The sequence below is a fragment of the Benincasa hispida genome, chromosome 12 (genome assembly GCF_027475165.1).
Source record: "Benincasa hispida cultivar pf3 chromosome 12, pf3_genome.v1.1, whole genome shotgun sequence".
Taxonomy (NCBI): Eukaryota; Viridiplantae; Streptophyta; class Magnoliopsida; order Cucurbitales; family Cucurbitaceae; genus Benincasa; species Benincasa hispida.
In genome coordinates, this window is record NC_143489.1 from 939269 (window position 1) to 1011357 (window position 72089).

Sequence of the window (72089 nt, forward strand, 5' to 3'; positions counted from 1 at the left end):
CAATTCCACGTTCTATCAAATAGTTCTTGAATATAAGATTCAAAAACTCTCCACCTCGATTAGATCGAAATGTTTTAATTGTTTTATTTAATGCATTTTCAACTTCAGCCTTAAACTCTTTGAACTTTTCAAAAGTTTCAGAGTTCTGTGCATTAAATAAACATACCTATATATTGAATAATCATTAGTAAAAGTGATTAGATATTCAAACCCTCCTCTTGTTCTAATATTCATCGGACCAAAGAGGTCTGAATGTACAAGCTTTAAAGGTTCTTTGGCCCTATGACCTTTTCCAGTAAAAGATCTTTTAGTCATTTTTCCTTCAAGGAATGTCTCACACAGAGGTAAAGAATTTTCTTCTAACTGGCTTAGAAGTCCATTCTTAACAGATCTCTCAATCTTATTGAGATTGATGTGTCCTAATCTTAGGTGTCAAAAACAGACATTTTCCTTCGGAGAAATTTTAAGTCTTCTATTTAGAGTTATTGCAGTTTTAAACATTCCAATGTTTAAGAGGGCTTTAGTTACTAACGGTCTTAACACATATAAACTATTTTCCAGCTAAGAAGAACAACACCATTATTCTTGGAAATAAACGTTTTATTTATAGAGAAATTAACAGTATAGTTTTGTTCAATCAAACACTTTACAGGAATTAAGTTCCTTTTTAAATCAGGAATAACAAATACTTTGTCAAGTAAAATATATTTATTCTGTAAAGTAAGTTGGAGTCTTCCCACTGTCACAGCTGAGACGACGTGTCCAGTTCCAACACGCATCGTCATCTCTCCAGCCACCAGTTGCCTCCAAGAACTAATTCCCTAAAATGAAGAACAAACATGGTTATTGGCACCTGAATCAGTTATCCAGGTTGGATCATCATTCTCCACTAAACAAGTCTCCAATACAGGGAAATCATATTTTCCTTGCTTGGCCTTCTTCTTTTCTACCAAGTATTTGGAACAATTTCTCTTCCAGTGTCCCTTGTGGTTGCAAGGGAAACAGATTCCCTTTGCAGCCTTGGCCTTCTTACCCTTCTAGTTCTCCTTTCCACCTTTCTTCTTCTTCCACTTTTTGGTGTCAGAAGAAGAAGGTACAAACTTAGTCCTAGAGTTCGAACCTCTATAGAACTTCTTGGAGGATGAAACAATATTTGCCTCGCCTTTTTGTTCCTTGGATTTCATCAAGGATTAAAATTTCTAAAGCTCATTGAGCAAGGTAGTCAGGTTGTAGTCAATCTTGTTCAAAACACAATTACAATAGAGCTGTAGGAAACTTTCAGGCAAGGATTCCAAGATGAAGCTAACCTGACTGGCCTCATCAATGATAGACGCATTCATCTTTACCACATTGAAGTGGACTATCATGTTGAGAACGTGTTCTCTAACAGATGCCCCTTCTTGCATACGGATATTAAAGTTGTGTTTTAGAGTGTCATGCCTGAGTTATGCGGATGGTCATCCCAACATCCCCTATAGGGACTCCATGATCTCACGGGCAGTAAGTATAGGCTTATGCTTCTTGGCCAAGACTTCAAAAATGTTTTCCAAGATATAGACTCGAGCCTTTTCATTTTCCCTTATTCAGCGCTCATATGCCACTCAAATGTTTCGAGTGACATTTTGAGCAAGAATAGGAGGACAATCCTCCATTAGGACAAATCTCAGGTCATCGATGATAAGTATTTTGTTGATTGTGTTTTTTTCCATTGTATAGTTTTCGTCAATAAGTTTGTAGACGGCGAGTAAGTTTAAAGTCATGGAAGTCATAATGTAATTTGTTGAAACCATACAATTTATTTATAGTACTCTATGCATTAACCCATTTGCAAAAATCAATCAAATTTAGCAAAATAATCTAATACACACTAAGTGACATCTATTTTGCAATGATGATTCAATAAGACAGGACAAAAGCCACCGTAGGGTGATCAGGTGCCCCTTCATTGAAATGAGACTATCTCAACCAATAGACAGACTCCTTGTTACTGTAACTATCAATCAGCATTGTTTGGTTCAAAAATTGTTAAATTTGCTTAATATTTTCTTGTAAGTGTAACCTCTCATTCTAGATTCTAGAGGTCCGCTAATGAGCCAACGTAGGAAAAAACCGAATGGGGCAAAAACTAAAGTAACCCTATCCATTTCTGAAGTTTGAAGTAAAGAATCGTGCAAATTGATAACTGGCGGAAATGCCAGTTATTATAAACCTTTTATTTAGAATCATGAGGGCTAATAAGTAGAAAATGTGGTGAAATACTTAGCAATCGTGAAAAATTGAGTTTTGCGTCGATTAGTACCTAAATTCTTACTGGCCCTAATATTATGCATTACTCCATACCAAAGTGTCTATTTTTGTAGCTATCGTAGGAATCAATCGCATGCGTTTGAAATAAGAAATTGCAGACAAACATATGCGCTGAAGCCAGGTGATCGCAAAGACAAACGCATGCGCTGAAAGTTGGATCGCATGCATCCATCGCATGGAAGTTGCGGTGATCGAATGCATCCATCGCATGGAAGTTGTAGTGATCGCATACATCCATCGTATGGAAGTAGCGGTGATCATTTGGAAATTACGGTGACGAAATGACAACCATAATAGAAGGACGATCGCAAGATGGGTAGAACGCATTGATGCTTCAGCTGAATCAAGCTCGGACACATACCTTGGAAGTATCAACAAGATAAGACGATGTGACATTGCCCATACTGCGACAAAAGCAACAGTGAGCCATAACGCATTTATGATAGTTGTCGGCGTTTAAACTTTATAAATAGCCTTTTGGACCTTCATTTCAAGACATCCGAACTTTTGTCTCAAGGCAGAGGTTTGCGATCCCAGATGAGAGCTTCAACAAGATTTTCAGTGAGAATTTTTCACTTCCACAAACCAGACCTAGTGACGACCAATGCAAATCTTGATTCCTTCATTGCCATCTTCTTCATCATCTTTATCTTGTAGCCTAGAGATAGGACGCATGTAGCAACCCACAGAGAGGTGTGTGTTGTGCGAGTATAGTGAGTTAATCCTCTTTGCTTGGTGAAAGGCTATAGCAACGCTTATCTATAGGTTGTTGCATTACTTGTCTATAAGTTAAATAGCTGCGTCTAACTACCTGAGAAGGTAAGAGATGGAACGCACTAAAGAAAAATATGCATTGTTCCTAGAGATAGGCATAATCTTATGCTCGATGCAACCATGCACTATAGAGATATAGTCTTGCGGTTGACCACCGAGAGGTGTGCGATGCGTTAATGCAATGAGCTGGGATTACTCGGGCGATTTAAGATAGTAAACATTACTATGCATTAATGGTTGTTGTGTGTTTACCTATTCTCATCACAAGTGTTCTATTACTCAATCTGTTTAGTTAGGAGTAGGAGTAGTGTGTAAATCCATTAAACTTTCGACACTTTATTTTTATTCATCGCCTCAAACGCATTACTTTACCAGCATTATTGAGTGATAAGTCCCTATGTTCGACCTCGGATTACCCAAGAAACTTGTGTTTGCGTTATACTTGCCGCGAGCGTAAGAAAACTTGTGATAGGAACACGTGGTCATTGCATACTAGATCAATGCATTTTCATTCCGACGCATGACCTCAGACGCATGGGTGCAAACGCATAAGCCATGTCTAACGCATGATTGCATGTACAACCCCATCCATCCCTAATAATAATTAATTTTTCTACCAACAAGTTTTTGGCGCCGTTGCCGGGGACTTGGCAGCCAATGTTTTGTGAAGTTTTGTGTTTTCACAGGCACGTTTTCAATCTTAGGCGTATTGTAGATTGTGTGACCAAGCTGCAAACAATATTTTGAAGTATAGGCGATGCATTGAAAGTCAAAAATTGACCCCGAGATAGAAAGGTTATCCGTTGCATGAGCTGAAAGTAGTTAGACGCATGTCAACCATCATGCGTCCAACAATTGCTGAAAGCTCCAATGGTCGGGTGACTTCTTGACCCGAGCAGTTGAGAACCATCTCCTGCATGGGAGACTCCTTGCGGTGACAACACTTCAATTTCTCCAGGGACGTCTTTTATTCTATCTTTATGTTTCTTTCTTAGTTTAGTTTATTATTTTTATTTATTGTTATTTTGGATATGTGACTGCTTCCTTGGTTGTGGTGCTCTGCTTCTTGTAGGTGCGATAATAGCTCTCCTCAGTGCGTAGTTACAACGGAAGAATCCTCTACATCTTTCAACGCATGGCTTCAATCGCATGAATTCTAACGCATTGTCGCATGCGTTATTCTACTTAAGGTTCTGTTATTGTTATCTTTTATGCCTTATCCTTTTGAAACTCTCTTTATCTGGCTGCGATTCTTTGCGATGCATCTATAATGGTATAAATAATTCACCGCATCCTCTAACTAGTATCGCAAGGGTCTCCATACTTTTAATAGCTTCTTCAAATTATGAAAGTCTATAGTTTTATTATGTGCAAACCCTTGCTCAAACATTTATTATCACATTCCTGTTGAGTTTGTTTTTAGCTTGCAGTGAGAACGTTGACACCCTCTAAGTTTGAGGGTGGCGGAAGTCTTGGAGAATTGCGTTCATCATATTGCGGTCATTTTCTTCAAAAAAACAAAAAGCTTTTGAAAATAACAACTCCATTGTCAACGCAATGGAGAAACCCATGTTGATAAGAGTTGAGTTATGAAAGGCACTTACCCGTAGTTAGATGTCTGCATGACACCCGTGGGGGCAAGCCGAAACGAAGGTAAGTCGCCAGGATCAATGCATAAGCACAACTTCTCTATCTGGCACAAGCCAAATTAAGCAAGACATGAGTTGAGTTGAATATGGAACGCAACCGAAGTTGGATGCCCGCACGAACACGTGGGGGTAAGCCAAAACGAAGAGTGTAACCAGGTTCAACGCCACATTCAAATAAGTAATCGCATAATCTGGAATTGTTTTGAACGAACGCATTCTTAAGGGCTGAACGCAAAGTTGTGGTGAATGAATAAAATGTTTTTTAGAAAAGGCTTGCGGAATTTAACTTAGAAAAGATTTCTTTGGAGAAGCAACCAAAGTGGAGAAGAGCATTGTGTTCATAGTTAGAGGCACGAGTAAATTATATTATGAGAAGATGGTCATCGTAAAAAGACGTCGGAAGGTGAGAAGAATTTCTTGAGTATAACGCATGCTTGAGGACAAACATGATTCTAAGTTTGGGGGGTGATAACTGGTGAAAATGCCAGTTATTATAAGCCTTTTATTTAGAATCATGAGGGCAAATAAGTAGAAAATGTGGTGATAATACTTAACATTGAGTTTTGCATCGATTAGCACTTAAATCCTCACTCGCCCAAATATTATGCATTACTCCATTCCAATGTGTCTATTTTTGTAGCTATCACAGGAATCAAATGCATGCGTTTAAAATAAGCAATCGCAAACAAACGCATGCGCTGAAGCCAGGCGATCGCAAAGAAAAATGCATGCGCTGAAAGTTGGATCACATGCATCCATCGCATGGAAGTTGCGGTGATCATTTGGAAATTGTGGGGACGGAGCAACAACCATAATAGAAGGACGATCGTAAGATGGGTAGAACGCGTTGATGCTTCAGCTGAATTATGCTCGGACACATACCTTGGGAGTATCAACAAGATAAGACGATGTGACATTGCCCATACTGCGACAAAGTAGCAGTGAGCCATAACGCAATCATGATAGTTGTCGGCGTTTAAAATCTATAAATAGCCTTTTGGACTTTCATTTCAAGACATCTGAACTTCTGCCTCGAGGCAGAGGTTTGCGATCACAGATGAAAGCTTGAACAAGATTTTCAGTGAGAATTCTTCACCTTCACAAACCAGACCAAGTGACGATCGGAGCTTTCACCGGAGATAGAGCTCGAGAGAGACATCTCCACCATTCATCCATGGCACCACCGGCAACCTTGATGCAGAGTCCTTCATTTCTCTTCTAATCTCTGTATTGTATTACATTTTAGTTTAAGATATTAAGACATTTTGTGATCAATGAAAATCTTGATTCCTTCATTGTCGTCTTCTTCATCATCTTTATCTCTATCATTGTTTATCTTCAGTGTTTATTTATCAAAGGCGATTGCATACTTAATCGTCTAGCCTAGAGATAAGACACATGTAGTAATCCATGGAGAGGTGTGCGTTGTGTGAGTATAGTGAGTTAATCCTCTTTGCTTGGTGAAAGGCTAGAGCAACGCTTGTCTATGGGTTGTTGCGTTGCTTGTCTATAAGTTAAATAGCCGCGTCTAACTGCCTGAGAAAGTAAGAGATGGAATGCACTACAGCAAAGTATATATTGTTCCTAGAGATAGGCACAATCTTATGCTTGATGCAACCATGCACTATAGAGATATAGTCATGCGGCTGACCACCGAGAGGTGTGCGATGCGTTAGTGCAATGAGCTAGGATTACTCGGGCGATTTAAGATAGTAAACATTACTATGCGTTAATAGTTATTGTGTATCTACCTATTCTCATCGCAAGTCTTCTATTGCTCAACCTGTTTAGTTAGAAGTAGGAGTAGTGGGTAAATCCATTAAACTTTCTTTGCTTTATTTTTATTCATTGCCTCAAACACATAACTTTACCAGCATTATTGAGTGACAAGTCCCTATGTTCGACCTCGAATTACCCGAGAAACTTGTGTTTGCATTATACTTGGCGCGAGCGTAAGAAAACTTGTGATAGGAACGCATGGTCATTGCATACTAGATTAACGCATTTTCATTCCGACGCATGACCTTAGACACATGGACACAAATGCATAAGCCATGTCTAATGCATAATTGCATGTATAACCCCATCCGTCCCTAATAATAATTAATTTTTCTACCAACAAGTTTTTGGCCCCGTTGCTAGGGACTTGGCAGCTAATGTTTTACGAAGTTTTGTGTTTTTGCAGACACCCTTTCAATCTTAGGCGTATTGTAGATTGTGCGACCAAGCTGCAAATAGTATTTGAAGTATAAGCGATGCGTTGAAAGTCAAATATTGACCCCGAGATAGAAAGGTTATCCGTCGCATGAGCTGAAAGCAGTTAGATGCATGTCAACCATCATGCGTCCAACAATTGCTAAAAGCTCCAATGGTCGGAGGACTCCTTGACCCTAGTAGTTGAGAACCATCTCTTGCATGGGAGACTCCTTGCGGTGACAACACTCCAATTTCTTCAGAGATGTCTTCTACTCTATCTTTACGTTGTTTTCTTAGTTTAGTTTATTATTTTTATTTGTTTTTATTTTGGATATGCGGCTGCTTCCTTGGCTGTGGTGCGTTTGCTCTTTATAAGTGCGATAATAACTCTCCTCGGTGCGTAGTTACAACAGAAGAATCCTCCACATCCTTCAATGCATGCCTTCAATTGCATGAATTCCAACGCATTTTCGCATGCATTATTCTACTTAAGGTTCTGTTCTTGTTATCTTTTATGCCTTATCCTTTTGAAATTCTCTTTGTCTGACTGTGGTTCTTTGCGATGAATCTATAATGGTACAAATAATTTACCACATCCTCTAACTAGTATCACAAGGATCTCCACACTTTTAATAGCTTCTTCAAATTGTGAAAGTCTATAGCTTTATTGTGTGCAAACCCTTGCTCAAACATTTGTTATCACATTCCTGTTGAGTTTTTTTTTAACTTGCAGTGAGAATGCTGCCACCCTCTAAGTTTGGGGGTGGCAGCGGTCTCGGAGAATTGCATTCATCACATTGCGGTCATTTTCTTCAAAAAAACCAAAAAGCTTTTGAAAATAACAACTCTATTGTCAACACAATGGGGAAACCCATGTTGATAAGAGTTGAGTTGTGAAAGGCACTTACTCGTAGTTGGATGTCTGCATAACACCCATGAGGGCAAGCCAATATAATCTTATTAAACCGATTTAATCTATTTCTAATCTCATTAGAATTGTGATCTTAGGTTTATGTGAATCATATTTTAAAACTATTTTAAAAAATGATTTTAACCTAATGTTTGCATGCAATTATGAATGATTGATTTTAATTTATAATTTCATTTAATTATAAATTTTATAAAATAAATGAAATAAATTAAAACCATACAATTTCATTCATCGACACACTTAGTAAAAATATAACAATTATAAAATTACCTCAAGTAGTGTCATGTTTCATGTAATTCAGTTTCATTACTAAACATAAATAACACTAATATATTAAAGTAATGAAATAATTAATAACATACAACCATCTATACGTACATACTATATATTATAACTCTTACAATATAAATGATGCGTGGATATGTTATTAATGCATGCATACATATATTCTAGCATTTATATTATATGATGCATGAACATGCTATATATATAAAATCATGCAACTATATATCAGAACATTTATAATATAAATGATGCATGGATTATGCATAACCTATGGTGCGATTTTTACTATATGGCATACATTATGACATAGAATAATAAATAAGAATCATACATCAAATGCATAAATTAAAATAATAATTACTAGACCGAGATTGAACACCTAAACAATTAATTAAATTAATATAACACTTATATTAATTTAATTAATAGGAAAATATCTAACTATTACAAAATAATAGTCAACCAGTTCGAAAAAAATGAACCAGGCCATGAACCGTTCGAACCGGACCGCGCAGCATCTGAGTCGGGCCTGAATTGCTCAACCCAACCGAATCGGGTGAACTAAGGGCCAAAAAAGCAAAGAATCGTGCGTAAATCGAAAAAAAAATTCGTCTCGCAGTATTGCAACGGTGTGACCTAGTGTTGTAATGCTATGGAAATTTATGTTTGCTTTCCCTTCGCAGCATTGCAAGGCTTGGGCACAGCGTTGCAATGCTATTGTACAGTAGACATTGTACAGTTGCGATCTCCTTCAAATTTTCCCCATTTTGGCCTGTATTCTCCAAAATTTCACTGGAACAATCACGAACGACTCAAAGACTTTAAATTACAGACTCTATCGCACAATTTATGCCGAAAACATGGCCCTTACAAACTAATTAGTAAAAATAAAGCGATAAATCTAAAGGTCCTATCCTAAAAACATCCAATAATCATAAACATTCACTAAAACATTCATCATATAAATAGAATTTTTATAGAATGTAAAATCCCACCAATTCTGTAAAATTAATTTTGAAAAAATAAAATTTGGGACCAAAAACCACATTTCGATAGCAAATGAAGAAACCTGTGAAAGCCCTGAGCTGAAACTTAGAGATCGCCTCAATTTTGTTTTCTCAGAATACCAATTTACAGTAAAGAGAATATGCATAAATTAAATTTACAGCATGCTAATAAAAATTAAAGAAAAAGGAAAATTAGGGTTTGAGAAACCCTTACTTTTGAAGAACGAATTTCCTTTCCTCTAAAATTAATCATGTACTGCCACGAACTCAAAACCCAAATGGTCACCACCACAAAAGGAACCTTCTGTATTCTCTATTGGGATGAGAATCACTAAGAGTTTGTAGGCTCTTAGATATTTGGAAGAGAGGGAGAGATTGAGAAGAGAATAATTTGCTGGGAATTTTCTTTCTTAGAGAGCACATCTTTTTGTTTTTTATTCATTGAGCTCTATTTTTCTTCCTGAAAATGGTGAAGAAGTAGATCTCATAACCACCACACTCACAGACATAGTGAGTTGAAAGAGACTCGGGGAGAGAAGTTATTTCCCTCTCTAAATTTTTAAAAATTAAAATTAATAAATAATAAATGAATTAATTTTAATAAATAAAGAAATCTTATATTAAATTCAATCCTATATTAACTCTATGGTATATCATATATAACATATAACCTATGATTTAATATTGTATCATATACAATATTACCTATAGTTTTAATTCTCTCATCAATGGTATTTAATATAAATCTTATATTAAATTCAACTATACGAATCCAATTCACATAATTAATATTTGAATCATATTCAAAATTTATTTTCTCTTAAATAAACTTTATATTATAATATATCAAATACATTATATTAATTATATCATATATAATTAAATTAAATTAATTATACCACATATAATTAATTCTCTCAATTAATTTGAATAATTCAAATTAATCCTAAATTGATTCACATTAAATCCCTATTGAGCTACAGATGGGACCTCATGGACATGTAGCTTGAAGTTTTAATGGTACTTGAATAATTAATTAAACTTTTTTAATTAAATTATTCAATATCAATTAATTGTTGAGCACTCCATTAAAGATCGATAGTTGCACTCTTCGCACTATAGATATATTTCTATGTCCATTGGATATAACCATTCAACAATGAGATGACCCTTCACAAATTGCTCTAAGTTCACCTAGACCAAAATTACCATTTTGCCCCTGTAGTTACATCTACTCCTTGAATACCACTAATCTCTCTAATGAACAATAAGCCATAGTCCAACTATGACCACCCCCCCCCCCCCTTCGGCCAGGAGAGGGTGTGGCACCACATTGTTCAAGCCTTAGAATCGGCCCTTAAGGGAGCAATTTATCTACTTACCCAACATTGGGGAAGGAGTGAATTCCATCTTGTGTAGTTGTGTTCCTAGCTCCTCAATCGAACGAATCCTCAAAATGGTAGGCTTATTGAGTTGGTGATCTGGCCACTCTCACCCAAACAAATAAAAGAACTGCCCATACTTGCTAAATTAGTTCGAAGAAACGAAATTTGGATCGAGAATTGTAAGTAGTTTCACACTCCTTTCAAATTTAATTTTGACTGTGATTTGATAAGAGTTTGAACTTCGAGAATGGTTTGGGGTACCAGTGCCCAAAAAGAAAAAGCACCTATTATATGTTCTTAATGTTTGAAAGCATGTTTATTTGATTTGAGGATTGATTCTATAGTTGTGTATTTTTAATTGTTTCGACTAAACCAAAGTATGTGGTTGGTTGGACTTTTTTTGCATTGAAAGTATGTTTTAGTTTTTTGTCACATATGAAAAATAGTTAAAGGTTTGATTAGTTTTGTTTGATGGAAATTAGTGAAAGGTGTGAAAATGTGTGCTAGCATGCTGTGGGTTTTATTTGGCTATAACTATTATTTAAAATGTAAATGTTAATATTTTTTTTATTATGTACAACATATTAGTTTTATTGCATAATATTGTTTAACAAAAATGGGGAAGATACATCGAACAGAACAAACGATGATAAAAGAAATTTAAAGAAAATTGGCAAGTAGAGAAGGTATATTTTGTTCTTTGCAACTAATTATGAGTGTTCAAGTTAGTCTTTACGACTTTGTTAAGGTAAGAACATCAACTCCCTTTAACATTATTGTATTTTGATTAAGATTTTTTTAATTAAAGTTTGGCTTATCAAACCTCATTCTTGTTGTCTAGAAAATTTTGCAATTATTTTAGGAGCACAATAAGTAATTGGAGTTTGATCTACCATGACATGCTTTTTAAAAGGTAATATTCATCTTCTTAAAACTCTAGTTTATTCTAAAGTGTTAGAGTTAATGCTATGACTATCCTCCAATTATGGTAGTCATAACTTAGTTCTTATTTATGGTTTCTATTCAATTATTATGAGTTCAAACTAGCATGACGTGTTCTCTTTAAAAGGTAATATTATAAAACATTATTCTTAAAATTCTAGTTTTTTCTAAAATGTTTAGATTAGAATATGTGTTGGGGTGCTCTAACCATCCTGCAGTTGTGGTAGGCATAACTTAATCATTGTTTATGGTTTCCATTTCTTGGTATCTAATTTGTTACAAGTTATATGCTTTTATCAGAGAATAAAATTGGTGTTTAATGTCATTATCAGTTTCTATTTTCAAGTTCAAACTAAGATCTCTTTAGAATTATTATATTGATCTTGAGTGCTTGTTAATTCTTAAAGAAGATAAAAGTCTGATGAAGTTTTGTTGAAAACATTCAGGATTGAAGTAGGAAGACGCTTGAGTTCAAGTTGAGTGTGGTGAAACTGACGATGGGACTTCATGAAGTATAAAAAGTCAATTATTTAGGGTCAACAAGTAATTTTAAGTTTTTAGAGTCTTGTACTTATTATAGTTACCAATTACGTTTATCTTTGTAAGTTGAATATAGCTTGTGGAGGGACGAACAATTATGATACTTTTGTTGAAGCACTATAAGAAAACCCACCTTTCTTGAAGTTTTCCATTTTAAATACTTGATGTTTTTATGAAAGAAATGTTAAGAAATAGGTGATTTTAAAGAAAAAACGTCAAGAATTGTTTTAAGAAAGCGGAGGTTGTGCATTTTTCTGGAAAATACAGTACTTCACATTTTAAAAATATCAAGTTCCATTAATGGCTTCTTGAGGTTTTAAAAATGTCAGGAATACTAGAATATACAAGGCAGTATTGCAATGTTGAAAAGTAGCGTTGCAATGCTACGGATTTTGACAAAAAAAAATGAAAAACATGCACTCCTCATGCAAATAGCGTACAACGCTATGGGTTTTGATGGAAAAATAGTGTGCCTTGCAAACAGCGTTGCAACGCTCTCAGTAGAGATTGAATACACTTTAAAAGAAATTTTTCAGTCGAGCCACTCGTTTTTTCTTTCTTCTCCTCGTGAATACACTTCAAATCTTCTTGGTTTTTCACTTCCCTTTGATGCATCTTTGTTATTCCATCAATCTTGAAGAGATTCTTCATTATCTCTTCATTAAGATAAGTAGATTTATTTTAGATTAGGCTTAATTCTTGATTTTCTTGGTTTGAGGCGTGAACTTTCAAAATTAGGGCTTGATTTTTTTGGTGTGAGGCTTGAACTTTCAAAAGTTAGGCCTTAATCTCTCATGTATATTCTTAAATCTCATAATAAATTATTGTTTCATATTGTTCTTGAATGAGATTGAATTTTTATACATTGAATTTTAGAGAACTTGCCAAAGTTGGGATTGCCACTTTAATTTAATGCTTTGCCAAAGTTAGGGCTTTAATTTTAGAGAACTTGCAAGAACTTGTCAATTTTCGTTAATTTAATGCTTACGAAAGTTAGATATGTCAGTGTATCTACTAACTTAGGGCTTTATGAACTAAGTAATGCAAATGTGTAATTCTTGGTTATTGGGATTAATCTTGGTTACAATTATCATTTTTAGTATAGGGTTGCGAGCCTCTAGTCTAGGGTTTTCCTTTACTGCAAACTTGGGTTCAATTTTTAGTTTACACCTTGGGTTCAATTTTTTTAGGTTCGATTACACCTTGGGTTCAATTCTTTTAGATGTGTTTGTCTTTGTTCTCTAGTTTTGTCTCAAGGTTCTTTGGTTTATCTTACTTTCTTGAGGTTGGAATGTTGTAGAGCTAGAAATGACAAGTTGTATGTATTGGGAACTTGTTTGTTTTCCACAACTTGTTTTTTTGAAGTTGATTATTGTTTGTTATCTTTTCTTACTAGATTTATAATCATGGATAAATCATGGATGCACAAGAGTAGGTTATCAAAAGATTATGAATTGGGTGTGGAAAACTTCATAAAATTTGGATTTTCTAATACAAATAGCTTGTTAGCCCTACTTCTTCTTCGATGGGCCTGCTCCTACAAAAGAAAAACTATTTTAACCCAAATGATGAAAAAATAAAGAGGTCGTTTTACCTTGATCCAATTCAAGAGGCCCAGATCTTTGCCCCAAATTTTTTGGTTGGTAGAGAACTTGGTTGAGAAGTGCCCACGATTTTCTAGCTAATGGCTAACATGTAATACCCTAACTCCTAATCTAAAGGGAATGAGGTTAAATAAGGAAATAGGATAGAACAAATAAAATTCGAGAAAATTTAGATAAAAATGATTCAAGTGTTATCTATATGTTAGTGGGTGCAAAGGGACATACGGACGTGAGGGTATCTGAGACCAAAATCAGTGAGAGCACTGAAGAACGAGAGCATTAAGAGAAGAATCAACGAGATTGGAGAAAGTGAGAAGATGGGAGAGAGCGAGAATAGAAGGAGCGAGAAAGTGGAAGAGAGCGAGATTGAAGAGAGCGAGAAAGTGGGAGAGAGCGAAATCAACGAGAGCATTGAGAGCGAGACGGTCTGCTAAGGCTTTGCGATGGAGCCGTGCGAACTTGTGGTGCATTGGAGGTTGGGCTGGCTTGCGGACCTAAAGGGATACGTTCATTGGTAATGTTAAACTCCTGGGATAAACATTTTTTAAAAAATTAAGCAGATGAAGTGGCAAAGGGAGATTTCATGCAAAAGACCTTTTATTAACTTAAGTAGAAGGTGTACGATTAAGATTACATTCAAATTAGATAATTTTGGGCTAGCAAACCCAGAATTAGAAAACTCAAGCTCTGCTGGCCAGTGTTAATGTTGGCAACCTAAAGAAAAGCTATTTGTATGGTAAGTTGTCATGCGGGGAGAACCTAGAGATGGCTATAAATAGAAAGCCTCAGCGTGAAGCTTTAACTTGTGCAAAATTAAATATTTCAATGTTAAACATCTTGATTAGATAGTTAGTAATTGATGGTCAGGCTAGCGTTGGTATTGAAGTCAAGGAGATCGAAAGTTGCAGCAGCACTAGTTTTTGTTGAGTATAGGAGATAATTACAAGTAAATTGCATTAGGAGGATTTGCCACCGTTGAGTGGTTACTATGTGTTGTTTTGATTTATGTATGTATACGTATATATGAGTCTTGTATGTAGAGGGTAATGTCAAATGTGCGTGAGTAGGGATGCATGATTTCTGTTGTGATTGCCGTGATATTGCATGTTATATTGTGATGGAAACTAGAATTATACTCGGGATATGGTTAGTATGCTTGAAAAGGGTACTTGGCAAGGAAATATGGTCAGCTTCGGTCGGCGGAAAACGATAGTTGGTGACGACCGGTGGGAAAATATGGTCAAGTTACCTAAGCATAACTAGCGGGAAAGAAATGGTCGATGTGTACATTGGTGGGAAAATGGGGTATAGGAAAAGTTTCCATAAAATTATTGTTGTGTTGTTGTTTTGACAATAGTTGACCATTAACAAGAAATAATTCAGCGGCTTGGCTGAGGAAATGAATTTGAAATGGTATTAATGTGTTGTTGATTGCATGCTGTTTTCCCCAAAAGTTTATTTTTGATAAGCCAAGGTTTCGTTTATAAAAAATATACCACTCACTGGGCTTATTAGCTCATGTTTTCCAAATGTTTTCTTATATCCCCCCCCCCCCTCCTCCTCCCAGGTAGCAAAGTAGAGCGTTCGAAGAGGAGTCCACCACCCACCACCACCATCTCAGGATTTGGTAAACTCTCAGGGCACGGCTCAGACCATGTAACAAAGAGTAGATAAAATTTAATTATATGTATAAATAGATAGGGGGAATACTATAAACTTATTAAAGTTTGAAATAAATCACGCTTCCTTCCCGGTCTTGGGGATTAAGGTTTGCACCCATTAGAAACAAAGTCTTTTTTTCATTTTCCATCAGACAAATTTTCAGTGGGATCATCCATATGTTAGCCATCAGCTGGAAAAATGTGGGCACTTCGCAACCAATTTCTCTACCAACCAAGAAATTTGGGGCAAAGATCAGGGCCTCCTGAATTGGATCAAGGTAAAAGGGCCTCTTTATTTTTCATCAGTTGGGCTAAAATAGTTTTTCTTTTGCAGAAGCAGGCCCATCAAAGAAGAAGTAGGCCTAACAAAGTGGTATCAGAGTAACTAGACATTCAAGATCTCAATTCTTGGAGAATCAAGACACAAGTTTTCATCCAAAATGTCAGTAACAAGGTTCGAGGTGGAGAAATTCAATGGCAAAGGAGACTTCGGACTATGAAAGGCCAAGATCAAGGCGATACTCGGCCAGCAGAAAGCCCACAGAGCCATCCTTGATCCATCAAAACTCCCTGCCACGGTGGCAACGTAAGAAATGAGGATTGGGAGCTGGCAGCCTACGATATGTTAGTTCTTAATCTAAGTGACAGTGTTCTTAGACAAGAATTAGATCAAGAAACTACATATAGAATTTGGACTAAGCTAGACAAGTTGTATGCTACTAAAGACCTTCCTAGCAAAATATATCTTAGGGAGAATTTCTTCACATTTAAAATGGATTCATCTAAAAACATTATCTGACAACTTAGATGAGTTCAAAAAGATAGTTATTGAACTTAAAACTCCAGGAGAAGTTCTAGGTGATGAAAACGAAGCCTATGTGCTCCCAAACTCTTTGCCTGAACAGTATAGAGAAATTAATAATGCACTAAAGTATGGAAGAGATAGCATAAGCACAGACATCATAATATCAGCCCTTAGAACTAGAGAGGTTGAGCTACAGGTTGATAAAAAGGATAAACCTAGTGGTGAAGGTCTGCTTGTAAAAGGAAACTTGAAACAAAACCCCTATAAAGACAAGAAACCTCATAACCGATAAGAAAATAAAATAAAATATAAGTATTGTAAGAAGAAAGGACATCTAATAAAAGACAATTTTATTTTAAAGAGAAAAGACCAAGAGAAAGAGAAGGATTCAAAAGGGAAACAGCCTGAGGCATCTGTTGTAGAGGGTTCATTCATTTACTCAGATGCCTTAGCCTTAACTCTTGACAGATCTAATCATATAAACTCTCTAGGTAAACATGATTGGGTTTTAGACTCCGGATGCACCTACCATATGACATCAATGAAACCCTGGTTTAACACCTTTAAGGAAATAGAAGAATAAATGGTTTATATAGGTAACAACCAAGCCTGTAAAATTGAGGGCATTGTCTCTATTTCCATGAAACTCAAAGATGGAACTATCAAACTTCTTAGGAATGTGAGATATGTTCCTCTACTTAAAAGAAATCTAATCTCCTTAGGCATGTTAGATGCTATAAGGTGTGGATACAGGGGTAAAAAACGAACTCTTGAGGTGCTAAAGGACTCTAAAGTAATCTTAGTTGGGGAAAAGGTAAATGACTTGTTTGTGGTCAAAGGGGTAGAGATGATTGATGATGGGAAATTAGATGTCAATTTACTTGACAACTAAAATCCCTTGGATGCAATATGCGATGCATGTTCTTAAGGTATGCATTGATAGTCATGCGTCGATGGTCATACGTTGGAATGACAATGAGTTAAGAAATGTATGCGATCACTATGCACCCTGTCACAAGTTTTCTTGTGCTCACACCAAGTGTAATGCGAACGCAAGTTTCTCGGGTGATCCGAGGTCGAACACAAGGACTTGTAGCTGGATGAATGCGGTAATGTGCATGCGACAGTTAAATAAAAGAATGGATGGGAAGGTTTCTAAGCTAACACTACTCCTACTCCTAGCTAACAGACAACGCAATGAGAATATGAATGAGAGGTAGAGACATGACAACTCTTAACATAAAACAAACTAATGGTAAAATAGATAAAATGTGGAGATGATTTCATTGCAACCCTTAAGAGTTCGCAAGGGCAACCTTAGGCAACACAAGCCATGTTGTTATGCTACACACACTAAAGCCTAAATCTAAAATGTATGGGGTGTATATGCGATATTGTCGAGAAGCCTATGCCAGCCTAAACCCCTATAACCCGCTCATGAGCTCTCGCCATATGAACGTGATGGCCACATACCACATTATCCTACTTTCTGGATGCATGCAATATCCTATCCGTAGGGTGCATATGCTGTGTGATAGCAAACGGAGTTTATCCCTAAGTTCCCCATTGTTGCCTATGCGTTCCAATCCGCTCTCTCGAGTCTTAGATTTGGGTTTTAGACTACTCTCCCAAGTATGCCTAAATGATGAATGAAGCACTCATAGAACAAGGTAACCGCATGAACTTTGCTGACTTAAGATTGTTCCTATCTCTATTGAACAATGCATACTTTGCATAATGCGACCAACCACTTACCCTCCCGGGCAGTTGGCTATTGCAGACTTTACTCATAGACAAGCATTGCGTTGGCCTATAAACAGACATTGCTACAGCTTCACACTAAGCAAATAAGGTTACTCACACACTCACGCAACGCACACCTCTCGATGGTTTACTACATGCTTCATATCCCTAATCCACATGACTAAGTATGTGATACTCAAGCAATCTCACTAAGTGATGCAATGAAGTTAAAGATACTAAGTGAAGAAGATGAGATGGAATCGAAGGAAACATAGAAATGTATTGAGCACAAAATGTATTAATTCCTTAGTCAAAAAAGGTATACAATACAATATAAGAAAAGAAAGAAAAATAAGTGACCGGTTGGAAGCAAAGACTTGCTTCTAGCGGATGTGCGTCAAGGCTGCCGGTGGTGCCATGGATGGGCGGTGGAGCTAACTCTCTCGAGATCTAGCTTCGGTCGAAGGCTCCGGTCGTCACTCGAAATGGATGAAGGAGGTGAAGAACTCTCAAGCGTCTTCTCACGCATTTTGTCTGGATCATAAAGATCTGCCCTAGGCGAACCTCAGGCGAAGACCTTGGATGATTTGAATTTCTACTCATCGGCTTCTTTATATAGAGCCTGGATTTCCGACAGCATTAATGGACTATTCTGATTCTGAAATTTGGCGCGTTTAGTTCTTTCTGAACCTCTACTGCTAACGGCGTGGTAGGTGAAATGTCAGCATCAACTTTTGATTTTCTCGAGGCAGATGCATTGATGCGTTCATTCCACCAACCTTGCATTGATCCTATTAGTATGCATTATCGCGTAGCCGCAATCATTCAATGACTGCATTCGCTTAATACCGCAACTCTACACGATGACTGCAATCCCTTGACGAGCCCAACTCCCATGCAATGAACGCATGCGGCTGATTACCGCAACATCCATGCATTGATCGAATGCGTTTGCCTTTGTGATGGAGACTTTCTCCGCATGCAGTCGTCTTTGCGGTCGTCCGGTTTCCGCATTTGCGTCCACTTCCTGCATTAGCTACAAAAATAGAACATTGAATGCATAATAACGCATAATAACGAGTTAGCCGAGATTCATCATGCTGAACAATGCAAGCTCATTTTCTCATGAATTCCTAGCACAATTGCCGCATATTCTGCTTAACAACCTTCATAATTCTAAGTGAAAGGCATAAGATGACATGTATTTCTGCATGCCTTCAATGATGACTGGATCTTATGTAGTCACCACAAATGAGATTATTGAGGCTGAATTATGGCACAAAAGACTATCTCACATAAGTGCCAAAGGCCTAGAAGTCCTATCTAATCAAGGTATTCTCCCTAAAAGTCTTTCAAAAGAACTAACCTTTTGTGAACATTGTGCTTTAGGGAAAGCCACAAGGCAAAGTTTCACTAAAGCACAACATACCACAAAAGTTATCCTAGATTACATACACTCTGACCTATGGGGTCCAGCTTCTACACCTAGCCTAAGTGGCTCAAGGTATTTACTTTCTTTTATTGATGATTTCTCTAGGAAAAGTTGGGTCAACTTTCTTAAAACTAAAGACCAAGTGTTTGATAGGTTTAAGGAATTGAAACTCATGATAGAGAAACAAACTTCTAAAGAAATTAAATACTAAGAACTGATAATGGGTTGGAATTTTGTAGTGAAGAGTTCAATAAATTCTATAAAGAAACAGAAATTACTAGGCATAGAACAGTTAGATATACTCCTCAACAAAATGGAGTTGCTGAAAGACTCAATAGGGCAGTCATGGAAAGAGTTAGATGTCTCCTATCTGATGCAATTCTAAGTGAAAATTACTGGGCAGAGACTACAAGCTACACAGTGTACACCTTAAATAGATGTCCACATTCTTCCCTAAATTTTTTGACTCCTGAAGAAAAATGGACCTCACATCCACCTAACCTAGATAACCTAAGGGTATTCAAATGTGTTGTTACATACATCAAAAACAGGGGAAATTAAAATCTAGGGTAGTAAAGTGTATGTTTGTAGGTTTTTCTGAGGGAGTAAAAGGATTTAAAATGTGGAACCCTATTCAAAGGAAGTTTATTATCAGTAGAGATGTCACTTTCAGAGAAAAAGAAATGTTTATGCAAAAGGAAAGGACATCTTATGAAGTTCCTAACAGCCCTAACACCACTAGGATTGAGGTGGAGTCACCTAAAGCTTCTTCCACTAACCAAAACCCTCCTATAGATTTAGAAGAAGAAGAGGATGTCTCAAATGAGACCACTAGGAATACTAAAGTTGTCCCTGACCTAAGTCAGTATTCTTTAGCTAGGGATAGGCAGAGAAGAGTGATAGTTCCTCCTACTAGATATACTAAAAATAACTATATGAACCTAGTTCTAAATGCCACAATAGCTCCTAATGACCAAGAACCAGCTACTTTTGAAGAGGCAGTGAACTGCCCTAATGCTAGGTCTTGGATTCAAGCTATGTGTGAAGAGATGGAGTCACTCACTGTCAATAAAACCTGGACCGTAGCTCCTCTTCCTAAAGGTTGTAAACCTATAGCTTCTAAATGGATATATAAACTAAAGGAAGGTTCTACCAAAGATGAAATGCCTAGATACAAGGTAAGGTTAGTGGCTAAAGGATTTACTTAGAGAGAAGGAATAGACTATATGGAAATCTTTTCACCAGTAGTAAAACAAACCTCAATTAGGCTTCTTTTATGACTAGTTGCTCAGTATAATTTAGAACTAGATCAACTAAATGTTAAAACTGCCTTCCTACATGGAAACCTAGATAAGGTAATATATATGGTTCAGCCTAAAGGGTTTGAGGAAAAAGGTAAGAAAGGCCTATATTATCTCCTAAACAAATCAATATATGGTCTAAAACAATCCCCTAGATGCTGGTACAGGAGGTTTAATGACTACATAGAGAGTATTGGCTTTCAAAGGAGTTCCTATGATATTTGTACTTATATAAACTCTATTACCTATAAGGACAAAGTCTACCTATTACTCTATGTTGATGATATGCTACTAGCTGGAAAGTCTAGGGAGGATTTAACTCATGTCAAAAATCTCCTAAAGAAAGAATTTGACATGAAAGATTTTGGTCAGTCTAGAAAGATCCTTGGGATTGAAATTCAGAGAGATAAAACAACCTCAACCCTAACCATAAGTCAACTAAGCTACTGTGAAAAGGTTATAAACAGATTCAATATGACAAATGCAAAACCTGTTAGTATTCCTATTGCTACACACTTTAAACTTTCCTCTTAGAACTCACCAAAAGAGACAGACATAGAACATTTGAGTCAAATACAATCAATTCCATACAATCAAGCTATAGGGAGTCTAATGTACTTAATGATATCAACTAGACCAGACTTATCTTACAACACTAGTTTAGTCAGTAGATACATGTCTAACCCTAGAAAAAGACATTGGAAAGCAACAAAATGGATTTTAAGATATCTTATTTGGTCTAAACAGACAAAATTAACATATCAAAGTACTAATGAATCAAATTTAGAACTATATGGATGTGTTGATTCAGATTTTGCAGGTGACCAAGACAAAAGGAGATCTCTAATAGGTTATCTATTCTTATTTGGCCCTAACTTGTTGTGTTGGAAAGCTAATTTACAGTCCATCACAAAATTGTCAACCATAGAAGCAGAGTATATGGCGTTTTCAGAAGCAATAAAAGAAGCTCTGTGGTTAAAAGAACTGATGAAGGACTTCGGTATTGATCAAACAGTAGTTAAAATCTACTGTGATAACCAAAGCGCCATTCACCTTTCCAAAAATCCTCAATATCATTCAAGGACCAAACATAAGATATCAAGTATCACTTTGTCAGAGACAGAATAGAGAAAGGAGAAATCGAGGTGCTAAAAGTTCATACCACTGAGAACGCAGCTGATATGCTTACCAAACCTATGAGTAAACTCAAGCTTGTTAGTTGTCTTGGTCATACCGGGTTTCTACTTCCTGAAAAAGGGTGAAGACATGTTAAATCAAGAAGGAGAAGAGGTTGCATATAGAGCTTAAGGTGGAGATTTGAAGAATATAAGCTCATACATCAACATCAACAAGTTGTTTCACATTTCTTTAATCTTTACAGCTAGTTATTGTAACTACTTGTGTCAGAAATAGTATTTAAACTCATCATTTACAAATTTTAGATACAACAACAAATACATAGCTTCAAAAAATTCTTGAGCAATCTGTAAAGAAAAGGGTCTGTGACTTAGCTTCATAATAAAAACTCTCTCCTTTCCGTGGACATAGGATTCCATAGCCGAACCATATACATCGCAATGTATTTTTTCTTCTTCTCTTCTCATCGTCTACAAGATCGTCCATCGTTTATCTTTTCTTTCCATATCGTCTAGTACATCAGAACGATCATCTACCTTTCCTTCAAGCAATCGTCTACACGATTGCGCGAACGTTTATCTTCCTTCAAACAATCGTCTACACAATTGCACAATCGTCTACCTTCTTTCGAGCAATCATCTACACAATTGCATGATCGTCTACATCTTTTCTTCTACCATCATCTACCCGATTGCAAGCATCCTCATCGTTGTCCTTGTTTGAAATGTGGGAATTGTGAAAAGCATAGTAGCAAGGATATTAGAGATCATTTATATGTCAATGGGATCGATGAAAGTTATAAAATTTGGTTTTGGCATGGGGAAAAACTTCCTAACTCATCATTTTGTGGAGAATCTTCTAAGTTTGACACTCATATGTATAAAGAGTCTGATGTTGGAAGTTTAAAAGAAATGGTTGAAGTTACCCATGATGAATATTCAAGAGATCTGAATGGATTTGAGAAGTTGCTTAATGATGCTAAGAAACCATTATAAGAAGGGTGCAAAAAATATACTAAGTTGTCTACATTAGTCAAATTGTATAATTTAAGAGTTAGACATTGATGAAGTGATACTAGTTTTTCAGAACTACTCAATACCTTAAAGGAAATTTTGCACACTAGCAATGAGCTCCTAAATTCAATATATGAAGCAAAGAAAACTGTAGGTCCACTAAGAATGGAATATGAGAAGATTCATGCATGCCCTAATGATTGTTGTCTGTATAGAAAAGAATATGCAGATGCAATTGAATGTCCTGAATGTTATGAATCAAGGTGGAAAAACGAGAAGGAAACAAAACATGGGAAAAAACAAATACCTTAAAAAATGATATGGTACTTTCCACCAATTCCACGACTTAAAAGGCTTTTTAGACGTGTTGATTGTGTTAAAAACTTGAATTGGAATGTTGATGAAAGAATTGTAGATGGTAAGTTATGAAATCGAGCAGACTCTTCGGCTTGGAAGTTAGTAGACTCTAAATGGCCAGACTTCGGTTCTAAACCTAGAAATCTTCATTTAGCATTGTTAGCCGATGGAGTAAATCCACATGGTGAAATGAGTCCTAAATATAGTTGTTGGCCTGTAGTGATGGTTATTCATAATCTTTCACCATGGTTGTGTATGAAAAGAATGTACATGATTCTATCAATGTTAATTTCGAGTCCAAAACAACCAGGGGACGACATTGGCACATACTTAGCACCACTAATTGAAGATTTAAAACTTTTATGGGAAAGCAGTGTTGAATGTTATGATTCTTATCGAGAAAAACTAATCAACTTATGGTCAGCTTTGTTGTGGACAATCAACGATTTTCCTGCATATGGTAATCTAAGTGGATGTTGTGTGAAAGGGTATAAGGCGTGTTCAATTTATGGAGACAATACATCTTCTAATAGATTGAAAAATGGAGAGAAAATGGCATACCTTGGACATCGAAGATTTCTAGCACAAAATCATCCATACTGGCACAAAAAAAAGTCATTTAACGATCAATAGGAATTGGTATAATTCCAAAACCTCTGTTTGGGAGGTTATATATTTAAAAATCAAAGATCTTGAATTTTCTAAAGGAAAGAAGAACAATAAAAAACAACCCACAAAAGGAAGTTCAAAGATTTGTTGGAACATATTTTCTTTTTTTCAGCTGCCATACTGGAAAGATCTTCATATCAGGCATTGTTTAGATGTGATACACATTGAAAAAAATATCTGCATGAATATCTTAGGTACGCTTCTTGATATTCCAGGGAAAAGTAAGGATGGATTGAATGCAAAATGTGATTTAGTTCATTTAAAAATTCGACTAGATCTTGCACCTGTTAGCAATGACAAAAAAAAATTCATCCCTCCCTCGTGTTATACTCTTACAAAGGATGAAAAAACGTTGTGTTTTAAAGACATTGTCAGGAATAAAGGTTCCTGAAGGTTACTCTTCGAATGTTAAAAATCTTGTGTCGATGACAGATTTAAAGTTTAATAGTTTAAAATCTCACAATTGTCATGTGCTCTTACAATAATTATTTCCTATTGCGATAAGATCATGTTCGATATGCCATAATTCGATTGTGTATATTTTTCAATTCAATATGCAACAAGGTCCTAGATGTGCAGCAATTAGAAAAGTTGGAAGAAGTTGTTGTGCTTATATTATGTTTATTGGAGAAGTATTTTCCACCTTCATTTTTCACAATTATGGTGCATCTCACAATATACAAAGTTAGGAAGTCAAATTTTGTGGGCCTATATATCTACGATGAGTGTATCCCTTTGAAAGATTCATGAAAATCCTTAAAAACTCTATGAGAAATAGATATCGTCCAGAAGGTTGTACTGCTGAAAGTTATATACTAAAAGAAGCCATTGAATTTTGTTCTGATTTTTTGTCTAGAGTAGATCCTATTAGCGTTGGCACTCATAATTCACAAGACTATTTAGACAATCAAATATTGGTAGACCATTGTCCAAAGGAGTTTCTTTGAAATGTTTTGAAAAATACAATTGATGTGCAACCATATTTAGAGTAAGTTTTTTTTCCATGATTTTGGTTTTATTTTTTCATTTAGTTTTATGAGGTAAATCTAACTATACAATGTTTCAAAGTTCACTTAAAAAAAACATATAATGGCTTTGCAATTGCAACATCGAAATAAGTCAAAAAATCAGAAATGGATTCAAGAGGAACATAATTGGACTTTTATATCTTGGCTATGAGAAGAGTTAAAATGTTCAACCTATTATTTTACATACACTTTTTAATGCCTGAGTTAGAATGGAAATTCTCATGATAGGTTGCAACTGAGCTTGAAATGGGAAATACTGAAGTTTCAGATAACTTGAGGTGGATTGCTCATGGTCCTCATCCTTTTATGATTACGTATGGCAGTTACATAATTAATGGATGTCGCTATCACACAAAATTTTGTGATAAGGATCAAAGTGTACAAATAGTGGAGTTTTAGTTCAGTTAAAAACGATGCAAGTGTCTAGTTCAAAAGATAAAAATTCAATCATTAGATATATGTCTTTTTATGGAGTGATACAAGAGATATGGGAACTAAATTATCACACGTTTAATGTTGTTGTGTTTATATATGATTGGGTTGAGAACAATAGTGGTATCAAAATCGTGAAGCTCGGTTTTGTCTTAGTTGATTTAAATAGAATAGGTCACAAGTCTGGTTCTTTTATACTAGCAACCCAAGCAAGACAAGTATTTTATGTTAAGGATCCAAGTGATGTTAGATGGTCAATTGTGCTTACCTCACCACAAAGGGACTTTGAAAATAGATATAATGACGACAAACTTAGAGATACAATATTACATTGTCATGGAATACCCAATGAAATATCGAATGTTGATGTACATAATGACTTGGATGAGAACATGTCAACATATGTACGATCGACTTGTGAAGGCACATGGATACCTACATAACATTTTATGGGTAGGTTATATATTGTGTAATATGATAATTGTTTTTTTTAGTTTATAATTTTTATCAATCATATTTGAATTTTTTTTTTTTTTTTTTTTTTTTTTTTGCTTAATATGTATATAATGCTAATTGCTTCTTAAATTTGATTGCAGTTTTTTATTTGTACACCAGATGGAGCATAACACAGTGGGTGACGAAAATTTAGAGTTTGGTGACAAAGAAATAGTAGTTGTTAGATCAAATGAAACCACCAATCAAAAAAAGAGAGAACCGGGAGTTGCTATTATGTTTGATGTAACACGTATTAGGAGTGCGGGAGAAAAGAAGTTTGTGGAATACAATGAAGATGGCCTACCCATTGGTGAAAATGGAGTTAAAGTCTTTCGTTGGGTCCTCTACGCAGTATCATGTACCTATTATATATACATCTTGGAAACGTTTGCCTACTAAATTGAAAGATAAGATATATAGTACAGTTGAGGTATATATATTTAACCTTTTATCTTGATAATATTGTAGATATATATGTCATGTTTTCATAACTTTTCAATGTTTAGGTCATCTTTGTAATTGATACAAGATCTAGGAAGAACATTATAAAAACTGCAGGCATAGCTTTTGGTCAGTTTAAGAATTGGTTAACAATAAAATACATTATGCCCTTTAAAGATGAACCTCAACTTCTGATAAATCCACCAGAAAAGTATTCATTTATTGATCAAAGTCATTAGGAAGAGTTTATAAGATCGAGATTGTGTGTAAAGTTTAAGATAAATTATTGATTTAATTTTATAAATATTTGTTATGTCATTCCCTACTAATAATCATTATGTTTGTATAAGAAAAAAGACACTTACAACAAGAATGTCGATCGAAGAATAAGTACAATCATCGAATTTCAAGGAAACGTTATGCTAACCTTGTTGAGGAGATGGTAAGAATTTAATATATGTTCTCACGATTCCTAAATTTATCACAATATCTAAAAAAAAATTTCTTTATTTGAATGTAGAAGAAAATATCTTCAAATGAAAGTGATTTTGATCGAGCTAACCTGTGGAAGAAGGCTCGAGTTAATAAGAAATGAGAATACGACAATGAAGATGTTCAAAAAGTCGTCAATCGAATAGTAAGACAAGTATTAAATTTACATGAAGTATATGACATATAGCTTAATTATATTAAATTTCATTTCTTTTTAGGATGAGTTCACAAAGAATAATACAAATCCATTATGCCACAAACATCACTCTCCCAATGATATCTTAATACAAGCTTTGGGTACTCAAGAAAGGCACGGGCATGTGCATGGGGTTGGTGGTTTTGTTACTGCAACGACTTACTTTCATACAGTAAAACGAAAGTCAAAACATAGTAAGGATGAAAAAAAGGAAATTGCAAGTGAGAATGAAGCACTTCGTCAACGTGTTAAAGAATTAGAAGCTCGTCTTCAAATGTCATTTTCTACAACATTTTCTGGACATGGAAGTTGCTCCAAGCAATTTTTAGCAGGTGAGATCGAATCTCAAGATAAACAAAAAGGAAAGATGAAGACTACATATGAAAAGAAATAGAAAGAGAAGATTAAGGTGGAGGAGATTAAGTCCCCAGAGAAACGAAGAGACAAGATAAAGATGAATGTAAATTGCAACATAGAAGATTTGAAAATCTTTAAGGTAAGTGACACTAATAAAATCAATTAAGTTCTTCAAATATCTAATTTTTCTGCTTTATATACTTTTGTTGCTATGATTTTTCTGCATTAGGAGAAATCTTCAATGGAAATGACTAAGAAAAAAGAAGTTAGTGACTCAATTACATCAGTTCTTCCGGTATCTTTGAAATCCATTCTTAGATATGCTAAGAAAGTGATGGCCAAAGAGTCTAGTATTTCTTTACCACATCCAGTTGGACTTTTTCGCATCAGTCGAAAGAGTAGTGTCCTGCGAGAGGAGATAATTATTTCCTTTCAAGTTACTACAGCGCGGGGAATGACTAGCTCTTGCTGCAAAACTAGCACCTTAAATAACCAATCTCGAGCTCTAGGGCCAGCACACCCCTCACTTCAAGCGCACCTCTATATCGACTGAATCACTCTTTAAGTCTAGTCGGTGGAACCGGTGAACCCAGGTTCAATTTCTGAAGAAACTCTGTAACAACCCGAATCAGCTCTTCCGTTGAATGACTTGTTTCATCAGAGGTCCAATTCTCAGTTTCATATTGGCCAACCCGGCAGCATTCATGAGTCGCTCGTTCAACTGTCCCTTGGAGACACGGTCGAGAAGTACCATGCATGGTTGCCCCCCGTCCTTTCTTTCTCTTGGTTCCTATTCGATTCATTTCTTTTTTCTTCAATTGAGAATAACTATGTTATTGAAATTGAGTATTCAATAACATATTCGATTTGCACTGATGATTGGTTTCATCCATCCTCGACCCTAATGAAATTGAGTATTCAGGGGCCAGTCAGTCAAGCGGTTCGGGTTCTCGGTAGGTTCCCGGAAAAAAGAAGGCGTTAAAAAACCCTCTTGGCCCAACAATACATTTCTTATGTACCCATAGGTGTTATATTGGATTTGAATCAGATTTCGGATCAATCTATATTGATTGACTGCCTCCATTATATTGTTGCTAGCAAATACCACTATTTTTTGTTTTGGATCTTCCAAATCATTCCCAGGGAGGTCCGCGGATGAAATCAAGACAATGACTTTGGTGGTTTACATGGCAGAAGTAATGTTACTACTTTTGTAGACTTCAGTTCTGACATTTCTTTCTAATTTTGGTCGTCTATATCTATGTTATAAATCTTTTGTAGGCACTTACACTCATCCTTTATTGATTCAAAGGAAAGTTCACGATACACTTTTGTAGATACATCTCTCATTTCCTCTGGATATAACTCTCAGGAAATTAAAACTCAAAACCTGTGTAGACTGATGGTCTCAGAAGCAAACCAATTAGTTCTTGCTCCTTTTAATCCTGGGTGAGTTAAAACACATTTTATTTTTATCAATTTTCATTAGCAATAAAAATACTAATTATATTTTATTAACTAGTGGTCATTGGGCACTACTTACTATAAATGCATACGATGATACCGTTGGGGTTGATGCCCTAAATCTCATAGGGTCCTGTAGTTTGTAAATATCTGTATGAACAAACATTTTGTGATATATAATATGAGATATTTTATTCACTCCAGTCTATGAAATATGAGATATTTTAGTTGCATTAACCACAAACCGATAAACTAAGATCCCTGGTTATCGTTGTAACTTAAGCATGTATATGGAGACATACATGTGGATTGTGCTTTAAGTGATAACCTAAATGGTGTGTAGTATATGAATAAAGGAGGGAAACCTTATCCTGGTGACACTATGAGTGTGGGTCACTTTGTAGGTGTTACAAAAGTTATAAAGTACTATAAATGGTCTGATCCTGATCATTCGTGTATTAGACATGCGAGCGGGGATGCTCTATATAAAGAAGTTTGTACAAGACCAGACCACGAAATGTTTAGTCTCGTTATATAACGTCGTTCATGATAGAGACTTTCATTTCACTAGGATGACCATAGGTAACATGACCTTAATCCTGAGTGAGTTGTGAACTCCTACCTATGAAGGCAATCCGATTTGCATGAGTGCGAGTGGCCAGATCGACGACTGAAACCTACCACTTTGGGGATTCATCTGATTAGGGAGCTGGAAACTCAGCTACACAAGAAGAAATTCACTCATTCCACGAAGTAGGGTAAGTAGATAAATTACTCCTTTAAGGGCTGATTTCAGGGCTTGAACAATGAAGTGTCACACCTTCTCAAGGCCCGAGAATGGCTTAGTCATAGTAGGACTATGTATTGTTCATTAGAGGAATCAGTGGTACTTAAAGAGTTAGATGTAACTAGGGGCAAAATGGTAAATTGGCCCAACTTTACTTACGAGCGACTTGTGAAGGGTCATCGTACTGTTGATTGGTTATATCTGATGGACACAGAAATATATTTGTAGTGCGAAAAGTACAGTGTCAATCTTTAGTGGAGTGCTCGGCAGTTAACGGATGGTGAATATCGTGATTAAAAAGTTTAGTCGGTTATTCACGTACCGTTTAAGCTTCAAGCTACAAGTCCATAAGGTCCCCTTGGTAGCTCAATGGATTCATGTTGAGAATCAGTTTTTAGGTTAGTTTAAAATGTTCAAATTAACAAGAGAGAATTCGATTATATATGATATAATTAAATTAGTTCAATTATATATGATATAATTGATTTAATGTATTTGATACATTATTTAATTGGAGGAATCAATATAAATATGATTTACATTAAATGTAATAAAGGAGAAAAAGAACTATGATTTATATGTTCCATATGATGCGATATTAAAACTATAGGTTATAAATATAATATGATAAGTTAGTTATTGTATTTATTTATAAATAATTAATTTTTGTTTTCTCCAATAACTACCTGGTGGGTGGTTATACACGGTTTATGGCCAACTGATAGATAAAGATGAAAAAAAATTTATTGTTCATAACACACGACACACGAATCAAGTGATTGTTTTTCAGATTTCAGAGAGTAAACGATAAACGTCGAGTTTACTATACGATAGTTGCTCGCTTGCTACACGATCGAGTACCAAGTCCATACAATAGACTTCTTCTTCTTCTGTTGCATACTCGATCGTCTACTCGATAATTCATTTACTCCATCCCTCTATCCAAATTCATATAGAGCCCACACCTCTAGGATTCTCACATCAAGTACCAAGGCAATCGAATGGTGGTGTCCAGTTCTGATCGAGAATCGAGGATCGAGTTAAACTCGGTTGTGATTGAGGTTTTCCCAATTCAAGTTATTTGTTGAGTTTGCTCGTTGCGTTCGTGCTGATCAACGCATTCGAGTTTGATTGAGGGATACGTGAAGAAAGGATTCGTCAAATGTATTATTTACTCGATCCCTTGTTTTTTATTAAGAAACATGTTGTAATTTTATTCTTAATGCATAATCTATTTGTTTGACTGTAAATGTTTATGTTCTTTCCCAATGGTTTTTGGAACGATCTACTTCCGCTCACTGGTTCTCTAGATTTAGAGTTCTTTCAGATATTGTGTACTACCTAGACTCAATAAGGACAACATCACGGGTAGATATACGATATATAACTGACACGTAAGTTAATCTTTTTTCATTTGTAGTATTTGTTTTAAAGTGTACTTTATTTTAAAATAATTTGTGATTATTTCTTGACAAATAGGGCAATCGTGATGTTTCAATCATAAAAGAATATTAAAAAAAACCAGAAGCAAACCTTATGGAGAACAGTAAAGGCAAGTATAAATTAACAACGACTACTTATTCATCATATTAAATATACATCTACTGCGTAAGGATTACTTCAATCTTATTTACTGGTTTTTTTCTCTGTAGTGTCCTTTACAAATTGGGAGCACCGAATGTGGATACTACGTCATGAGGGATGTTGTGACCAAAAGAAGCATTTTCATCTTAGATTTGGTATGCTATCGTTATTTCGACATTTCAAATAGCATAAAGAAAAATAGAATCCATTATAATATTTGGCTTTTATGTTTATAGATTCAACAAGGAAACCATACTCACAAATCGAGTTAGGTGAGGTGCGGATAGAGTTGGCTGAATTTTTAGGTTGCTACATGTGATCGTGGTTGATCATTTTGGATGTGTTTGTTCTGGCTAATCAATTTCTGGATTTACTTCATATCCATATAGGAGCAATTATAGGTAAAAAAAAGTCAACATTGTAGATTTTTCTAAAAAATCACAAGCAAATTTCTTGACTTTTTTAAATGTCAAGTTCACAAAATTTCTTGACGTTTTTTCTTGTCAAGAATGTCCATATTCTTCATTTCAAAATTTTCAAGTGTCTGTGTTTCTTGATGTTTTTCAAATGTCAAGTTCACAAAATTTCTTGACTTTTTTTTTGTCAAGAATGTGCATATTCTTGACATTTCAAACATGTCAAGTGTCTGTGTTTCTTGACTTTTTTAAATGTCAAGTGTCACTTTTCTTGGCGTTTTTAAAACGTCAAGAAAATCAACATTCTTGATACTAGCTTCCTTGACGTTTTTAAAAATGTCAAGAAAAGTCATTCTTGACGTAAGTCATTCTTAACATTTAAAAAAGGTCAAGAAATACTATTTTTGTAGTAGTGATCCGAATGGATTTGAGAAGTTGCTTAATGATGATGAAAACCATTATACGAAGGATGCAAAAAATACACTAAGTTGTCTACATTAGTCAAATTGTATAATTTAAAAGTTAGATATGGATGGAGTGATACTAGTTTTTTAGAATTACTTAAAACCTTAAAGAAAATTTTGCCCACTAATAATGAGCTCAATTTTTGTAGAATGCCTAAGTTAACTTTTTTTCATTTATAGTGTTTGTTTTAAAGTGTACTTTATTTTAGAATTTGCGGTTATTTCTTGACAAATAAGGAAATTGCAATGTTTCAATCTCAAAAGAATATTAAAAAAATCCAGAAGCAAACCTTATAAAGAACAGTAAAGTCAAGTATAAATTAACAATGATTACTTATTCATCATATTAAGTAGACATCTAGTGCATAAGGATTACTTCATTCTTATTTACTGGTTTTTCACTGTAATGTCCTCTACAAGTTGGGAACATCGAATGTGGATACTACGTCATGAGATATATGATGGATATTGTGACCAAAAGAAGTATTGCCATCTTAGTTTGTTATATTACGTTATTTTGACATTTCAAATAGCATAGGAAAAAATAGAATTTATTATAATATTTGGCCTTTATGTTTATGATTGATACAAGGAACCCGTACTCACAAATCAAGTTAGACGAGGTGCGGATAGAGTTGGCTGAATTTTTGGGTTGCGACATGTGATCATGGGTGAGTACAATTTGGTCATTTTGAATGTGTATGTTCCTGAATTTACTTCATATCCATATAGGTGTAACATGCAGCGGGGAGGGGAAGATGGTTTTGGATTGATATATGTGATAGTTGTTATGTGGGTAGATGGATAGTTTTGATAGAAGCTTTGGAAATGTATTTTTTGAAACTGTTCATATTAGGTTGACTATTAGAATTATGTTCCTTATATTGTTTTGGAAGTGTCCATATGGGTTGACTGTTAGAATTATGTTCCTTAGGTTGTACTATTGACAATGTTAATGAAATGAAGTTTTTATAAAGAGATATTGGTGGAAATTTGGTTGATATATAAGATTAAAAATGTGTGTATTGTTTATTTGATTGATGAATGTATGTCACATATATACAAATGTGGTTATTGGATCAAAATACAGGAGCAATTATAGGTAAAAATGTCAATATATAGATTTTTCTAAAAAAAATCACAAGCAAATTTCTTGATGTTTTTTCCTTGTCAAGATTATAGATATTCTTGACATGTTTAACAAGTCAAGAACTCTCATATTATTCACATTTCTAACATGTCAAGTAGGATATATCTTGATGTTTTTTCATTGTCAAGTTTAAAAAAAAAAAAAAGAAAAAAAAACGTAACGTTTTTTCCATGTCAAGAACGCTCATATTTTTTACATTTCAAACATGTCAAGTATTAGTGTTTCTTGACGTTTTTTAAATATCAAGTGTCACTTTTCTTGATGTTTTTAAAACCTCAAGAAAATCAACATTCTTGACACTGGCTTCCTTAACGTTTTTTAAAGTGTTAAGAAAAGTGATTCTTGACATTTGAAAAAGTCAAGAAATACTATTTCTGTAGTAGTGAAGTAAATTAGTTAATTGTTATGTTTGTGGAAATTTAAGTTATGTATACAAATCTCATATTACTTTTATTATATTTGTATAAACATTGTTAGTTAGTTTTCTTCAATGTCAATCAGTATCCATATAATGTCAATTTTCGACTGATATTTTAATTTATTTTTATACTAGTGATAGCAAGTTTATATATTGATTTTTTAATTATGAAATACTTTTACCGACGCTTACATGTGTTGCAAAAGATACTTGCAATGACTATTGATCCACTTTGAGCAACAGTCTTATATGGTACTAAAACTTAACTTTCAGTGACAAACTTGCAACGTCACTGTATAAGATAAATAGAGACAAATAACACATTGCTAAAAGTGAGTTTTTAGTAACACGTATGCATAAGTAAAAGTTGTCTTTAGCAGCACACAGTGAATATGTCACTAAAATCTTTTAGCTATGTGGCTATAGTGGCATTCTTAACGACGCATGTCTCAACATTGCTAATACTTTTGGTGGTGCTTTTTGACCTTTAACAACGTGTTTTATGCCCACTAGAAGTGGTCTTTTTTCTTTTTTTTTTTTTCTTTTTTTTTTTTGTAGTGATTGAAAGTTCACGAATCGTAATTTTGATATTTTTGTGAAGCTTTAAACTAAATTCTTGAACAAAAATGTGGATCGACCACTAATCTTGATAGATATGCTTGATTTACTTCCTAATATTCACAAAAATTTACATTATATTGGAAATGTGTAAATGTCAAAGATGTTGTCAATATGTACATGCAAGTCTGTCATAATAAACTCAATTCTTCCACCGTGAAGGGGAGGTTAAGTAAGCCCCAAGAGGTAAGACAGTCCGTCCCTCTCAATTTAAGAGGTTCTTTATTATTTAAACAACCCAACCAAAACCATTCACTACCATTGCATTCTTTCTTTCTTTCCCTATTATAAATTTTTTTATCCATAAATTTTGAGTCTACTTTCATTTAGTCCCTAAATTTCAAATCGTTACATTTCTTAAATCTTGAATTTCGTTTTGATTTAGTATCTATATTCTAAAATATTACAACTTTACATTTTAAATTTAGTTTTGTTTCAATTTGATAATTAGGTTTTAAAATTTACACTTTTACCCTCCATTTGGATTCAAGAAAGTTTAAGAAATGATATGAAATTCTGTGATTTGAAATCTGAGAAATGATTTTGAATTAATTACTTCATTTGGAACGAGAATGTTTTGAAATGAACATATTTAAAATTTTGAATTTGGATGATGAAAGAAAAAGAAAAGAAAATTAAGAATATACTAATATAGATTTTTTAAGTATGATGTGTTGATTGAAAATTAAAATATTGCAAAGTTAAATTAGTAATTTACTTTTAAATCCTATGAAATCCGAAAAAAATCCAACTAAAAATCCGAATTTTTTTAAAAGTAAAAACAACATTTAAAATGATGTCAGATTTTAAAATAATTTTTTTTCTTGCGGTAATAAACAACCGAATTCATTTGAAATTTGTTATAAATTGAAATCCATTATTACTTAAAATTCCTCAAAATATGAGATTTCAAACCAGCCATTAATGGAAATTTTTTCTTGATTCAATACTCACTTGCAATCAATAATGTTAATGTCTATTAATTAATTAAAAATATTTTGAAGTAAAAATTTTATTTTATTTTAATAAAACTTAATTCATTATAAAATTTTAAATTATTTTGAATTAACTAATACGATATAAATGCGCTTTTAATGAATAATCTAAATTAAAAGGGTAAATGGAATTAAAAGAAAAATTGAGATCGTAATTTCAAACTAATTAGAGCAGACTCAAAAATTACAAACCAAATGTGTTATTTTATTTATTTATTTATTTTGTTTGCATGCTAAAAAAAATTGGTGCGACATAAAGATGTAGCCATAGAAATATGAATTTGAATGTTGATGTAATATATAGAACTGGGGCCCACAATTGGCAGCCACATAATTCCAAATCTGTTTACAAAATAATTGCTGTTATGGACAACAAGTCATCGTCGGTGATGGCAACGTGTACACCATCCACCACGTTTTACTTCTCTTTTTTCTTTTTTCTTTTTTCTTTTTTAAGTACAATTTACTTCTATTTTCTTTTTTTCAAAAAACACAAACAAACAAACAAACATTCTTCCCATTCAAAAATAAAACCCTCAAAACCCATTTTTACATAATCTACATTCTTTTTTTTTTTTACCATCTCCCCCCATCCAATAATTTACTGCCACGTTTCACTGCCCATTCCCCGTCGCCAAAATTCCCGATCCTCTCCGTCATCATCTCCAGCACGCCTCCGACCCTCGGCCTCGGCGCCGGCGGCTGCCTCACGCACGCCGCCGCAATTGAAATCAACGCACCGGCTTCATCACCGTCGTAATCTCCCCGGAGTTGCGGATCGACTAATTCCGCCACTTCCGACGGTTTAATTCCTCCGCCGTCGCGAACCGCCTGAGGTAATATTGATGTCAGAATCTGACCTTTCTCTGAACAGAAAGCCTCTTTTCCGGTGATTAGCTCTAAAAGAACAACGCCGAAACTATAAATGTCGTTTTTCTTTGAAGCGATTCCGGTTCTTAAATATTGGGGATCTGTATATCCTGGAGATCCCAGCATCAATTGCTTCGCTCTGAATGGGCTCGACGGTGACGGCGACGACGACGGATTCCCAACCGCCGACGAAAATCCCATTTTTGCTGACCCGAAATCGCATAATTTGCAATTGAAACGTTCGTCCAGTAAAATGTTCGATGATTTTATATCGCCGTGAACGATTTGTAAACTGCATTTCTCGTGGAGGTATTCAATTGCTTGAGCTAACTGAAAGGCTATGACTAGCCGGCTTTTCCATGGAAGAACCGCCGCTGCCGCCGTCTTCCCCGCCGGCCGACGGTGGAGCTTCTCTTGTAAGTTACCATTTGGGACAAATTCGAATACCAATGCTCCTTCATCTGCAATTTTTAAATAAATTAATAAATTATACTTTAATTATCGGATTATTAAGTTAAATAATTAGTTGATTGAAGATGAAAGACGAAATTGAAATTATTGAATTGCTTTTATTCTTAAAGAAAGCATTATCCTTTACTGTCTTTTTTGCTTTATTCTTTTCCTCTGTTTCCTCTCTGAATTTGAAACTACTTTTTTTTTTTCTTTTGCACTAATGTAAACTTAATTATTATTAAAAACAAAATAAGTAAAAACAACTCTTTGATTTGCATTCTTAATTAAACGAATAAAGGAAAAAATAAAATAAAAAACAGAGTCACTCTGTCTCTCACCTCGTTCATCACAATAGCCAATGAAATTGACAATATTCCGATGACGGAGCTGGAGAAGAATGTCCAATTCCTGGCGAAACATCCGGTTAAGCCGCTCGCTAGCGCCCAAAATCTTAACGGCGGCCGCCATCCCCGGCGCCGTCCGAGCAAGATAAACGTTGCTGAAGCCGCCGGAACCGACAAGAGTGGAGAAATTCTTAGTGAAAGCCTCGATCTCAGTCCACCGAAACCTGGTAGCGAAAAAAGCCTCTTGAATTTGAGCATAAAGAATGGTTTTTTTATCAGCAACTTTGGATTTTCTCTTAACTCTAAAGAAACGGAGCAAACCCATTTCGAAAAATCAAATTTTAAATAAAACCCAGGAGAGAAAATGGAATTGAACAAAGATTGTGAAGTGAAGAGGGGATTTTTAAGGCTTGGGGTCGGTGGGTAGCCAAAAGAAAAATGTGATTTTTTTTTTTTTTTTATTTGAAATGGGTTATGATTGAAAAATTTGATATGGTTGGTGAAAGAAGAGGGTTTGGATTTGAGGAATGGGCTTGGCTGGGAAGCTACGAAGAAGAAGAAAAAAGGGAAATTTTTGACTAAGGAAAGGAAACAGCCAAATGCAGTACCTACAGACCACTCACTCGTGCGGAGGATTTTATATTTATTTATATTATTTATTTATGGGTTTTGTTTGTTTGTTTTGAGCCTTTGGATTTGGGTATTTTTTGGAACATCAGAGGGTGGGGAGGCATTATCTGACACTATTTAGATTTGTTTTTTTGTTTTAATAAAAAGAAAAATAAAAATATTGCAGAGAGGAAAAAGAAAAAGGATGATGAATAGATTCATGTACCTTAGGTGGGAATTTTGGATGTTCTTAATATGGAACTTAATTTCTCCTCTACTCAGCGCGGTGGTACAATAAATGAGGATAATGAGTAATGGAAGTAAATATTTAAATTATAAATATTATCTTCATATTTTAGGTTTGTGTTTTTTAGATTTTATTTGGTTTAAAGGTTACTTTCGACTCTGTTTTTTTTTTATTTTTCTTCATTTTGGTTCTTTTAGATCGAATTTTAATTATTTTAGTTTCTATATTAAAAAAAAAATGTATTTTTATTCTTCTACCTTTAATTTTAGTTTATTTTGGTCTTTAAACTTTAAAAAAGTGACTAGTATCTTAAAAATGATATGAAGAGACCAAAATAATCATTTTTTTAAGAATACAAAAAACAAAATAAATATTTTAAAAGTTGAAATATACTAGGTCACTAACACATTCATTATCAATTGAATTATATTTGTTTCAACTAATGGGTCATTAACTTATTCTAAATCTTAAAAGATCAAATGATACATTCGGTATTAAAATGGAGTTATATGTCTTACGAGATTTTAAGCTTTCAATTTTGTGTGAGTATGTTTATGGATTGCTTTTAAAAAAAAATTGGCAAGCAAGTCCAGGATTATGAATTAGACTCAAGAAATAAAACTAAAAGTTCTAAGGACATATTAGACGTTTTTCTTAAGTTTAGAGGGCTATTAGATACAAAATTGAGTTTAGAGACATGTTAGAAACTCTTAAAACTTTATAGATTAATTAGAAACGAAGGACTAAATTTATAATTCAATCTAAAATAGGAAAGAGAAAATACTTGACATGAGATGTGTATATTGGTTTGTCCTACAATCTAGATTGTAGTTAGTACTTTGCAATGGTTGGTTCAATGATATTGATGAAAGATTATACTGAAATCATCAATGGATAAATGTACCTGCTCTCCCTTATATTGGTTTTACTCCTCTCACTTTATTTATTTATTTATTTTTATTAATGACCTGAAAATACATAAAGCTATATATATATATATATATATAACCATTGAAAGGGATTTATTGAATGGACATCCTAGTTTATCAAGATTCTCTAAATCTAAGAAGCATATATTTTTTTTTTCATTTCGTTTCTCGTTTAGGTCATGAATGTTAGAGTAGTAATGTGATATTAAATTTACTATAATTCATTACTTTAAAATTTTAGGTTGATTGTACTAGAAAAAAACTTTTAAGTTAATTGAATAGGTCTCATATTGTATTGTCTTGCTTTTAGACTCGCAAAACCCAACATTATATATACCTCATTCCCTTGCTCGTATTCAATCATTTTATTTTTCTCTTTTTTCAAACAAATTATTTGGGAAAAAATTGTTTACTTCCCCCTTAAAGGCTAATACTATAAATAATAAATATGTAATTTTGTATGTAATATTTTGGAATTTTTTTGTTTCAATTTTGATTTGAATATTTTCAATTGCTTCAATTTTCTCTTGAGGGATTATTTTTGTTTTCAAAAAGTTCATTTGAGTTACACCGTAAAAAATTATCGAAAATGATGATCATCACGTAAAATATATTTTGTTCTTTAATCTAAACACATTTTCATACATAAAAATATAAATCATATTCACATTATGTCAAGTAGTCTTATCTCTAATAAAGAAAATTGACCCTAATAAATTGTTTTATACTATAACCAACAAATCGATAAGAAATACATTTTTTAAATGAAAATAACACAAAAATTAGGACTAAATTGTAATTATTGTGTATATATACGATCAACATTAAATAAATGAAAGAGAGGCGGTCAATTTGCCAATTGTTTGGTTTTAGTCAATTTTTATCACTTCTATTATCAATTTTAGGATGTTGATTTAGTTAGTTGAGCCAATTTAATCAATTTGTTAATATCTTTTGATTGATTTTATTAAATTTGTCTATTCTTTTTTGTTTTTATTTGATTATCGGTTTTGATGTTTAGTGTATTGAACTACTTTTTCTTAATTTTTCTCTTTAAATGAAAGAAAAAGTTGATTTGATGTTAACTTTTGTAAAAATCCACTTTAAATGTAATTGATTTAAAACCCCTAGAAATTATCATCTTTTTTATTGATTATGATTTTGATTTTCCTTTATAGAGTGGGTAAGGCTAGGATAAGGTCGTCTATATTATAATCTATAGTCAAATAGATTATTTTACTAAGTAAAATGACATTTGACTAATAAATCACAATTAAATTTTTTTGAAAAGGCATAACAAATTCCCATCTTGCCTGTTGATTTTGAAGGAAGAACCTAGTTAAATTTCGTAAGTATTTGGGTTTTAAGGCTCAAATTGATGATTTACTTTAGTTCATAAACTGAAAATATTTGTTTCTTAGTTTTTAAGGCTCCGCTTTATAATCATTGTGTTTTTTTTTATTTTTTTAAAATAAACTTATTGATATTACTTTCACTTTCAAATTTTTTCTTTTGTTATCTATTTTTTACCAACGGTTTAAAAAATAAATCAAAATTTTGAGAATTAAAAAAAGTGGCTTTCAAAAAGTTATTTTTGTTTCGGAATTTGGCTAAGAATTCAACATTGTATTTAAGATACAAATTATTGTAATAAAATGTGGATGAAATAAGTTTAATTTTTAAAAAGTAAAACAAAAAACCAAATAAATACCAAACAAGGCTGTTTTATTCTATCTTAACTTCTAAATTTGCAAATTATTGTCTTGTTCACCAATTTTTCAAAAATAATAATTTTGATTCTTGTTGTTAGTTACTAAACATTAAAAAAAATGGTGTTAAATATATGAATTAAGGTTGCGTTTGAGGTTGGAGTTTCAAATTTTTAAAGATATTTGTTGTATTTTAAAGGGATAAAAAAATCTCTTTATCATGGGTATTATGGGACTTCAAATTTTAAGTAGTACTAAAATAGCCAATATCAAAATGGTTACTTTTCTTTAAAATAAAATGATTAAAGTAGTTATTTAAGTTCCAGAGCTAAAATGAAATAAATCTAAAAAATGAAGTGAGGAGTGAATTAAATTTGAACCTATTAATTTAAAAGAAAATAAAGTTATTGAATTTCATTAATATTTGCACTTGAAAAATACTGTTCTTAGTAGACAATATGGCATTTGACAATTGTGTTAAGTTGCAAATTGATTGCTTAAATATAGATTTTTAAGGTGTTATGTTATAATTTTGTTCTACTCAATAAAAAAAAATGTACAAAATTTTATATCTTACAAAAGATAATGATATGTCAACAGAAAAGGATGACTTCACCCTGTAATTTAATTTCCTCTCTCTATGGTTTCATTGGAAATAGAAACTTTTGTTCAGATTTCAACTGGCATTATTTTTCCATTAATGCATCATGATTACTTAAAAAGGAATATTTTAATGGGAATAATAACAAGGAAAAAAATGATTTTATTGAATAGTCAAATTTTCAAACATCACCATGAACTATAACTCTAGAAGGATTTGGTGGGAAGAAAAATGTTGAGTTTATTGGTCTATTTTAATTAGTTAATTAATGTAGTTAAAAGGTTTAATTTTACTTAATTGATCTGTTAATTATTATCTACAAATGACCAATAGTAATTATCAATTGATCGCATTTATCATAGTGAACTTACCTTAATAGTATTAAACATGTGTTTCAATCCAAGACGTCGGAGGTTCAACCTCTATCCCCACAATTATTATATAAAAAAAGAAATTGGTTGCATTTAAGTTGTGTTTCGATAAAAATATTTTTTGAAATCACACCATGAAAGATACAAATATTTTTTCGCTTTAAAAGTTTTGTAAAATCAATGTAAGCTTAGCTCAATGGTAATTATCATTGTCTTTTTTTTTAAGTTTCGAGATTTAATCTCCCATTTTTATTGGACTAAAAAAAATTACTTTTCGAAGTCACAAATTTAGTAAAAATTTTACAAAATTTGCAAAACAAAAATGGTACATATTAAACACATATCATAAGTTTTGAGATTTATTAAATATGTGTAGATAAATTAACATATATTAAACCAGTAATTTAAGATATCTTTGATATGTTAAATTTGTAAATCAAGTCCTGTTTAACCATTTAATCTTTTAAAATTAAGATTATAAAAATATTTCTTCTACTTTTATTTAGTCTACCTTTCTTAAATGTTTTTAGAGTTCAAATTAAGTTTTAAAAATGGAAAGAAAAAAAATAAAAAATTACGTTTCATTTGATAACTATTTAATTTTCGATATTTTAATTTTTGAAAATTGTGTTTGTTTCCTCTTAATTTCTTATAATGGATTTCATATTTCCTAAGTAAAAGACTTGCATTTTTAGTTAAATTCTAAAAACAAAATACAATTTTTTTTTGAAACTTGACATGGTTTTTGAAAACACGGGTAGAAAGTAGATACCCAAACAAAGAAACTTTAGAGATGGAATGATTGTATATAGACTTAATTTTTAAAAACATAAAATCAAAAAATAAATAATGATTAACAAGTGAGACCTTAATTTTTTTAATTTAAAATTTAAAATTCAATTAAAAATTCAAATACTTATTTACATCAAAGTAAATAATTGTGAAGAAACATACTCAAGTTTAAAAAATTAAAAATTAAAAATTAAGGTCTCATTTAATGACCATTTGAGTTTTTAAGCCATGTTTAGTAATTGTTTAATTGTTTAATTTTTAGTTTTTTTTAAACTTGAGCCTCTAAACACCATTTTCATCTCTAAATTTCTTGTTTTGTTAACTACTTTTTACCTGTATTTTCAAAAATCAAGCCAAATTTTGAAAAATTGCAAAAGGGCAGTTTTAAAAAGCTTGTTTTATTTTCTGAATTTGGCTAAGAATTTTATTCTTTCACTTAAGAAAGATGTAAAATATTGTAAGCAATTTAGAGAAAATATACTTAATTTTTCAAAAACCAAATGATCATTATCAAATGGAGTCTTAGGCCCCATTTAGTAGCAATTTGGTTTTTTGTTTTTGTTTTTTTTTTTTTTAAAAAAATTAAGTCTATTTCGTCCACAATTTTTACAATGATTTACATCTTTTTTAAGTACAACAGTTGAATTCTTAGCCAAATTTTTTTTTTAAAAAAAAAACAAAAACAACTTTTTGAAAGCTACGTTTTTTAGTTTTCAAAATTTAGCTTTGTTTTTTAAATCATTGATGAAAAGTAAATAACAAGGAGAGAAACTTGGAGGTATAAGTAGTATTTACAAGCTTAATTTCAAAAAATAAAAATAAAAAACAAATCATATGCCAAACAAGACCTTAAATTTAGTTTTTGAAAATTGTACTTATTTACTTACAACTTCTTCAATCATCATCATTTTCATCTTTTCTAATCAATCATTTGAATTATAGGTGAAATTCCAAAAACAAAAATAAATTTAAAATACTTATTAGTTTTCAACAAAGAAATTATATGGAAATAAGGTTTGTAGGTAAACTTAATTTTTCAAAAACTAAAAATTGAAAGTGAAACGATTATCAAATCGGAGGTCTATTATTATCCCGTTTATTGAAGAATTAAAAATAGTGAAATATTCACGAGGAAGAAAGCTGTTAAGACGTCCCTTACGACTAGACTACTAGTGGTTGCTTAGGAACATATTAATATAGGGGGAAAAACATGGAGAATTTTGGAAATAATAATAATTATATATATAAAAAAAATAGAAACCATCTAGTGAACTTTGATTTTTTCAAAGGTGTACACTTGTGTGTTTAAAATGTGAGAGTATTAAATAAATTTAGGTTTAAAATATGACACTTTTAATTCATCATATTTTAGTTTCAATATCTTTAATGGTTTAAATCTAATTTATATATATTCAATCAATCTTAAATTCACTCTTTTAATTTAAACTTTCAGTTAGAATTTTCTTTAGAAATTATCCATGCCTTAGCTCTAATCATCAATTTTCTAAAATCGACATTTAAAAAAGTTTATACATGTCTGAAAATTGATACATTAATGATTTTCAAAGATAATCATAATGAATAATCTAAATTGATTCATTTAAGAAAATTTAGAAGTTCAATTGATACGAATTGTAAGTTTCACCTTATATTTGTCCGATAGAGTTTGAATGATGATGTAAATTGATGCATTTACAAAAGTTTAATGTTTTGATTGATACAAGATATAAATGGATACTATAACATGCATATTAGACATTTGGAAGTGTATGGAATGAAATGAAAAGAAATCTAAAGTATAAAGAGGAAAATGATATTTTAAGTTAAATTAATAATTTGGTATATAAAAAAGACAAAAACAAAAAAGAAGAAAAAGAAAAAGAAAAACAAAGAAATAGAAGTGAGAGGTCAAATTAAGAGAAGCATTTAAAAAAGAAAAAAGAAAAAAGAGAGAAAAGAAATGTGTCTTAACAAACACGCGGCATTTAAATGGATGGCGCCTGGGGCCTGCTAAAGGATTTCGTAATCAGTTGTTTAATTAATTGAATTGATTAATTAATTAGCGATTAAAACCATGCCTTAAATATCATTTATTGTCGTCGCTTTCTATTCGACACCTAAAACGCTGACATGGAACCTCGATGTTGACGTCTCCGTTTACCTTTGTTTTATGCGCTTCTTACATATCTGATCAAACAAAATTTAAAAATTAGGTTCATACCCCATACTTATTATATTTACAAAAATGATTAAAAAAAAAAAAACAATAAATCCATCTCATAAAATGTAGAAAAGTACGAGTACAGTTAGACATAGATATATATTTGATATCCTTGATATACTTGATACACTTAATACACATCATACACTAAAAAGTACCATATTTGCAAAATGAAAAAGTGTGTGACACACTTTAAATAACATTTTTTTTAAAAAAATTTGGCGTCCACTGCAATTTCTCTCGTTTTATTTTTCATTTTTAAATAAAAATGTGCTAATAGGTGAAACTTTGTAATTGATTCCATGTTTTATTTTACTTTTCCTTTTTATTGGTAGTTTTTTTAAGTGGGAGTTCAAATTCTCCAACTCTTCTGGTTGTATTAAAGAAAAAAGAGAATAAATTGTAGTTTCTTTTCCTTTTAATTGGGAAACGATTTAAAATTTTCAATTTGATTTCTATTGTCAATTAAAATTGTAAACAAAATAAAAACACAACAATTAACGTATTTCACATGAATAAATCATCATCACTTTAAAAGAAGTAAGTTCATTCTCATTCTTGATACTTTTGCTACAACATGAAGCCTATTACTGATTTAGTTGCAGATTCTTCTTATTTTACAGATCACTTGAAATATAAAGTCATCGTTGTTGTCCCATGGAAGTCAGATGTCTTTTTTCCTATCCGAATATTGGCATCAACACATACTAAAATGTCTAGACATCTTAGCAAATCTAAATAGGAAAATTCTTATAAATAAAAAATATTAAAAATATTTACAATTTATAGTAAAATATATGATATTTAAATGGAGTCTTTTTTAATATAAAAAATATTTTTTATATTTAAAAAGACTCCAATTAAATATCATATATTTTTATTAACAAATAGAACAATTCAGATGGTGATCTTATATGAATCTTGAATTTTCATCAAACAGACGACTCTTTATATTTACATTTTTTTTTGTTTATTTATCGTTTCACCTAGTTAAATAAGAATTTAGGTTTTTCTTTCTAAATGAATATTGAACAAATAACTATTGCTATAATAATAATTTATAAAAAGTTTAGAGAAAAATTGAGAGACTGAATCAATCCGTGTCTATCAACCTCTATCATTGATAATTCTAAAATTTTATTATATTTTGTAAATATCTTAATTTATTTTTTTATAGTTAAAAATAACCCTTAAAACTTATAATTAAAATTGAATATTGGGTAAGATGAAACTACTACATTTTGAATTTCTTTTCTTTTCTTTTTAGGTTGCTGCAAATATTTAGGAACTCACGTATTATTGTCTGTCGGTTTGCTTGTGTTAATTTAAAATTTCGATTTGTTTAAATAATTGTGTTTTTGTTTTTGTACTTGTTGATTAGTTGAATGAAGGCGACAGTTTCTGACTAAATGAACCAATGTTTGAGATAATGATGGCACCAATAATTTATTTTACATTTTTTTTTAGTTTGACGAAATATGGATTCTCATTTTTCCTCTTTCTTCCATTATAATATTTAGGCCTAAAACCTTTGCAAAATAATACTAATATATAAATAAATAATTTAAGGCTAAAACATGTATTTTAGTTAGTAACCTTCTTTTACCCTTCTTTTTTTTTAACATAAAATATGATCCATCATTATACGCTACCATACCAACATCTGATAGATGGAGAAATTTTCGTACAGTTGAAATCATCCAATCAGGAAAATTCACTACAATAAAAATCCTTTTCAGTGACAATTTTTTTTACAACACATTCAATTTTTATTGCTAAAAGCTAATTTTTAGCAACACCTTAAAATATATGTTACAAAATACTATTATTAACGTTGTTTGACGCATACTAAAAGTTTAATAACTTTTAGCAATGTGTTAAGAAGTCACTGAAAGTAAATTTTATTTTTATAAAGTAGGGCATTTTCACGAATTCCCTCTCACTATTTTTCCTATTTTCCCGAATTCCCTCTTCCTTTCTGCATTTTCACGACTTCCCTCTCCTTTCTTCCCCATTTTCATGATTTCCCTCCCCCTTTCCTCCCTTAATCTATTTCCACCCTCCTCGTCCCTCCTTCTTTCTATTAGGGGGAAAAAAAAACCCCAAACCCTAGCTCAACAATTTCCATCTCGTTCTCCAGTGAACACAAACCACTTGCGGTGAACCTACTACGAGTTGTGACAATGGCATCAGACATTGGCAATCAATCCTTGTGCAACCTAGTCTTTCCTTGCTTGGTTGATAAGTTTCCATCTCGTCTCTCTCAAATCTCTGATTTTCTGTCATTTTCTTGAGAAAAATCTTTTGTTTCTTAAAGTTTCTTCCTATTCCTTTTGTGGGGTTGTTTTGTTTTTGTAGATGAGCCTTTATACAATTACATATCTTACACTGAGGTAATATTTCAATACAAAAGCTTATATGGTTCCTAAAGTTTGAAACATTTTTGTTCTATTAATGAAATGGACTATTGATACCCTCTCTAGATATAAATTTTACAAGTTTGAAAAACCAGATCTAAAATTTACACCATGATAAGACTTGCTTTCAAGCTAGTTTAGCCTTTTTTGGATTAAAAAAATCGTTGTTGGAAAATTGAAATTATTTGCTAATGTTTCTACCTTAGTTGGGTAAATTTAAGATATAATGAATAGACTTTTTGCGTGATGGCTTAAATGTATGAGCCAAGCTTTTTAACATATAGCTCTATTCAATTCCCTTGCAGTTCACTTTGCATGTTTGTTCTTTTTCAGGCAATGAAACCAAGCTTGGAATGATAAGGGGTGTTGAACCAAAAACTTATAGCTATAGAAGTAATGATCGACAAGGTAACTGGTCCTATATATTTGTTTTTCAACTTGTGATGGTTGTTGCTCTGTGGAGGATTTTAAAGTTAGAAAGGTTCAATAAATTTTTTTTGTTTCCAAAGTTTGTTGTCTTGATTCTTTACTTCTGAAATTTACATGGAGTTGTCTGTTTCTTGTTACCACTCAGTTTATGATGTCTCTCTTTCTCCCATTTGATTAAAGACTAATGGTTAGTTATGCATTCTTTTGTATTCTTGGATGTAAATTTTTCTTTTGGTACATGTAGCTATGGTATGTGCAACATCCAGAGGAAGGCCAATGGTATGAGCTTTTGGTTATCTCTCTTCGATAGGAGCTTTTTTTTGTTTAATATGATACCTATTTCAATAAAGGTATGTTGAGGATTTAGTGCATAGTATCAAACTTTCTCCACTTTTATTATCATACTTTCCCATGCATATGTTTAGTAAGGTAATTGGAAGTATTACAAACAAATGATCTAGAAGGTAAATTGAGCTTTTGAAATGTCGAGCATGGTTTTGGTGTTGTTCTAGAAGATGGTTGTGTTTTTGACCTACTCATATCATATTTAGGATAGTTACTTTGACGGCTTGTTTAACATGAAATTAAGAGGTCATGATTATATAACATTAATTGATCATGAAAATTCTTATTATTTGGTAAGTTTTCCAAGTGAATTTGTTATTAAGTTTGTTTATGGTTTCCACTTAGTTGTATGTTTTTCTAAGTTTTTTGGTTTATGTTTATATATTTTCCCAAATGAAAATGGTTGTTATTAGTTCTTATTTTTTAGTTTGATATGCTTGTTTGGATTGATAAGTAGTTTTTATTGAGTTGTGTATGGTTTCTATTGAATTCGTTTTAGTTTACTTTCATCTTAAAATTCTAGTTTGTTCTTTTCTATAAAAAAATTCTAGTTTGTTCTAAAGTATTAGATTAGATTAAATGTTGGAAAATATATGACTAATTTTAAATAGTGTTTCCTTCTTTCGGGGACTAAGAACAAACTATTCTAGGTATGAAGCAAGTTACCAAAAGGGTAAAGAATCAAAGGCTCACGTTGCTTGCTTGAGTTCAAGTTAGGTGTGGTGATGTTGACGACTTCATTAGAAAAAAGCTAGGTGTGGTGAAACTGACAATGAGACTTCATAAATTATTTAAGCTTAAAAAGACAATTATTTAGGGTCAACAAGTAATTTTAAGGCTTTAAACTCTTGTACTAATTATAGTTACCAATTTTGTTTACCTTCGTAAGTTGAATATAGCTTGTGGAGGACAGATAATTATATTACTTTTGTTGAACTAAATTTTACTCCTAAAATTGGAAATAAAAGTTTGTTTAAAAGGAAAGGAACCACGAAAACTGGATCAGGCTCTGGAAGAGCAAGTCAATTAAAGGAATCTGTAGCGAGTGCAAATCAAAGACCCAGGTGTTTAGCTTGTAATAAGTATCACTGGGGAAAATGGCCAGAACAAGCTCAAATACGTACTTGCTATAAGTGCGGAGAGCCGGGACACTTTAAGCAAGACTATCTCCAAGTAATGGGTCATGCAGGTGGAAGCATGTTGCAAACAGTTAATCAAGGAGCGAGACTTCCAAATTCAGGAGAAGGATGTGGTGTTAGAAGTAAGAAGGATGAAATAGGGAAACAAACATTGGGGAAACTGTATGGTTTAATCCAGGATGAAGAAATGCATGACGCCAGAAGAAACAAGAGCAAAGCTTTAGAGGAATAGTGTGGAAGTTATCTTGTAAATGAACTTTGTAATAAAATAAAATTGTTATGTGGTTTGGTGTATATAAATGTTCAATTAAAATTTCGAGGACGAAATTTCCTTTAAGGAGGTAGTAATTGTGAAAACTCGAATTTTATCTAAGTAATTCAGGTTAAAGCTTGGTTAATTAAGAAGCTTGTAGGGGAATACAAGAGGAGGAGAATGCCTTAAGAGTTGGAAATTGAACCTTAATGACTAAACATTAAGTTTTAATGAAGTGAAAGTTTTGAGTAATAAAATTTAATTAAGTATTGGAACATACAAACACCTTGTGTTAAAGTGTAGTATGCGACCAAGGTTAATTGAAGTTAAAGTGTGGTGCTTGGCAAGGCCTATGTTGGATGCATGAAGGCCCCATGCATTTATAAGAGGCGCAACTAAGCTAGGCATCATGCGTTGGAATGTGATGCTTAGCAAAGCAAAGTGTGAGCGCCAGGTAGTCGTCTGATGGCATGAGGGCGCTGGCCCAAGCGTTGGCATGAGTGGGCTACTCATGCGGTGGAATGTGGTCGGGCGTTGGCGACAGCCTAAGGCAAAACAATGAGCAAGGCAGGCATTGGTCTAGGGGTATGCGACAAGGCGAAGTGTTGGCGGACGCGCACGAGAAGGCCAGTTGGCGCAAGGTGATGTGCGCAGGGAGTGAGCGATCAGATGCATGTGTGGAGTCGCGCAAGCATGGGCACAAGGCTCCGAGTGTTGAGGCGTTGTACGAGGTGTGAACGCATGGTTACACGGATGTGAGGCAAAGCGATGAGCACATATAGTATGAGTGGTCTAGACATGAAGGTTGACATTGGATGTATGGTATGCCATGGCCTAGGTGGAAGAGTTAAGTGCATGATTATGCGATGGCCTTGGTATAGATGAGCGCATGCGCCAAAGGAAGAGCCATGCGATGGAGCTATACGTTGATCTTTGTCCAAGGGGACATATGCGCTAAGAGGTGTGCGGCCAAGTAAGGGCTTGCGATGGCATTGAAGTAGATTAGTGCAAAGAGGGTGATGCGATGGCCAAGCCATGCGGCCATGAGGGGTGTTGTATGCATTGATGAGGAAAACTTGGAGGGTAAGGCTTAGCTGCTAACTCATTCGGACATGTGGCTAACTAAGGGATGTCTTGGATTTTATGCAAATTGAGGTAGGCGCACGAGAGGACATGTAAAATGAAGCATATGCGTTGGCTAAAGGAAAGGAAGACACTTTAAGACCAATGTGGCAAGGGGTTGGTGTTGGCAGCACGAGGTGAGGGCATATTGACATGCAACCAAGCTGGAGGTGTCAAGCTGGGAAAAACTTTGGACGCCTATAAATAGGGCAGGTTGGGACGATCAACTCTCACAATCCACTCGTGCCATTTGAGTAGAATTAGTGAGAAAGTTCTCAGAAGGGAGTGTAGTGAGAGGTCCCGGGCTACCGTCTTAATTGAAGTTTTGAAGAAAGAGGAGCTTGCATTAGAAGTCTAGTGGTCTAGCTGATTGCATAGGCCTGTCGCCCAACTCCTGTGCGCGCCCAACAACCCTATCGCCCAGCCGTGCCGCACGTCCTTACCAGCACAAGCGCTCACACACGTGCCTTTTTCAGATGCATCCCTGCGTACGTTGTGCGTATCTTATCGCCCAACACTACCCCGTGCGAGATCTGCTGCCCATCTGCATCCATCCCAGCCCCCCTGCAAGACACGCCCACCCTACAGCCCAGCGCCCATCAACTTGGCAAAATAACCTCCAAATGGCTGTTTTTGGAGAAGTTAAGTCTATTTTCAGTTATTTTAAAAGGGGTAAGCTGGTCATTCTAAATTTTAAGGTTGTTTGAGAATAATTTGGATTTATTGGAGGAATTATGGACTAATTTAGAATTTCTTTGGAAAGAGGAAAAATTCAAAAAAACAAGGCAAGAAGCTAATTAATGAATTTCCTGAGGAACTGATCAGAAGGAATTGTGAGTGGTTACTTTACTATTTCCATATGCTGATTTCTATATATATATGATTATATATATAGGTTATAATTGAAATAATGACATGATCGGGAAATGTGTTTTGTCTGGACCTGGATTGTACTTGTGTTGTTGTCATAATGCTTATGTAATTACATTGGAAACTGGATTTGTACCCAGAATATTGTTAGTATGCTTTGTGGATGCTTGGCTAAAATTATCAGTGTATTTGACTGGATTGTCAGCGTACCTAAGTATGTGTAGCAGGAATTATCGACATGTGCATATTCGGCAGGTTATAGGGTGCTGAGATTGTTTCCACAATATTCATTGTGGGTTATTCACAGGAATACCCAGAAAAAATACATGATCACGCCAGGGATATCCAACTGACAGGTTGGGGAAGGTACATTGTATTATGTGTTACTTGTTTGATTTTGTAGTTGTTTTTCCCCAAATGAGTTTCGGAAAATCAAACTTATTTTCCTTATAAGGTACCACTCACTGGGCTTTTTAGTTCACGTTTTCCATGTTTTGTTTTTTTTTCTCCTAAATAGCATAAACAAATTGTTCTGGGAAAAGCCACCCAAGGTCTGAACTGGTACTATCTCACAGGGCGGGGCTCGGATCATGTTAACTTAAAGTCATTAGGATAGTTAGGTTAAAACTGTAAAATAGTATGAAACTATATAATCATTCATAAATTATTAATTAGTTATAATGTTTGTATGATAACCTAGCTATTAAGTTGGTAAAGTTGGGTAGCTGATATCACAAAAGGGTGGTGTTAGCTGTCTTCACATCCTCTTTTGAGTCTTGGTGACAAGACTCATGAGGGGTGTGACAGACAATATATTACTACTTTTTCAAATTAAAACATAGATCGTGTTCAATTTCAGAAGTATTAGTGCATTTTGAAGCTATGTCATCATTTTATCAATTATCTTTGATGTTTTTGGATGGTAAGAACTTGACTGGAAAAAGTCAATGCGTAAATGATGAAATTGAAATCTATAAAATTTTATAGACAGGTTTCTATGACTCTAAAAAATTGTCATTAACATATTTCTTGATTCTTTTTTTAGTGTTTAAATCCACCTTGAAGGAAAATGTATAGATGGCACATGAAAAATCAGTTATTATTGGTTATTTCATACTTTTCGATTTAGTCAACAATAAGCATTTATTGGCATTTATTACCTATCATGGTTAGTTTTTTTAATGACAATTTATCATGGTCAATAAAAGATCATTACTTTTTTTTGTCAATTAAACCTTTATCTTGACATTAAACATCTATCACAAAAAAATATTAATAATGTCATGTTTACCGTAATAATACTTTAATTGTGACACTTTCTAAAGTCATTGAATTATGTACATTGACACTTATTTAATGTCATAACTACATCTCATGATATTTATAAAATGTCAATAAATACTTTTAATGATGGATAACTATTTGTTTTATACTTGTTATTATACTTGTATATCCTCCAATTTTGATATAATTTGTACACAAACATAAATATGAACTTTCATATATAACAATGAAATTTGTAACATCAATACAAGAAAACTATTTACAACAAAACTGGTTACCAAACTTCAGTTAAGTTGTTTAAAAAAAACTAAATACAACGAAGTGTTAGCACTATCTTAGCAAAAGTTCTCATAATCTTTTTTTTTCTATTTCAACTCCGATCCTAAATGAGGTATAAGTGTCTACCTTGGCTCATATAATTAAGTTGCACAAATTTAGTATTAAAATTAAAATTTACCAAGTGTTGTTAATATTTTTCTAAATTAAAATTAATTAACCTAATATCATAACTAGTTTTTTCGTCCATTGCTCTTTAATGATAATCAATTCAAGTCACATGTATATGACAAGAAAAAACAGTCACATAAGTCTAAAAATTCAAAATTCTCATTTTTTTCCTCCAAACGCTTATATATATATATACACACACACATACAATTTAAGGACACTAAAGAATTGTCACTCTTTAGCAACGGTTAATTCTAATCATAAATTGGTGATGTGGAAAAACAGTCATAATAGTCGAAAAATCTAAAATTTTCCATCTTTTCTCACCAAAATAGTGTCTATTTCATTTTTCCATATTTAATGATTGTTTTTTAGGTAATTAATTAATGACATGAAAAAACTGTCATAAATCTTGAAAAATCCAAAAAACTCAATTTTTTTCTCGCAAAAATACATGTTTTTGCCTTTAATAACTGTTTTTCTCTCTCTTCTCTAAATTTACTATTGTTAATGTCATGAATTTTTTCAATTTGTTGTAGTGAAAAATGTTTGAGAACCATTTTATTTTGTATTTTTTTTAAATTTAGTTTATAAACACTATTGTTGAATGAGAAATTTCGGCAAATCACAAGTTGCCACATCATCAATGAAAACTCGAGCCTATTGGAAAAATTATAAGTTGGATTGGGCCGAGTAACTAAAGTCGCTTGGGTCTAACCCAATTCAAACCCATGATGAAATTTTGGGCCAAATTAAAGATTAAGCTTAAGTCCAGTAATTTGGCCCAACAACAAATGGGCCCAAGTCCAACTTTAGCCCAAACCCAATTTTGGCCCAGTAAAATAATTAGGCCCAAGCTCATATATAAGGCCAATGAGAAACCTCTATAAATAGAGACATTATCTCTTCATTTGGGAGGAGGTTGAAGGAATTGAAGGCAAAATCTCTTTGAAGATCTGAAGTCTGAAGCTCCAGGGCTCTGAAGAACATAATTCCTCCAAAGCTTTGAGGATCAAAAGACACTAAAGCTCTGAAGATCAAAAGATACTAAAGCTCTAAAGATCAAAAGACATATCAAAGCTATGAAGTTCAGAAGACACTAAAGCTCTGAAGATCAGAAGACATATCAGAGTTCTGAAGACCGAAGTCCTTTGAAGATGCAAGCAATCTGACCACGCTTGAAGACTGAAGTCCTTTGGAGATACAAACATTCTGAAGACTGAAGTTCTTTGAAGATACAAGCATTCTTCCAAGACTTCTACTTCAAGAACGTTCGGTGCTTTTCTTCTTCAAGTCAAGCACATCCACCGAACCGAGAGAGAATCAGAGGATCAAGTACTAGAGATCGAACCACATTGCATCAAATCAACCTCAACATCAACACAAACTTAAGTTCAACTTCACCAAACAAGTTTCTCTGGAAGCCTCGTGCAAACACTAATCCTCCAAGAAGATCAACAAACCCGAAGGCCGATCATCTAAGAAAATCAACAAGCCCAAAGGTCGATTGTCCAAGAAGATCAACAAGCCAAAGGCCGATCTTCCAAGAAGATCAACAAGCCTAAGGGCCGATCATCCAAAAAGATCATCAAGCCTAAAAGTCGATCATCCAAGACGATCTACAACTCTAAAGGCCGATCATCCAAGAAGATCAATAAGCCCAAAGGCCGATCGTCCAAGAAGATCATCAAGCCCAAAATTCGATCATCTAAGAAGATCAACAAACCTAAAGGCCGATCATCCAAGAAGATCAACAAGCCCAAAGTTCGATCATCCAAGAAGATCAACAAGCCCAAAGGTCAATCGTCCAAGAAGATCGACAAGCCCAAAGGCCGATCGTCCAAGAAGATCAACAAGCCCAAAGGCCGATCATCCAAGAAGATAAACTAGCTTAAAGATTATAATTTATTTTGAAGGCATCAAAATACTATATATTAGAGATTGTATTCACTTTCTACAAAATCAATACAAATACAAAGTTCAAGTTCCATGAAATAAATTTCTCTTGAAATCTCGTGCGAACAACTACTATTTATATATTTGTTTAGTTTATTATATTTTCTGTTGGTGAAAATTTAAGTTTTAAAGGAAAAAAATGCTTGTTGAGAATTCCACAGTGCTTAGTTTGGGAAGTAGCATTTGTTGGGGTTGATGCCCTAAATCTCGTAGGGTTCTGTAGTTTGTAAATATTTGTATGAACAAACATTCTGTGTTTTATAATATATGACATTTTATTCACATTGTCTATGAAATATTTGATATTTTAGTTGCATTAACCACAAACCAATAAACTAATATCCATGATTATCGTTGTAACTTAAACATGTATGTAGAGACATACAAGTGGACCGTGCTTTAAGTGATAGCCTAAATAGCTTGTAGTATATGGATAAGGTCGGGTACCTTATCCTTGTGAAATTACGAGTATGGCTCGCTTTGTAGGTGTTACAAATGTTGTAAAGTGCTACAAATGATCTGATCCTGATCATTCATGTATTAGAAATACGAGCAGGGATATTTTTAGTCTCGTTATATAACATCGTTCATAATTGAGACTTTCATTTCACTAAGATGAATATAGGTAACATGACCTTAATCCTGAGTAAGTTGTGAACTTCTGCCTATGAGAGCGGTCCTTTGATTTGAATGGGTGAGAGTGGCCAGATCACCGACTCAACAAGCCTAGGAGTATATCAGCATGCAACGGAAGCGCAAGGATCAATAAGCATTCTAATTCATTAATTTTGGCTATAAATGAAGCATGCTCACACAATAATAAGAGGGTTTCATGTCATACATTTGTAGAACCTCTTGAATCACGATTCTCAGCTGCAAATCTTCTCCAGATCTCGTTGTGAACCATCTAAGGATCTTCCTTACAATTTTCTTGGAGCTTTAGATTGAGTTGTAGGACTCAAAATAAGCTTGAATGAAGGGAATTTGGAGAAAAACTCACTGTTGCACCCACTTGAAGAACACCTTTCTTCGGCTCAAAAATTTCAGCAAAAACTCAAATGATTCATGCATCAATTCCACTTCCATCTTCTTTATTTATTGCAGGACATTCATGCAGCTCATGCTTGGTGAATTGAAGTAAGAGCAAGTGAGTTTTGAGTGAGTTTCTTCATGAAGGTGAATGGAATTTTCCAACTTCTGATTTTCCAATCTTTTTGTGTTTTATCCAATTTTGCTAATTTCAAATTGATTTCTAAAATTGAAAATATTATTAATTTTACAAAATTATTTCACAAATTAATTTTCTAATTAATAATAAATAATTAATTAAATACTTTAATTAATTCAAATACTAAATTAATTTTACACAAATTCTACCTTCATGAATTTAATATTTGAATCATATTTAAATATTAATCAATTCTCCAATTTCGTTTAGTTCTAAAATTAAACACGTAATTATATCTCATATATTTACTAATTCCCTTATTCTAATTTGAACGTTTCAAATTAACTTATCACGCTAATCTAAAGCTAATCCATTTACGAGCTAGTAGGGGGACCTCGTAGACCTACAAATCATGGGCTCCAATGATCTGAGATTAATTGGCTAAACTCTTTACATTGAATTAACCCTCATTCATTAACTAATGGGTCACTCCACTAAAGCTCATAGTTGCACTGCCCTTACTGTAGATATATTATGTCCACTCGATATAACCATGATTAGTAAGTTAACCCTTCATAGGTTGTTCGTAATAACGACTAGGTCAAATGTCTGTTTTACCCTTGAGATTACCTTTTGTTCCTTAAATCCCACTGATCCTCTAATGAACAAATGGTTTTTGATTTGATCAACAAACCGAGTCCCTCTCGAGCCAATGAGAGGGTGGGGCCCCTTGTTCAAGACCTGGAGTAAGCACCTAAAGGAACAACCTCTCTACTATCCCTAAAAGCGGGTAGAAGTGAATAACATCTTGTACCATATGTCCCCAGCTATCTACTCGGTCTTACCCCTAAAATAGAGGTTTATTAAGCCGGCTCTGTTGAGTCAACCCTCACCTATGCAAATCTAAGGATAATTTCAAATAAACGGGAGTTCATAGTTAGCTTAAGATTAAGGTCAAGTTATCGCTTTGAAATAGTCAGTCTTAAATAGTAAATAGTGTTATATAGTAAGAGTGACTGATTTCGTGGTCCGATATTGTACAAAACTCATTGCACAGGACGCCTCCACTCCTCATGTCACAATATATACGAATTAGGATCATGTCATTTGTAGCACTTTACAACTCTTTGTAACAACTACAAAGTGAGCCGCATCCCATAGTGTTACCAGAATAAGACATCCAACCTTTTTCGTATACTATAGATCATTTTGACTATTTACTCGAACCTGATCCACTTTTATGTCTCCACATGAAGTTCAAGTACTCATGTAATAGTCATGAGTCTTTTAGTTTATTGGATTTCTAAAACGAAATAAGCAATACATATTTTCAATAACAACTTATTAAATTTTCAGAATAAGTTTTATTCTTTACAAACCACGAGTTTTAGGACATAAAATCTGACACAAGCCTACCATTTTGGGGATTCGTTTGATTGGGGAGCTGGGAATCAGCTACACAAGATGGAATTCACTCATTCCCCAAAGTAGGGATAAGTAGATAAAAGGCTCCCTTAAGGGCTGATTCTGGGTATTGAACAATGTGGTGCCACACACTCACTTTTCCGAAGTAGGGATAAGTAAAAAGATTGCTCTCTTAAGAGCTGATTTCAGGGCTTGAACATAATGGCCACAGCTTCACTTTGGAAGAGAAGACTCAGTCATAGTAGGACTATGACTTATGTTTATTAGAGGGATTAGTGGTACTTAAGGAGACAGATGTAACTACAGGGGCATAACGGTTATTGGCCCAGCTGTATTTACAAGCGATCTGTGAAGGGTTGTCGCACTACTGATTAGTTAAGATGGACACATAATATATTTGTAGTAAGGACTGTTCAGTTGTCGGTCTTTAGTGGAGTGCCTGGTAGTTAACGAATGGTGGATCCTGTGACTAAAGAGTTTAGTTAGTTATTCACGTACCGTTGGATCTTCGGAGCTACAGGTCCATGAGGTCCCCTTGGTAACTTGGATTCCATTGAGGATCAGTTCTTGGTGTTGATTTGAAATGTTCAAATTGACAAGAGATTTTTTGATTATATATGATATAATCGGTATGATGTATAAGATACATCTAGTGGAGGATTGATGTAAATGAGATTTACATTAAGTACCATGGAATAGAAAAAGAACTATGGTTTATATGTTTCATGAGATGAATATTAAAACGTCCGATAATTAGATGTCTGCATTTTAAATATAGTTATAAGTTGGTTACAATTTTGTGTGAAGGCATAATATTAATTATTGGATAATTAATTCTTTTTCTTTTAAATAACCACAATAGTGGGTGGTTATTGGATCATGGTAACCGTGAGTTTAAAAGGAAAGTGGTTTCCTAATTTGAGAAGAGGTTTTTTTACATACAATAGAAAACATTTTTGAGTTTTCTCTCCGCAAAAAAGAAACTCACGAGTCGTCAAGTAAATTCGGATTTACTAAACGATGGCTGGGCGAGCTAAGCAAACGTGAAGGTGCGAGCTAAACGATCGTGCAGTATTTACTAAACGATCGCATAGTTTTGCTAGACGATCGTTGGCCCAAGGTAAACGATCGTGTAGAGTCTATAGATGACAGACTAAGCTAAACGATCGCATAGCTTTTGCTAGACGATCGTATAGCTTTATCTAAACGATTGGGTATCGACCTATACGATAGGTCTCCGCCATCTCCCACTTTCCCAGTCATGTACACGATCGTTGTTTCCTTCATTCGTCTGCCTCATACCAAGTCCGAACAGAGCCCACCCTCTGGATTCTCACACCGAGAATACCAAGGTCGCCTTGTTGGTGGTGTCAGACTCAACTCGACACTGTCGTGATTTTCTGGAGTCTGTTCGTGGTGCTGTGGAGGCCGTTTGCTGTTGCAGAGGAGTTTGTGACTGAGGAGATCGTTGAAGACGAGCGCAAAGTGTTCGTGCAGTGTTCATGCTATGTTCCAGTCGTGTAGATCGAGTGTTCGTGGTCGTTGTTGTTCGAGCGGTCGCGCAACGGAGCGTGGAGACGCATTCTTATATGTGCATAGAGTTTGATCTCTGTTTATTGAGTTTATTCATCATGTAATTTCTCTGTATAATTGTATAACCGTTTGTATTGAAAACGACTATAAATATATGTTAATTCATGATTGTAATTTGGAATAGTCTTGATCCACTGCTTATGAAAATCTCGCTTCCGATTTCCTTCATGCCATTCATGACAGTTCATTGTCATCATCTTCTATCCATTGAAGGATAACGGTTCCAAAAATTTTAAGATGTTTTTCATCTGCCACTGTTGTGATGGCCCTTTCAAATCAGAATGACATTATGACCTCCGACCTCAACCGTCCATTTCGGTTCGAAGGAGCGAATTTCAAACGGTGGAAGTAAAAGATGTTATTTTTTCTCATAGTTAAGAAGGTTGTTGTCGTTTGTACTAAGGAGAAGCCAACTATACTGAAAGAAGATCCGACTGAACAACATATAAAAATTGCAGTTGATTGGGAAGAAAGGGATTTCTGATGCAAAAAAATTATTCTAAACAATTTAATTGATAATTTGTATGATTATTATAATACAATGAAGATAGCAAAATATGTGCGGGATGCCTTGCAGAAAAAGTACGACATTGAGGAGGCTGGTTCAAAAAAATATGCCGCCGACCATTATTTAAAGTTCTAGATGACAGATGACAAATCTGTGGAGGCCCAGTCTCATGAACTGTAGAAGATAGACCTTGAAATAATAAGTGAAAGTATGTCCCTAAACAAGCAATTCTAAGTGGCTTTTATTATTGATAAATTGCCTCATTTGTGGAACGATTTTAAGAACACCTAGAGGCATAAGGCCAAGGAGTCTTACTTGGAGAGTCTGATCACCCGACTGAGGATTAAGGAAGAAAAATGGAAGCAGGACCAGAGGGAGGAGGTGAACATTTTTCCTAGGAAATCTGCCTTTGCCATGATAAAGCCTGACCAAAAGCCTAAGGGAATTAAGAGGAAAGGTAAAAACCGTTGTTCCAGTAACCAGAACAATAAGATGAAGCAGAAATCCCCCTCAGGAGAAACGATACAATTCCTTTTCTTTAACTATAATAAACTTAAACATAGGGTTGGCAACAGGGCCGGGGCAGGGGCGGGGGGGGACTCCCCATCCCCATCCTCGTCCCCACCAATTGAAGGCAGGGATGGGGATGGAGATTCCCTACCAGGAAAACAGGAAAAGGGTCCCTACGGGGACCCATCCCCATTGTATATATATATTAAAAAATAAGAAATTTAAACGGGGACGGGATCGGGGATCAGGAAAGGGTAGGGATACCCTCCCCGTCCTCGCCCAGGGATATGGTTAGGATCCCTGGCCAAACCGAAGATTCTTTACCCCGATTGGGGCAGAGACCCGACCCCACGGAGATTTTTGTCAACCTTACCTGAACATATGGCTAGGAACTGTAGGAGCAGGCGTCATCCTTCTAGTCAGGCAAACCTGACAAAAGAATCATTGGTTGTCATAATCACAAAAGTAAATGTGATCGGTGGTTTTGAGGGGTGGTGGATAGATACTAGTGCTACGCGCCATGTCTGTCAAGAGCTTAGTCTACGTTGGAGTTAGCATACAATTAGCGGAAGAAATTAGGATCATTAAGCACTGTAATTCACCAATTTTAGCAATTAAGACAACATGCTATAGAACAAGTAATAGAGTTTCAGTAACATACCTTTGAAGAACTCTCTTCAAATCTGATTTCAAGTTCAATCTTCAATCCAAACATGTTGTAGACCACTATTTGATCTTATCTACTATTCTCTTGGATCTTATATTGAATATAGGATTCAAAATGAGTTAGAATTTAGGAAATTTTGAGGGAAATGTCTGGATTTTCAACTTGTAGTATGAAGAACTCTTCATCAAAATTTTAGGAAAAATCCATTTGCATGCCTCAAAACTCAGTTGAATAACAATGGTTTTATTCATTTCTACCATGTAATCAATGTTGCACATGAATTGGACAACTCTTACTTGAGTTTTTTAGTGGAATTGTTTGGTGTTTGAAAGTCAAATGTGGGATAAACCCACTTACAACTTAAAATTGATTTTAAAATCAATTTTATTTTAAATCAATTTTCAATTAAAACAATTTTCAAAATTTAATTTAAATTTCTAAACATAAGTTAAATCAAAATTAATTTTATCATTTGACTTTTCATAAAATTCAAAATTTTAAATTTCAAATAAATTAATTCAAATAATTAATTTTAAATACAATTTATTTAATTAATTAAACAGTTTAATTAACATAATTTAATTATCCAATATTAAATTAATAAAACACAAGTTACACCATCATGAATCTTTATTCTTTTAATTAATATTTAAATCAAATTTAAATATTATCCAATTCTCCAATTTCCTTTAATTCGATAATTAAATGTGTAATTATATCGTATATAATTATTAATTCTCTTAATTCGAATTTGAACACTTCAAAACAACTCATCACTCTATTCTAAGGTTTAATTCATTTGTGAGCTAGTAGGGGGACCTAATGGACATACAGATCATGTGCTCCAACGATCCGAGATTAATTGGCTTAAAATCTTTAAATCTAATTAATAAAAAAATATTAACTATCGGGTCACTCCACTAAAGCCCAGCAGTTGCATTCCTCTCACTGTGAATATATTTCTGTCCACTTGATGTAACCGTAATCAGTAAGTCGACCCTTCACAGGTTTTCGTATTAACGACTAGGTTAAATGTTGTTTTACCCTCAAGATTACATTTTGCTCCTTAAGTCCCACTGATCCTCTAATGAACAATTGGTTTGTGATCCAATCATCAATCAAGTTTCTCCCGAGCCAATGAGAGGGTGAGGCCCCTTGTTCAAGACTTGAAATCAGTACTTAAGAAAACTACGTCTCTTCTAACCTGAAAAGAAGGTAGGAGTGAATTCCGTCTTGCACCCTATGTCTCCAGCTATCTACTCGATCTTACCCCTAAGATGGGAGGCTTATTGAGCTAGCGCTGTTGAATCAATCCTCCTAAAAATAATCCCGAATAAACAGAAGTTCATAGTTAGCTCAGGATTAAAATCGAGTTACCTAGGTCATCGATTTGAAATAGTCAGTCTTCAACAGTAAACTATGTTATAAAGTAAGTGTGACTTATTTCTTGGTCCTGGTCTTATACAAACTCTTTGTATAGGACGCCCCTACTCGTATGTCTCCATATGAACAATTCAGGATCACATCATTTGTACTAGATACAAAGTGGGTCACATCCAATAGTGTTACTAGAATAAGGTACCCAACTTTATTCATATAATATAGACCATTTTGGCTATTTACTCGAACTTGATCAATCTTTTATGTTTCCACATCTTTTATCTTTTATGGAGCCTAGTTTACTGGATTTAGTCTTTACAAGTGCAATTACATAGTCAATAACATATTTATTGAATAAACCTCAGTAACATCTTTATTCAAAATAAGATATGTTTAAATTTACAAACTACGAGTTTTAGGACATACAACCTAACAGTCTCTTTAAAAATTATTCTAAAATTAAGTATAAGAACGTTATGTTGGGGAATCACCACTCAACAGAAGTTTTTGGAACCGACGAAGTGGAGCTAAAGTTTAACTACGGAAAGACTCTCACCTTGAAGGATATCCTGCACACTCAAGAGATAAGAAAGAACTTGGTCTCAGGCTATCTCCTCAACAAGGCCATATTTACCCAAACAATAGGGCAAATCTATATACCCTTACTAAGAATAATCTATTTATAGGGAAGGGTTATGCAACTGAGGGCATATTCAATTTAAACCTTGACATAAATAAAATGAAATCTTTTGTTTATATGCTATGATCTTTAAATGTTTGACATGCTAAACTTCGTCATGTTAATAAGAGATTAATTAGTAATATGATTAGGTTGGAAATGATACCTAAGTTATCCATGAATGAATTTGATAAATGCGAGCATTGTAGCCAGGCTAAAATTTCTAAGATTCACCATAAATCTGTAATTACGGAATCTGAGCCTCTAAATTTAATTCATTCTGACTTATATGAATTTGATGGCATCTTGACTAGGAACAGTAAAAGATATTTTATTACTTTTTATTGATGATTACTTTGATTTCACCTTTGTATACTTGCTGAAAAATAAAAGTGTTGTCTTTGATGCTTTTAAATTGTTTGTAACTAAAGTAGAAAATGAGTATAACCAAAAGGTGAAAAGACTTCGTAGTGATAGGGGAACTGAGTACAACTCAGACGACTTTAATGAATCCTTTATCTCACATGGAATAATACACGAAATGACTGCACCTTACGCTCCTGAAATGAACAGAAAATTTGAAAGAAAACATAGAACTTTACTGAGCTAGTAGTTGCTATTTTACTCAGTTCAGGAGCCGCGTCTTATTAGTGGAGTGAAATCATCCTTACCGTGTGTTATGTCCTAAAGAGAAAATACCAAAATCTAAAAACACAATTTCACCTTACGAAGTACTCAAGAATAAGAAACCAAATTTGTCATACTTTAGAACTTGAGGTTGTCTAGCCTTTGTAAGAATTCCAGACCTAAAAGAAGAAAGCTTGCTAGTAGAGCCTATAAGTATGTCTTTATAGGTTATGCCATAAATAGTAAAGCTTATAGGTTCTGTGACCTAGTAAACCAAGTGATCATTGAGTCAAATGATGTTGACTTCTTTGAGGATAGATTTTCCTTTAAAATGAGAAACAGTGGGCACTTGAGATCCATTAGTCAAACCCTAGTAAGAAATCCTACCTCTATATATGAAGTCGACCCAAAACCTAGAAGAAGCAAGAGAACTAGAACCGTCAAGGATTTTGGGGATGATTTTCAGACCTATAACGTAGAAGAAGACCTTAAAGATCTAAAAGAAGTCCTATCCTCTATAGATGTCAACTTATGACAAGAAGTTATAAATGATGAAATGGACTCTCTTGAGCTAAATAGAACTTGGAATTTGGTAGACCTACCCCCTAGTTACAAAGCAATAGGTTGCAAATGGATCTTAAGGAAGAAGCTTAAACCTGATAGAACAGTTGGCAAGTTTAAAGCCAGGTTTGCATCAAATAACTTTAGACAAAGAGAAAACATAGACTTCTTTGACACCTTTTCTTCGGTCACTTGAATTACCTCAATCTATGTATTGTTTTCTCTAGCTGCCCTAAATAACCTCGTAGTACATCAGATCGACGTAAAACTGCTTTCCTAAATGGTGAACTTGAAGAAAAGATTTATATGGAACAACCTGAGGGTTTTATAGTCTATGGTCAAGAGAATAAGGTTGTAAGCTAGATAAATCTCTTTATAACTTGAAACAAGCTCCTAAGCAATGACATGAAAAGTTAATGAAAGTTACAAATGCATCTACTACCTGGTCGAGAACAATCTTTGCACCATCCTTTGTCTATATGTAGATGAATTGTTAATATTTAGGTCGAACTTGCACATCATAAATGATGTAAAATATATGTTAGGTGCAAACTTCAATATGAAAGAGTTAGGAGAAACGAGTGTAATCTTAGGCATAAAAGTGACTAGGTCTGAAATGGGAATTTCTTTACATCAATCTCATTATGTAGAAAGGATTCTAAAGAAATATAATTACTTTGATTGTATACCGGCATGTACTCCTTATGACCCTAGTGTTAAGTTGTTCAAAAACACTGGTGACAATCTTAATCAAATTGAGTATGCGAATATCATAGGCAATCTCAAATACGCTGCTGACTAGACTAGGCCTGATATAGCCTATGTTGTAGGATTACTTTGTAGGTTTATTAAAAAACCTAGTAAAGAGCATTGGAATGCTATTGAGAGGGTTATGAGGTACTTAAAGTAAACCCAAAACCTAGGATTACATTATCAAAAGTTTCCCGCTGTCTTGGAAGGGTTCAACGATGCTAATTGGAACTCCCTTTCGGATGATTCAAAGGCTACAAGTGACTATATCTTTAATGTAGCAGGTGGAGCTGTCCCTTGGAAGTCCAAGAAACAGATATTTTAGCCCAATCAACGATAGAGTAAAAAATGATAGCACTACAATAACTAGTGAAAAAGCAAGTTGGCTTAGAAGTCGACTATCAGAGATTCCCCCATGGGAAAAGCCAGTACCAGCTATATTGATCCATTGCAATAGTACTGCAACATTCGCAAAAGTTCAGAACCATTGCTACAACAGAAAGAGACGAAAAAGCGTCATAAGCACAATACCGTTAGAGAGTTAGAGCTAGATGAGGCTATGAATATTTCATCAGCTTCATTGATTACTATTCCAAGTATGGGCATATTTACCTGATGCACCAAAAGTCTGAAACATTTGAAAAGTTCAAAAAATATAACACTGAAGTTGAAAACCAATTAGGTAAAAAGATTAAAACACTTTGATCAGATTGAGGTGGTCAGTATATGGACATAGAATTCCAGAACTATTTGATAGAACATGGAATCCAGTCTCAACTCATAGCCCCGGGCACACCACAATAAAATGATGTGGCAAAAAGGAGAAATAGAACCTTGTTGGACATGGTTCGTTCCATGATGAGTTATGCTCCACTACCAAATTCTTTCTAGGGACACGCAGTTGAAACTGCAGTGTATATTTCAAACATGGTTCCCTCGAAAAGTCTTTCTAAAACACCTTATAAGCTCAAGAGAGAACATAAAGGAAATTTACGTCACTTCAGAAATTGGGGTTGTCCAGCACATGTGTTGGAGCAAAATCCTTAAAAGTTGGAACGTCATTCAAAAGTATGCCTATTTGTAGGCTACCCAAAAGAAATGAAAGGTAGTTTCTTTTACGATCCTCAAGAAGACAATGTATTTGTATCAACAAATGAAACCTTCCTGGAGGAAGACCACATGAAGAATCATCAACCTCGTAGTAAGCTAGTAATAGAGGAAATGTCCAGAGAAACAACAAATGCATCAACAAGAGTTGTTGATAGAGTAGGTCCAGCAACAAGAGTTGTTGATGAAACTGGTATTTCACATCCTTCTCAAGAGTTGAGAATGCCTCGTCGTAATGGTGGGTTGTGTAGTGGCCTAATCGATACATGGGTTTAATTGAAACTCAAGTCATCATACCGGATGATGACTTAGAGGATCCATTGACTTTCAAACAAGCAATGAATGATGTGGATAAAGACCAATGGATTAAGGCCATGGATCTTGAAATGGAATCTTTGTATTTCAATTATGTCGAGGATCTTGTAGATTAACCTTATGGGGTAAAACCCATCGGTTGAAAATGGATCTACAAGAGGAAATGAGACCTAGCTGGTAAGGTACAGACTACAAAGTAAGACTTCTGGCAAAAGGGTTTACCCAAAGAGAGGGGGTAGACTATGAAGAATCCTTCTCTCTGGTTGCCATAATAAAGTCAATTAGAATACTCTTATCTATAGCTACATTTTATGATTATGAAATATGGCAAATGGATGCCAAGACAACTTTTTTGAATGGCTATCTTGAAGAGAGTATCTATATGTCTCAACCAAAAGGGTTTATTGAACAGGGTCAATAGCAAAAGGTTTGCAAACTTAATCGATCCATTTATGGGTTACAATAAGTATCTAGATCCTGGAATATGAGATTTTACACTGCGATCAAATCTTATGGCTTTGAACAAAACGTTGACAAACCTTGTGTATACAAGAAAACCATTAACAAAAATGTAGCGTTTCTCATGTTGTATGTTAACGATATTCTACTCATTGGGAATGAAGTAGAATTTCTAGCTGAGATGGTTGGCTATGAAATTCCAAATGAAAGATTTGGAGAAGCACAATATGTTCGTGAGGTCCAAATAATTCAGAATCGCAAGAACAAAACATTAACACTGTCTCAAGCATCTTATATAGACAAGATGTTGTCTAGGTATAAAATACAAAATTCCAAGAAAGGAACGTTGCCTTTCAGACATGGAATTCACATGCTTAAGGAACAAAGTCCTAAGACACCTCAAGAGATTGAGGATATGAAAGGAATTCCATATGCATCAGTAGTAGAGAGTTTAATGTATGCAATATTGTGTACCTGTCCCGATATATGCTATGCCGTTGGAATAGTTAGCAGATTTCAGTCCAATGTTGGATATGATCATTGGACTACCGTTAAGAACATTCTCAAGTATCTTCGGAGAATGAAAGATTACATGCTCGTGTATGGTGCTAAGGATCTATTCCTTATAGGATACACTGGCTCTGACTTCCAAACAGATATTGATTCTAGGAAATCAACTTCGGGGTCAGTATTCACTCTGAATGGAGGAGTAGTTATGTGAAGAAGCATCAAGAAGAGTTGTATTGCTGACTCCACAATGGAAGCTGAGTATGTAGCTGTAAGTGAAGCAACAAAAGAAGCAGTATGACTCAGAAAGTTCTTGACTGACTTGGAAGGAGTTCCTAATATGCACTTTCCTGTCACCCTCTATTATGACAACAGTGGAGCAGCTGCAAATTCAAAGGAACCTCGAAGCCATAAAAGAGGAAAGCACATCGAGCGAAAATACCATCTCATCAAGGAGACTGTATACAGAGGAGACGTGATTGTCACACAGATAGCCTCATAAGACAACTTAGCTGATCCATTTACAAAGGCCCTTTCGGCTAAAGTGTTCGAGGGTCACCTAGTAGGACTAGGTCTACGAGATATTTATCACTAGGGCAAGTAGGAGAATTTATGGGTATCTAATTCCCTAGTTTATTGTATTTATACTTTTTGTTCTCTTAGTGTAACTCAACATTGTACATATTTGTATATATTGATCCACTGGAGTTTTAGTTCAAGTGAGAGTATTGTTGGGCTTTATGTCCTAAAACTCGCAGTTTGTAAAAGATAAACATATTCTATAGTCAATAAAATTATTATTGATTCTATAAATTGCATACGTAAAATTCTAAATCCAATAAACTAAGATCCATGGCTATTATATGAATACTTGAACTTCGAGTAAACAGTCAAAATGGTTTATAGTACATGATTAAAGTTGGGTACTTTATTCTGGTAACACTATTGGATGTGGCCTACACTGTAGCTGTTACAAGTTGTTGTAAACATACTACAAACGAAGTGATCCAGATTCGTTCATGTATTGACATGAGGAGTGGGGGCCTTCCTATGCAATGAGTTTGCATAAGATCGGACCAAGAAATAAGTCACTCTTACTTTATAACGCTGTTTACTGTATAAGATTGACTATTTCACTTAGATGACCTAGGAAACTCAATCTTAATTCTGAGCTAACTATAAACTCTTATTTATTCGGGATTATCCTTAGATTTGCATAAGTGAGGGTTGGCTCAACAGCACCGGCTCAATAAGACACCCATTTCAGGGGTAAAACCGGGTAGATAGCTAGGGATATATGGTGCAAGATGGAACTCACGCCTACCCGATTTAGGGATAGAAGAAAGGTTGTTCTCTTAAGTACTGAATCCTGGTCTTGAACAAGGGGCCCCACCCTCTTACTGGGCTGAGAGGGATCTGGTTTAGTGACTGGATCACAAATCATCTATTCATTAGAGGATCAATAGGAACTTAAGAAACAAGAGTAATCTCGGGGGTAAAACAGACATTTAACCCAGCCGTTATTACGAACAACCTGGGAAAGATCAACTTACTAATTATAGTTAAATCATATAGACATAATATATTTACAGTGAGGGGAGTGTAACTATGGGCTTTAGTGGAGTGACCCATTAGTTAACGAATGAGGATTGATTCGGTGTAAAGAGTTTAGCCAATTAATCTCGGATCGTTGAGCCCATGATTTGTAGGTCCACGAAATCCTCCTACTAGCTCGTAAATGGATTAGTCTTAGAGTAACGTGATAAGTTAATTTGAAACGTTCAAATTAGAATTAAGGAAATTAGTAATTATATGAGATATAATTACGCGTTTAAGTTTAGAATTAAACGGAATTGAAGAATTAATTAATATATAAATATGATTTAAATATTATATACATAAAGGTGGAATTTTTGTAAAATTAATTTAATATTTGATATTAAATTAATTAGAATTAATTAAATTGTTTAGTTAATTATTTATTATTAATTAGAAAATTAATTTACGAAATTGATTTTGTAAGATTAATAATAATTTCAATTTTTGAAATCAAAATTGATTTTGAAAATCAATTTGTAAAATTGGAAAAACACAAAATGAGAAAAGATGGAAAATCCCATTCACCTTCATGAAGTAGCTCACTCAAAACCCACTTGCTCTTGCTTCAATTCACCAAGCATGAGCTACATCTCATGGAACCTTCTTCTATGCATGATTGTCCTGCAATAAGTAGAGAAGATGAAGTGGAAATGAGGCATGCAATAGCTGATGAAGTTGCTGAAGTTTTGTTGAAAACTTGTAAGGTTGATGAAATGTTCTTCAAGTTGCATCAGTGAGCTTTTTTTCTAAATTCCATTCATTCAAGCTTATTTTGAGTCCCACAACTCAATCTAAGGCTCCAAGAGAATAGTAGGGAAGATCTTGAGATGGTTCACAAGAAGATTTAGAGAAGACTTTCAGCTGAATTCGAGATTAAAGAAGCTTTACAAAGGTATGACTTGAAACTCTCTTATTATTGTATGAGCATGCTTTATTTATAGTCAAAATTAATGAATTAGAATACTTATTGATCCTTGTTGCTTCCGCTGCATGCTGATATATTTCTTCAGTGACATGATCTGAATCTTGAGTGAGTTGTGAACTCATGCTCATGAAGGTGGTCTTTTGATTTGTATGGGTGAGAGTGGCCAAATTACTAACTCAACAAGCCTACCATTTTGGGGGTTCGTCTGGCTGGGGAGTTGGGAACTCAGCTACACAAGACAGAATTTACTCATTCCTCGATGTAGGGGCAAGTAAATAAATTGTTCCCTTAAGGATTGATTCTGGGTTTTGAACATAGTGGCCACACCCTTCAAGGAACTCTTATTCAAGAGAACCGGTGAGCGGAAGCAAGATCTTTCCAAGCCCATTGTGAAAGAATTAAATGCATTCACAAACATACGAAATAGTTATGAATCTTAAACAAAATTACAACATGCTTTCTTAATTAAAAACAAAAGGAATGAGAGACATACATTTGAAGAACTTTTCTTCTATAAATCTCTCACTATCGTGAAGAATTGAATAACAACCTCTCGCTATATTCAGATCGCCTAGCCAATCGTCTAGTAATCACAAACTGTCTTATCCACGAACAGCAACCCCTCGACACAACCACTTAGCAACCTTTGTATTCTTGAAATGAGAATCTAGGAGGTGTGGGCTCTATGTGAATTTGGTAGACGGATAGAGAAGGAAACAATCGAACTACACAATCAAACAAATGGGAGAAAGTTCTGTCTATCGCATAGACTGAGAATGCTTGATCGTTTAGTAAATCTCGCTAGCACACGATCGCTTAGTAAATCTCGCTAGATCATTTACACGATTGCTTAGTAAAACTCTCACTGTCGCTTAGTCTTTCGAGAGGACTATGATGTAGTCTCTCGTGAGTAAACGATAAGTCATTCACTAAATGAAGCGATTGATTAACAAATGAAAACACTTTTCATTTTATCCTTCAATTATTCAAAACTGAAAATAACCTTCCATCTTCACGATTAATGGAGAAAATAACTAACCACAATTATCATATAATTGTTTAATTATAAATAAATATAATAACTAATTTATCATATTCTATTTATAACCTATAGTTTTAATATCACATCAAATGTAATATTTAAACCATAGTTCTTTTTCTCCTTTATTTAATATAAATCATATTTCCATCAAATTCCTCCAATTAATCTATCTCATACATCAAATCAATTATATCACATATAATTGAACCAATTTAGTTATATCATATATAATAAAATTTCCTCTTGTTAATTTGACACTTGAAACTAACCAAAAAACTGATTTTCAACTTGAAGCCATTGAGCTACCAAGAAGACCTTATGGAACTGTAACTTGAAGCTCCAACGAGATGTGAATAACTGACCAAACTCTTTAATTATTAAATCCATCATCAGTTAACTGCCTGGCACTCCACTAAAAATCGAAAGCTGCACTCTTCTCATTAAAGATATATTTCTGTGTCCATTGGATATAACCAATCAACAGTACGATAACTCTTCACAGATCAATGGTAAGTATAGCTGGGCTAATTTACCGTTTTGCCCCTATAGTTCCATCTAACTCCTTAAGTATCATTGCTTCCTTTAATGAACAATACATCATAGTCCTACTATCAATGAACATCTCTCGAGCCATGAGAAAGTGTGTGGCGCCACATTGTTCAAGCCCCGGAATCAGCCCTTAAGGGAGCGATTTATCTACTTGTCCCTACTTTAGGGAAGAAGTGAATTCCATCTTGTGTAGCTGAGTTCCCAGCTCCCCAATTAGACGAACCCCCAAAATGGTAGGCTTGTTGAGTCGGCGATCTGGCCACACTCACCATGCAAATCGAAGGACTACCCTCATAGGTAGGAATTCACAACTCACTAGGATTAAGGTCATGTTACCTATGGTCATCCTAGTGAAATGAAAGTCTTAATTATGAACATCGTTATACAATGAGACTAAATATTTCGTGGTTCGGTCTTATACAACACCTTTGTATAGAATATACCTGCTCGCATGTCTAATATATGAATGATCAGGATCAAACCATTTGTAGCACTTTACAATACTTATAACATCTACAAAGCAGGTCGTATCCGTAGTGTCACTAGGATAAAGTTTCCCTCTTTTATCTATATACTATAAACCATTTAAGTTATCACTTAAGGCATGATACAATTTGTATGTCTTCACGTACATGCTTAAGTTACAACGATAATCAGGGATCTTAGTTTATTGGTTTGTGGTAAATGCAACTAAAATATCTCATATTTCATAGACGTCAGTGAAGAAAATATCTCATATTATTACATCACAAGCGTTTGTTCATATAGGTGTTTATATGATATAATTAATATAATGTATTTGATACATTATATTTTAAGGTAATATGAGAAGAATTTGAATATGATTCAAATACCAATTATATGAATGAGATTCATGTAATTAAATATAAATATGATTTATATTGAGAGGAATTAAATGTTTGGATATGATCTAAATATCATTTATATGGATGAGATTCATATAAGTGGATTTAATATAAATGTGATTTATATTAAATGCCATGTATAGTTGAGAGAGAATAAAATCTATAGTTTATGTTGTATTTGATGCAATATAAAACTATAGGCTATATATTATATTTGATATAACATATAGTGTATATATATTAAGGTAGCTATTATATTATATTTTATTACTTTATTTGGAATTAATAAAAAGGGAAGGAGTTATAACTCCCTTCCCATATTCTCTTAAGAAAACTAACGTGGGTTTCAAGAAGTGGTATGAATCATAT

At 33.9% G+C, this 72089-nt stretch overlaps 1 protein-coding gene, 1 long non-coding RNA gene and 2 pseudogenes across 3 annotated transcripts; 3 read left to right on the forward strand and 1 right to left on the reverse strand.

Moving 5' to 3' along the window:
- The first annotated feature begins 13422 nt into the window (after positions 1–13422).
- LOC150031682 (uncharacterized) lies at positions 13423–23024 on the forward strand (annotated as a pseudogene).
- A 2789-nt stretch (positions 23025–25813) lies between these two features.
- LOC150031683 (uncharacterized) lies at positions 25814–26729 on the forward strand (annotated as a pseudogene).
- An 8616-nt stretch (positions 26730–35345) lies between these two features.
- Positions 35346–37363, reverse strand: LOC120092611 (putative receptor-like protein kinase At1g33260). The gene is made up of 2 exons (XM_039050752.2): positions 36737–37363; positions 35346–36406 (listed from the first exon to the last, which is right to left on the reverse strand). Exons 1-2 carry the CDS (start codon positions 37065–37067, stop codon positions 35652–35654), a joined length of 1086 nt encoding a protein of 361 aa, XP_038906680.2. The 5' UTR covers positions 37068–37363; the 3' UTR covers positions 35346–35651.
- Positions 37364–46115: 8752 nt separating this feature from the next.
- LOC150031684 (uncharacterized) lies at positions 46116–48845 on the forward strand. 2 transcript variants are annotated; one of them, XR_016525107.1, is made up of 2 exons: positions 46116–47046; positions 47312–48845. It is a non-coding gene; the product is annotated as an uncharacterized LOC150031684 (long non-coding RNA). The 2 variants fall into 2 exon arrangements; XR_016525108.1 differs by having other exon boundaries at positions 48063–48845.
- The last annotated feature ends 23244 nt before the right edge of the window (positions 48846–72089 follow it).

Excerpts from the sequence above, each read along its gene's own strand:
- LOC120092611 (XM_039050752.2), bottom strand. The coding sequence starts at position 37,067 with ATGGGTTTGCTCCGTTTCTTTAGAGTTAAGAGAAAATCCAAAGTTGCT. Across the intron at positions 36,407-36,736 it reads TGGCTATTGTGATGAACGAG|ATGAAGGAGCATTGGTATTC; the intron begins GTGAGAGACAGA and ends TAAAAATTGCAG.